This window comes from Xenopus tropicalis, chromosome 7 (assembly GCF_000004195.4).
Source record: "Xenopus tropicalis strain Nigerian chromosome 7, UCB_Xtro_10.0, whole genome shotgun sequence".
Taxonomy (NCBI): Eukaryota; Metazoa; Chordata; class Amphibia; order Anura; family Pipidae; genus Xenopus; species Xenopus tropicalis.
In genome coordinates, this window is record NC_030683.2 from 94,258,652 (window position 1) to 94,330,740 (window position 72,089).

General features: G+C 38.8%; 1 protein-coding gene across 1 annotated transcript; it reads left to right on the forward strand.

Moving 5' to 3' along the window:
• Positions 1-7,501: 7,501 nt before the first annotated feature.
• On the forward strand, positions 7,502-49,113 carry wnt4 (Wnt family member 4; the record flags this gene model as incomplete). The annotated part of the gene is given in 5 exon segments (NM_001252086.1): positions 7,502-7,981; positions 29,229-29,464; positions 44,190-44,321; positions 45,407-45,549; positions 48,166-49,113. Coding segments are annotated over 5 exon segments (1,056 nt in total). The 5' UTR covers positions 7,502-7,904.
• Positions 49,114-72,089: the final 22,976 nt, after the last annotated feature.

Consider the following 72,089-nt stretch of genomic DNA (forward strand, 5'->3'; position numbering starts at 1 on the left):
CACTAACTCAAATTTAACTCTTCATAAAACACCTTCTAGGGTTCAGTCAATATTGGAAGCACTGACTGACATTTTCAAGATTTAGTTTCTTTCCAACACCCACCAAAACTCAGAAGCATATGTTCTAAGCCACTCTAATGGTCCACGTTATATGGCATATGTCTTATGAAATAACAGTGCAGAGCAGAAAATATAACTCTTTGCAAACAATGTAAAGTGCATGCTATGTCATATCTTGTCCTGATTTACAATAGCTTTTCCTTGCAACTATCTTATTTCAGTTTTTCATTGGTTAGAGCTTTCACTTGGGCACTGCCTGCAGTTAATGTGCTGCCCTGGCAGGCAGCAGTAGCTTTTCTATTTTACTCTTGAGAAAGTTGTCTTTGTAGGTAACACCTAAGAAAAAATATAGTTACAGATCCATATTGTATTCCACCAAATACTGCATAAAATATTTGGCCAAATATTTAAGTCCAAACCTCAATTTTCACCCTCTTATTATTTATAGTTTTTGAATTATTTGCCCTTTTTTGAACTTTTTTCAGCTTTAAAATCCAGCAGCCAAAAAACTATTGCTCTGTAATTGTTATCTTTTTTTCTATTCAGGCCCTTTTCTGTTTACTGTATAGTCCAGTCTCTTATTCAAATCAGTGTTAGGGTAATTTAGACCCTAGCAACCAGACAGGCACTAAAAATCCAAACTGGAGAGCTGCTGAACAAAAAGCTAAATAACTCAAAATAAGAAATAACACAAATAAGAAAAAATGAAAACCAATTGCCAATTGTCTCAGAATATCACTCTCAAACTCTTTAATGGTCTCTTTTTATCAACATTCAGATTTTTGTTGTTTTAGAGGTTTTTTAAAACCACGACTTAACTCATTTCCGGAGTGTCAGTCATTTATCAAAAGATCCAAATTAAAAAAGTGGAAACCTGACTTTTTTTGATTTGTGGAACGAGAACGAAAACTTTTTATATTGGCCATACAAAAGCCAGCTTTAAAAAAAAGCAAAAACCTCTAAAACCATGAGGCAAGATCTTCCAGTTGGGACATCTGTTGGGACAAAACAACAGGTTTTAGATGACTTTTTGTCGCTTAATAAATAGTGTCAAAATTATAGGGTTTTTTTGCCACAAAATTGGGTTTTAGCTGCAAAAAAACAAGCATTAGTAAATGCCCCCAAAATATATGCATCATAAAATCAAAATCAAATGTAATGCTATGCAACTTTCCAATACATGTTGATAACAAAGTGCAGTGAATTTAATGTTATTGATATTAAAAGCAGCATCTATCTCCCCTTTTCTGTTCTCTGTAGTGTAAAACATAAAGGACACTTGGATTGGATGTATGAGAGATTATTACCTTCTTTTTTTTTTAAAGATACTTGTAGTCAGACCCAGGAGTGCAGAGAGCAGTAAGGTAGTTACCACTACCTACAATAAATGGTTTGCAGTAAATCTACTGAAGCTTTTTTCTACTACTTTTTGGATTTTTGCAGTAAGGTACTGAAGTGGCTGAAAGTGAGTGCTGTGTTAATTTTTAAGACATGCACACAACTTTTAGCCATTTAGACACTTTTAAGACCTACCACTTGTCAAGCAACATGTACAAAAAAAATCCCAGAAATATTTGTTTTCTGTAATGAAACAAATCACCAATCATTAATCCTTCCTTGCAATTTGAATTGCAGATTAAACATTTGGATAGGTGTTAGAGCTCAGTGCTGCTGCTGAGTTCTTATACCCCATAAAGCAGAAAAGTGTGTGACTGCAGTCAAGTCCATTCTGCCAAACTGACACACTTATCCTCATTATTAGATGTGGGAATTCATTAACATTCTTCGGACTGTCAGTAAACTTTAGTTGAAATTTGAACTGTTTGCAATCTTTTGAAATTAAACGTTTGACATAATGCAAGTACCTGGAACAGTGCCCTGGAACAGTCTGTAATAGAAATGGCCTGTCGAGTGAAGCAAATCAAACTCCTAAATAATTCCATCTATTAGCTTAAGGTGGTATTACTAGCAACATGTAGCCTTCAATATTTAACAGTCTCTGGGACTTTCTGATCCAGTGAAAGGTTTCAGACACCTGCAGCACCAGCCCTCCCCTCCCCAAAACTCTAGCCTGATAGTGTTAGGAGTTTTAGTTTGCAGCAGCTGTAGGGATAATTTTAGATATGTAATTTTGTGTGAGGCTTTTCTAGCAGACTGGTGGAGCGAGCCTCTCTTCCTGATCATGGGACAGCAATCTACTATGACAGGGTAGGTTAAATTGTGCTCCCTGGCAACATATGTAATATCAATCATCCCAAATCCTACTACTGAATCAAAATATTTGTATACAGCCAGCTACATGCTATAAGCAGTGAATGTAATAGTTCTTTCAGTTGTACTTCTTATTTACCAGTGTAGATTCTGTACTTAGAATAACAATAGCCCCATAAATGCAACAACAGTTTTATGTTTACTGCATATTTTATGTTTACTGCACATGAAAAGCCTTCCTCAAAAGATGAATATAAATACTGTGATTAATAATAACAATAAACAAACATAATAGAGTATATGTACATAAATAATAAAGATAAAGTAAACAAACAAATAAGAAACTTTCCTGGCCTCTGCACCAAAGCAGTTTCATTTTACTCCAGGAGCAGCATTGGGTTTCTGGCAAGCTAGTATACTAGAAAAGAGCACATGATGCATGGTTTGTGTATTTTAAAATCAAAGGTTGGGAATCTCTCCCATCATGCCCCATTTAATTTCAGACAATTAAATAAACTGTTAAAATTTACCCATGTTTAACAGAAACAGACGTAGGGTGAAATACACAAGCCTCCATAATACTGATTTAACTGAGGGGGGCTTGTGCATTTGCCCATGCAGTTAAAGTGCAAAAATGTAACTGCTCCTTCCACCAATCCCTCGTGGGCTTTATTATATTGGTAAATGTGCTAACTACCACATTCAGATTGAGGATGAGTGATCACAGGTCCACTATATGGATTGTTATGGCAGGTGGAAAATCTGATACACAATTTGCTAGACAAATTTGTAGAAAAGAGACATAGGGGCAGATATATCAAAACACGAGTTCGAATCCCAAATGGGAAAAATTCGGATTGGAAACAAAGATTTCTGAAGATCGCAAATATCACGAAAATGCTTCCGAAAAAATTGAATTAGTCACGATAATATCGTATTGGCGATCTGAAAGTCACAAAATTTTTGTACCGAACGATTGTTAACAGCGGCAAAACCGATCCAATTTTTTCGCGCTAAAAATACGAAAAAGTCACGCAAGCAGCGAAAAGGTCGCACAAGGTACGAAAAAGTCGCGGAAAATACGATTGGACCGATCGAGCGAACGCCATAGTCTTCCCTCTTTATGTTGTATGCTGATAGATCATGGGAGGATTTTGCTGCAACAAGAAGCAAGATGGATATGGACTTTGGATACCATGGCTCCCCGCAGTCTTAATGAAATGTATTCTTTGGCTTGTTTCTTTTTATTGTTTTTTAATGTATTATATTTGAATTAATGCTGTACAGTTTTAATTACATTTTATCTGCATATTTGTCACTGGTGAGTCTTCATTTGTATGCTGCACGTGTACTTTCGGACCGCCTGCCCATGTGTTTCTGTCTTGTCACATGTCTTTGTTTTCCCTTTGTCTTGGGATGGTGTAATAACGGTACAAGCCAGTGCTAGTTATGTATAGAAATAATTTAAAATTTGTGTTATCAAACTCACCATTGATGGTCTGATCACTCCTAATAAACACAAAGACTTTTTGATATTAGATGGATACCTTGGATTCCCAGATAAAACAGAACTGATTATTCATATTTGCCTTATAGGAAAAAGGAAAAGTTGAAATCACAGGGTGCTAGGCAGTGATTTACCTCATACCCTGGGCTGGTGCTTCTATTAGCAGAAAATTGCACCAGCCCAGGTTACATGATGCTGAGCAATCCTCTTCCTTCCTTCTTGTCTCTCTGTGATCCTGGGGCCCATGCATGCACAGTAGTGTGAAAATGCTGGCTTTTTTGTTAAAGTGCAGCTGAGTGGTGTCTAACATTTTGGACCCCACCCCCCCCCAGTGATTTGACCTTTCCTTCTCCTTTAGTGTATGGACATCAACATGGTGATTAATTTGAATGGTACTGAGTATGGATTTGTGACAAAGTGACTTATTTGGAAATTTGCAAAAAGCATTTTTGGAATCCTGACACAACATAGAAGGATATTGAGATCTATTGCTCTATTAATAATATACAAGAAAACTTACAAAAACAACCAATAACCAATTCAACAAGTAAAGAGAGATCTACCCAAATGAGCTTACAGTTATATGAACTATATATGATGCCAGCCACCTGGAGCAATTCATGTGTAAATCACTTATCCTGAATCCATTATGGAATGACAAACCAAATTTTTTTTTATTTACCTGGATGCAGATGCACTATTGATACAGTAGCTTTATATCTCTAATATTTGTAAGTTTTACATTTCATTGATTCATTGATGAATAGTCAATAGCATGTAATAATAATGGGTGGTCACAGATGGTTGGTAAGAGTATTTTAAATTAGCACTTCTGAATAAACATCCTGCTAGTGATCCCTTGTGGATCTAAGCATGTTAATGTTTTTCAATTGCTCAATCTGATGCATTAACGTGATTTATATGTCACGCCTATCCATGAATATCTTTAGATTTGCCTTTTTTTGCAGCAAAGACATTTTCCAAGGATTATAGCAGACAATTTTCACTGCATGCTCCACCTAGTGGCAAAATCTAAAATCTTTACAGAGATTATACGTAGTCCCTGCCCCACTGGAATTTGACTATGGTCAATTTTATCAGGAACTATTTAGAACCGTTACTGTAGTAGCTAGAAGTGTACCCCACAAAATTGTTTGTTTTACTGCATTTGTGACTGCTAGGGTGAACTTCTACCATGCAGGTGAGCTGCCTGGGGAGAGATTAGACATAGGAAAATAAAAAAACAACCCCTTTATCACACAGTCATGCTAATAATAATGCTCATAAACAAAATAAGCAAAACAAATGCTAAACCTGTTTGAGCCCTAATTTGTATATGCAAATTGGAATGAAATTATAAGAAAGGGGAGAATCCACACGCTAAAATTTTGCAGTTTCCTTAATTACATAACCCAATGTGATTTTAAGAGTTTGGATTTGTTTCAGTCAGGCCCTTGGATTCATTCTGCTGATAGAGGACTGGATTTGGTGAATACTGAACTGAATTCCGGATTTGGTGCATTCCAGATAACTAGTAAACCAGAAAAAGGAAGGCCCGGGCCTACCTGCACCCTTGGTAGTTGCACCACTGGTAACATACCTAGCTTTACTTGGACTTTCTATTTATCCCTTGGCAGTGCCCACTAACAAAGTATATACGGTAAGTGTCCAGTTACAGTATATCTGATACCAGTCAGTAACTGAATGTATGTCACTATACCGGACATGGCAAGTGTATTTTTGCATTAGTTGCATTTAAGCATGTTGTGAGAGACGTTCATACCAACCAGAGCAAAATATTATTCAGGAAGAACATGCAGCTGCTCCTATTAGTAATATTGTTCTTCTAAAGAATTATTTCAGTTTTTGGCAGGGTACTTTTGTCAAATGGGTATGTAGGAGAATAAAAAGTAGCTACCCCTCTGGCACCTAATGACAGGACAATGGGAATGGTGCAGTCCAGTTAGCACAGTGCAATGGGATTGGTGCAGTCAAGTTAGCACAGTGCAATGGGATTGGTGCAGTCAAGTTAGCACAGTGCAATGGGATTGGTGCAGTCCAGTTAGCACAGTGCAATGGGATTGGTGCAGTCCAGTTAGCACAGTGCAATGGGATTGGTGCAGTCCAGTTAGCACAGTGCAATGGGATTGGTGCAGTCCAGTTAGCACAGTGCAATGGGATTGGTGCAGTCAAGTTAGCACAGTGCAATGGGATTGGTGCAGTCCAGTTAGCACAGTGCAATGGGATTGGTGCAGTCCAGTTAGCACAGTGCAATGGGATTGGTGCAGTCCAGTTAGTACAGTGCAATGGGATTGGTGCAGCCCAGTTAGTACAGTGCAATGGGATTGGTGCAGTCCAGTTAGCACAGTGCAATGGGATTGGTGCAGTCCAGTTAGCACAGTGCAATGGGATTGGTGCAGTCCAGTTAGCACAGTGCAATGGGATTGGTGCAGTCCAGTTAGCACAGTGCAATGGGATTGGTGCAGTCCAGTTAGCACAGTGCAATGGGATTGGTGCAGTCCAGTTAGCACAGTGCAATGGGATTGGTGCAGTCCAGTTAGCACAGTGCAATGGGATTGGTGCAGTCCAGTTAGCACAGTGCAATGGGATTGGTGCAGTCCAGTTAGCACAGTGCAATGGGATTGGTGCAGTCCAGTTAGTACAGTGCAATGGGATTGGTGCAGCCCAGTTAGTACAGTGCAATGGGATTGGTGCAGTCCAGTTAGCACAGTGCAATGGGATTGGTGCAGTCCAGTTAGTACAGTGCAATGGGATTGGTGCAGTCCAGTTAGCACAGTGCAATGGGATTGGTGCAGTCAAGTTAGCACAGTGCAATGGGATTGGTGCAGTCCAGTTAGCACAGTGCAATGGGATTGGTGCAGTCCAGTTAGCACAGTGCAATGGGATTGGTGCAGTCCAGTTAGCACAGTGCAATGGGATTGGTGCAGTCCAGTTAGCACAGTGCAATGGATGGAATCATGGAACTGGCCCTATTCAGTTATTACGAAACTTACGAATTCTTACAGACGGCACTCCTGAGGAATATATTAATATATTAATGCTTGGAAACTTCTGGATTTATACGTTTAATGAGACAGGGGCCAAAGCAGTGTAACTGTAAGAAAGTACTGTAAGAAAGTACATCATGTAGGGTTTCCATGCCGTCATTAAGCCCCTACACATGTGCACTGGCAGTGGCCTTGCAACACGACTTCACGCCACTCAGGCGGCAGACACCAAGCGCACAGCCGAAAATTGCCTTTCAATGCGTTTGGCGCATAAAGTGCATGTAAGCCTGAATCCCCCTTTGGAATCAAACTAAATCGCGAGAGTGTGCAACTTCCCAGCTCTTGCTGAACTGCAGTTTCTTTGACAGTAGTGGAGTTAAGAAAACTCGAAGCGGTAGTTCAACAACGAGTACATTGACACTGAATGTAAATTGCAACACTCCAAACCTCTGGCTTTCTAAGCAAAGCAATGAATGAAAGCAGCGCGCCGCTCACCTTGTATAAATGGAGGCGAGCTGATATCCCGCCCCGGGGGTGTCCCTATAGTGTAACGCCGCCTGGGTAACACCATGCAGGACATGCCCTTTCCTCCTCCCCTTTCCCCTTGTTGCTCCATCCCGGGAATCCTTCAGCCCAAACTGACATTCTCTGTGAGAGGCAGGCAGGAGGCGCACTGAGCGGCCACTGTATAACGCGGTAACAGCTACAAGGTGCGATCAGTCTGTCTGCGCTGCGCTTATTCCCGGCTGAGGTCGCTGTGCAGACTTGAGCCACCTGCGAGGCATCCCGACGAATTGCACCAAAAGGGACTTTTTCTGCCCTGTAGATTCGAGCTGACAGAGTGACCACCTGAGCCCCCTGATCTGGAACCAAGCAAATTCATTGGCATTGCCTTTCTGTGCCCCTCTTGTGCTGCCAGTCTGGATTGTGCAGCGACTGTCAGTGAGAGGACAATCAGAAGAGTCCGAAGGAAAAACCTGATCTGAAGAGCTTGCAATTCATGGGATGTGTTACATGTAACGGGACCTTAGGAGACAGTAGACATAATCCGTGAGGGTCATCAGCGACCTACTCGTTTGCATTGGCACATATTGGGACCCCTACCGACTCCCAGCAGGATGACCCCAGAATACTTCTTGAGGTCTCTATTGATGATGATTTTAGCTGTGTTCTCCGCTAATGCTAGCAACTGGCTGTAAGTCGGATCTCTCTGTGTTACCCTGTGTCTGTGTGCTGCTTTGGGGCCCCTCTTATAGGCAGGCACGGTGTAAAGATGGGGGGCTTCGTGCACCCTTTGCTCATAGGATACCACTACTTTGCAACATATTTATGGCCCGCATGGCATACACCGCAGCTGCCGCAGAACCCCTTGGCAAGTAGAGTCCTTCCGTTGTATTTATCGATATGCACTGTCAGGTGCACAAGGGGAATGCCAGGCGGCTGCTAATCCAAGGAGAGGTTCTGCAGCAGCCGAGGTCTGCGCCTTTCAGTCAGGATAATAACAGCCAAATGCCCAAATTCCTTTTGCCCCGGGAGCGCAGAGCGCTGTGTGCATGGCAGTGCGGGGCAGAGAGTGAGTTGGAACGCTGCTCGGTAAGTCGGGTTATATCAGTGAGACTCGGGCACCGGGAAAGTGAGCCACTAAGCGGGGGGTTGCGCTCGGCCTGAAGTAGTGCCCCTCTCCCGCTGGTGTCCCGCCGCAGCCACATTCCCGTTTCCGTGCCGCTGTGGGTGCAGGGATGTATCGAGCTGCCTGTCCCGGCACAACAGGTGCTCCATTGCCTGCCCATACCCAGCGGAGCCTCCCTCTCTCTCCTCACTGATCCTGTGTGGGCTGCGCCGGGAGCTACTGGAGCACTGACGTGAGCTCTGAGACACAGTCCAGTGACACCGAACCCTCCCACCGAGGCTGTGCGGAACCCCGGCAGCTGTGGAACCGGGGCATCAAGGCCTTATTCACATATGTATATACATACCCTCTGATAGTTAGGCGCAACCAGCATTAAGATCATTTGGGGGAAAATATTTTTGTAACTGCCTTTTATTTAAACTGTTTGCCATTTCTTTGTTTCTATAGTATTTCAACATTTAATAAACTATCATCTATCTATCTATCTATCTATCTATCTATCTATCTATCTTTCATCCATCTATCATCCATATCTGTCATCTATATATGTAGCTGTTTGTCAACTAAATTCTATCTATCTATCATCTATCTATTTATCATCTATCTATCTATCTATCTATCTATCTATCTATCTATCATCTATCTATCTATCATCTATCTATCTATCATCTATCTATCTATCTATCATCTATCTATCTATCTACCTGTCTGTCTATCTATCTATCATATTCTGTATCTGTCACCTATATATGTATGTGTTTGCCAACTAGAAATTCTATCTATCTATCTATCATCATCATCATCATCATCTATCTATCTATCTATATCTATCTATCTATCATCACCCATCTATCAATTATCCATCTATCTATCTATCTATCTATCTATCATCTATATATCTATCTATCTATCTATCTATCTATCTATCTATCTATCTATCTATCTATCATCTATCATGTCTATCTCTGCATAGGTATTCCTCCAGTTACAATCTTTGTCATCTACTTTGTATATTTATAATCCATCATTGCTATCTACTCCTCTAAACTAGATGTGTCTCTTTCTCTTTCTTTCTTTACAATTAATATATTTGTTGACATATCTTTATCATATTTTATCAATTATTATATATGTCAGTGTTAGCCACCCTAACTGGTTTAGAGTTCTTTAATATTATATTTTTAGAAAACCCTTTCACTATAGTAATCATAGAGAGTTTGTAGAAGTCTTCCATTATCAGTATGGGGGCTTATTTTCAGGGTTAAGATTACTCAGTCAGCTAAACATTTGTCATATATCATCTATTAATGTGCTTGTATGTATACCAATGTAGTATTACCTGCTTGTTTCCCTAAGAAACAGCACTGCAAGTACATTTAAGTTCATGGTTTCCCAGTGTTTCTGTGCCATCCGTGTACAAACCTGTGATAAGGATGAGTTTGTCAGGGATACAATTGCGGCCTTTATTTCCAATTTCACTCATAAGAGGTCTGTTTTGAAAGCAAATTACTGGTAATGACTGAGAGACACAATACCAGTTTAATCCAGGAGAGGAAAAAGTTTTGAGAGATAATCTTTGGTTATTAGATGGAATTACAAGGAGTGACATGTAGGGACTTGCTGTCAGCATGGAGAAAAATACTGCATAGTCTGATTTTGTGAATTTGGTTTCATGCAAAGTGTTCTTATAACCGTTTCTTTAAAGTATCTGAGTGCAAAATAATTCCAAATTCTACTCAAGAGGTAAAAGGTCTGAGGAAATGACCCCTAGTGGCAACAAAGGGGACACTTTATATAGAACTATTTAACTGGATTTAGAAAAATGTGTGATTTTTACAGTTATAGGCTTCAATGCAACTCAGTGTAAAATGTTTTCTTAGTAAAGCATTACCAAGAAAATCCAAAGATATGGGAAAATGCAATATTTGGGAAATGTCTTAAAAATACCAGGTTTTTAATTTTTATCCCCACATTTATCTGTAAATAATATTTTGCTTTTTGTAATCTTATGGTAAAATGTACTTATTGTTGTTTTTTTTAACTGAGAAAAAGCCCAGGAAAACCAGAAATGCCATGTATAGATTATAGAAGAACTGTATAAGAAACTGGATATATTTCTATCTCTGCTGCTAAGGTCATTGCTCCGTCCTGTGGGTGGGAGATTAACTGTAGTGCAAGAGAAGCCTGTTACATGAGAGCTAGAATAGGGAACTTGCTGGAAATTTAGCTGTCAGTAATTTGAGCTTTAATATAAATTTCATGGAGCTAAAATAAGAGTCACTGATAATTCCAGCTTATTAGTGGCTTTTCTGTATAATTACTTAAAATTCCATTTCAAATACATTCATATTTAACATGCAGGATCTGTTAGAAATAAGCCAAAAATAAAAGACATTGTATAAACCCCAATAGTTGCAGTTGTGTAATATTAATGTTACAATGTCGCAAAACCTGGGTTGTCTCTGCGTGACTGTCATTATATCTGTCTATATGTGTATATGTGTGTCTGTTTTTCCATTTTCTACCATTAGGTTCCCTGTCTATTGGTCTGTTGGTCTGTCTGTCTGTCTATCTATCTATATATCATTTTTCTTATCTATCCATCCTGGTTTTTTTCCTTGCTCAGACATACACTATATTCTTCCGTAGGCAAGTCTACTAAGTAGATGTGTTTGTAATTGTTAGTTAGCAAATAAGTAGGGCAAAGGTGATGTTTGGCTAGTAGGCAGGTATAGAGTACTAGCTATTAAGACCACTTGAATGTTCTTTTCTGACAAATTAGAAAGTGGTTAAAGAACAGTTACTGAATGGATCAAACAATATAAGGCAGAGAGCCATGCTGCCTAACATAGACACGTTCGATTGTTGGTAATCAGCCATGCTAGTTATTTGTTTAGTGGTTTTTCACTTTTTATTTGTATTCATTTGGTTTGTTTTGGTTTGTATTGTTGTCATTTCTATTTGTTGCAATATAATCAAGGATTGTAAGCTGAAAACAAGAAGCTTAATGTGCAGATAGGGCTGTATAGGTGATATTTTTGCAGAAATTTTATGTTTTTTTGTTTTGCAGTGCAAAATTATGGTGCAAGTATTCACCAGTTAGTTCTGTATAGTGTTGCAATTAGACCATTTAGGTGTTGCAATTACAGTTCAGATGCACTGCAGTTTTATATGCAGGATTGTTAAAATGTAATTGCCACCAGGGAAAGAATTGCATCCTCGTGCTATACCTTCCCTATATAGTACCTCTTTGTTATAGGGGCCCTTTTAGAGATCTCTGTATTGTATGCCTATCTCATGTTACAGAATATTAGAAGGGAAAACAAAGCATTTATACTTTTTTTTTTTACTTTTTGCAAATATTTTGGTAGCCATCTATCTCTGCAATGGTTTTAATATTATGAAGTTGCAGCAGAACTGATCATCTGCGCTGCTCACAGCATAGTGCCTCAACAGCCTGTTCCTTAATATTAGGGATGTCTAATGGTGCATAAACTGTGGTTGAGCAACAATTCCTATCGCCCACCACCAACCAAAACAGGTGGAAAGCTGCAGGTATCCTATTAATTCTTCCATATAATAAAAATGCATTACTGTTACTGATAATGCAGTGATTTGCAAACTTTAAGGACTATACTCTGGGCTAACTAGATGTATTACAAATTAGCTATCTAGCACATTGGTTTTATCTGTATGTGGTTTTTTGAAGGACAATATCATTGGGAAAAAAAGTTGTTTTTGAAAAATTCTATGTACATTTTGAGGAAGGTTATACCTGCTTTTCTGCTTGCATATTTCATATACCTGCTTGTACATTTCCTGGTACACGGGTATGTCTGCTGTGTTTCAGTCATGTCATTCAAGCTCAGTCTTTCATTGCAAGGGGGGCAATTTCCAGGGGCTATTTTAATAGCCCAGGAGGGACCTCAAACTTAGTTTGTACAAGTAATTGTCACTTAAAGAACTAATGGGGTTGCAATTTCAGGAAATGTGTAGCCACCTCCTGAAATATTCCTTTGTGCTATTGGCCTAAAATTTCTATGATCTGTGGTCTATGATGATCTGAATCCCGTTCCTTTCTTATGCCATAACCCTAGAGCCCAATGATATGGTAATTTCAGCATGTGTGAAAGAGATAAGGAAACAAAATCATATAACTGTAGTATCCCATATCTTTTCTTATCTACAGTAATACAATTATTAGTGATTTAGATAATTGCCATTGTATGTATGTTTTATAGCACTGCTTGTATACACAACACTATACATTTATACAATACAGTAAAATTAGGAGAAGAAAGATAAGCATTGCAATAAATAGATATAAATAGGCAGAGTTACAGAGATAGTGCCATGTGCTAAGGGACAAAGGAGGAAGGATGTCCTTGACCCATATAGCTTACAATCTAAGATCCTTATGCTTAATTGTTATACTGCCAGCTAGAATTCCATAGATAAAATTCAAATTAAATTATTCCCAACTCTTACCTTATCATCTACAGTAAGAGTTCAATCACCCACTCCCTGCGATTTGCTGTCCAATACAGAAAGCTTTAAGGTGGCCATACACGGGCCGACTATAGCTGCCGATATCGGTCCCTTGGACCGATTCGGCAGCTAATCGGCCGTGTATGGGCAGGGCAGAGCGGCCTGGCCGACCGATATCTGGCCTGAAATTGGCCAGATCTCGATCGGCCAGGTTAGAAAATCCGGTCGGATCGGGGACCGCATCGGCTCGTTGATGCGGTCCCCGATCCGACTGCCCCATTGCCGCCCACATAATCCAATCGTTTGGCCCCAGGGCCAAACGATCGGATTATTTTTTTTTTACCTAAATGCTCCCCGATATCGCCCACCCGTAGGTGGGGATATCGGGGGAAGATCCGCTCGCTTGGCCACCTTTAAGGTCCCCATACACGGGCAGATCCGCTCCTATGGGTGGGCGATATCGGGAGAATCCAGGGTAATTCAATCGTTTGGCCCTGGCGCCAAACATAGTTACATAGTTACATAGGGTTGAAAAAAGACCAGTGTCCATCAAGTTCAACCCATCCAAGTAAACCCAGCACACCTAACCCACACCTACCAATCTATACACTCACATACATAAACTATAAATACAACCACTAGTACTAACTGTAGATATTAGTATCACAATAGCCTTGGATATTCTGATTGATCAAGAACTCATCCAGGCCCCTCTTAAAGGCATTAACAGAATCTGCCATTACCACATCACTAGGAAGGGCATTCCACAACCTCACTGCCCTCACCGTGAAAAACCACCTACGCTGCTTCAAATGGAAGCTCCTTTCCTCTAATCTAAAGGGGTGACCTCTGGTGCGATTGAATTATAATGACGGGTATAGGCAAAGTCGGTCCGGGGACCACATCAACGAGCCTATGCGGTCCCTGATCCGACTAGATTTTCTAACCTGCCCGATCGAGATCTGGGCGATTTCAGGCCAGATATCGGTCGAGCAGGCCCGTCGGGAGTGCCCATACACGGGCCGATTAACTGCCGAATCGGTCCAAGGGACCGATATCGGCAGCTACTATTGGCCCGTGTATGGGGACCTTTAGACCAGTGATCCCCAACCAGTGGCTCCTGAGCAACATGTTGCTTCCCAACCCTTTGGATGTTGGTCTCAGTAGGTGCTTAATTTTGAATTTCTGGTTAGGAGGCAAGTTTTGATTGCATTAAAACCGAGTGTAATTGCCTTCTGTAGGATCCCAGTCCACATAGAGGCTACATAGCCAATTACAGCTCTTATTGGCACCTCCAGGAACCTTTTTCATGCTTGTGTTCTCCAAAACTTTTTCCATTTGAATGTGGCTCACGGGTATAAAAGATTGGGGATCCCTGCTTTAGACGGAGTATGAAGGGTGGGGCAGAGCATAGCCAGACAAAACTTCTATAGGTGCAGGTTAGTTGCTCTGTAGTCTCCTATGCTACAAGAAAAATGCTGTATCTACAAGTGCATGTTGATTTCTAATTCTTACATTTTAATGCATTCACCTGGTTTCATCATTGTATTGAACATAATGTTTTAAATGAGTTTGGGCCCCCCATTTTTAGGATAGCCACCTTCGCCCGTATCTAATACCAGGCAAGCAGGGAGGTGACATCACAGTGGCAGAGACTGGGAGATGGATGTGGTGGGAGATGGGATTGGATGGATGTGAGGCCTTAAATGGTTATATCAGGGGCATTTCTGTGCAGGGAGGGACAGGGAGACATTTGGATTCATCCAAATTCGAATCCTGCAAAAAAGGCTCAAATTGAGCCAAATCCTGAAACATATCTGTGATTCACTGCATCTCTACCATATACATAATTCAGTCTCATTAACCAAATATTAGCCATTGTTTTCAGCTATAAATAAAATTATATTTAATTTTATAAATACTACTTTGCTGACTTATGTTTGGCTCTGGTGCTAAGCTATAACACTAGCTATAACTACTAAGCGATTTATGGGAGTTGTAGTTCAGGAACTGCTATAGTGACAAAGATTATCCATCCATGAACTAGTTACATTCCGTACCTAATTTACTTTTAGTCATTTACTCCTTACACCAAAACTCTGGGAATTATTAACATATTTCATGCAGTTATACTGCTTAAAGTTTGTCCTCATTAACAGTCCTGGGGTGGTCTTGTCACTGTTAAACTGCATGAAGTACGTTACTTATCATTTGCATGCTCATATTTGGGGGGTGGGTTGTTCCATCTAATAGGATCATGTGTTTTTTCGAGCTGGAACCTAAACTGTGCTGTCAGCTAAATAAATCCCTATTAAATCACTGAGAGAGTTTAAAATATCTATTATTATAAACAGAGATTGTTGCAATATCAATGAAGCAGATCGCCTTGGAGTAACATAGCCAAAACTGGCAAACAGTTTTATGTAAGAACAAAGGTCAGAACTCAGCTGTTTTTTTTTAAATAAAAAATAAAAAAAAACCCTAAGAGCACCATGAATTAAAATCAAGTGGTGCCAGTGCCATCAGAAATAGAGACCTATTCCAGAGCCAGTAAGAGATGGTAGGAGTTCTATAGTTACAAACACAAGGGCTGATTCTCTAACACAGACATCAATTTACTAAAAGGGATATTAACACTTTCATGGATACCCTGCACTAACCTTGCAATTTAATTTTTCAACCCCCTCCTCTACATTCCCCCTTGTAGTTTGTCACATAGTGACTGAATGCCTTTCCTCTGTGAATCCAAAGTTCTTGTCAGGGATGGAGGGCTGAGCTAAGTCCTGATAGGCTGAAGCAGACAGTTTCAGCAGTTATCTAGGGTCCAGTTTACCTAAGAAACCAGGCGGTGGTTTGAATGACAGACTAGAAGATGAATAGTCGAGGGTCTATATAGAAAAGTATGCTATAACAATAAGACTGTATTGTCACAGCAATAGTTTTTGGCTACCAGGTCAGTGACCCCCTATTTGAATGCTGGAAAGAGACTGCAGAGGAAGGCAATCATTTCAAAACTAGAGAAAATGAAGAGAAATTGCTAAGAATATAACATTAGTACTGAAAGTTAACTTAAAGATGAACTATCCCTTTAATGGGTGATAAGTTACAGACAACTGAAACACACTTTAGTAAACAGAAGCTACCAGTGCAGTTACCAGACACCAATCAATTCTAGTTAGTCACAACACGTTAGAAAGTAAGAAGCAAAAGAAGCCCATAAACAGTCCCAGGCTTACAGAAAGGGCCTCCCCTTATCCTCTGCTTAAAGTTATTAGTCATTTTTGTAATTCTCCACCATTCCCTAGAATCCGTTTTGCCCATATTCCCTCACTATTGTTAATATTTACCTAAGTATGTATTGGAAGAACAAAAATGTTTTGTTGGGTTATTGCTCTTGCCAGTGATCTGCTGATGACCTAATTGTTAGGCATACGTATGTATAAAACTAAAAAGAACTGGGTGTTTATTTTTGCATGTTAATGTTCCCTTTCGGCAACATAGGACCTGATCTGTGGCATCTGTGTGTGTATTTTTAAACTACAAGCCCTGGTTCCCATTTAAAACTATATAGATGGCTGATGGTGAGAAATTGAGACTATGAAGAAATTTAGACTGTGGCTAAGATAGAGCAAATAAAATTGTTAGCTGAACTGAATTCCTTCATAAGTAGATGCTTAGTAATTGCTGGGGTACAGATGTGAGGCTGTTGGCCTTCCAACATCTGCCTGCTGAGGAGACTTGGAGTATTTTATATAAACAGAATCTCTTGCCTCTTGCCTTGTCTATAAACGTCTTTAACTAAACATCACAATAAAGCACTGTTTAATGTTTTATAAATGCCTGATTATTAAGTATGTAATAATTATCTTTAGGTAATTGTTTCCCACAATTGCAGCATAATTGTGGCTGCACTTCAACATCTTTTTCACTGAGTGCTCATTCATTTGCTCTAAAAATCATAAACAAGTGCACCTTTTAATGCAGAAGAACCCCATAGCTACCTTAGTGCACCTTTTGATGCAGAAGAAACCCCATAGCTACCACCCTAAGGGTGAAGACACATGGAGCTACTAGTAGCAGCTACTTTTTTTATGGCTACTAAAGCCAGAAATTACCCTGCCATAGACAATACTGAGAATTGCCCCTTCTAAAACACACATGGAGACAATTATCAGTAAATGATCAGAATTGTCTATTTTAGTAGCTACAACAAGTAGCTGCTACTAGTAGCTTCATGTGTCTTCACCTTAGAGAGCTGCAAAGTAGAAAGTAGTATGTTATCCGCTTACTCCAGCCTTTATAGATTACATTTTTTGCCTAACTAACTATATTGCAAATATTTTGTGCAGTCTATCTATTTTACCCAGTTTCCTTTTTACACTGAACTGTTCCTTTAAGTCATAAAAAAGCTGTATATTGAGTGAAGGTCCCCAGCGTTTTGTTTGCAAACATTTAGCTAGAATATTTTTGTTTCTAAGCATCTGCTTGGCAATGAAAGATGCTGTGAAAGGTAAACAACATCTATGGGGGTTCAAATTTCTGTGCTGGTGTGGGCACTTAAGCATATGCTGCAGGACCTGGCTTCCTGTAATATACAGGGGAAGAAGTACACATTAAATATATTGCATTGCTTTACTCAGAAACACTCTAGCCTCCTCAAGTAGCAGTAAATGTCTTTGATATTATGGGTTTTAGAAGAACAATCATATGAACAGCATTTATATACAAGAGCCTTTGTGGGCCCCATACAGTTTATTAATATGGAGGCCCCCATGGGCATTAGCTCCTTGTGTGTGCAGTATAAACAGTTGATGTTACTCCATAATAAGCAGTTCATATATTCCATTGATTAATGTGTCAATAAGCCATTCAGTTTATTGTGGGTCAGTGGCTCTGCACTGTCATTGCTTGCTATGGAGATTATGTGAGTTTTGCAAAAGTTACATTTAGGGGCCTAATGATCTTGTTGTGGGACCCAATAACTAGTCAGTAGTAGTTTATAAAAATAGTTACGCAATAGTTACACTAACAAGTCACCCTTTTAATTGGGGGTCATTAACGTAAGTTTCTTTGACAGTCATAAAAGTTTTACATAAGTTACGTAAATTTCATAAGCGTATGGCCCCAGTGATGTTGCTGGGGGGCCCAATTACTAGTCATTACACTGTGGAAAGTCCATGTAAGATACACTGACATAATTCAGTAAATACTTCCTAATATAAACAGCTGATATTACTCTACACTATAATAAGCAGTTCATAAATAGTTAAAATGAATGTGCTAATAAGTCAGTCAGTTCATTGGGGACAGTGTACTTTAGCTTAAGTTTTTTAATTCATTGGGGGTCAGTGATGTTTGCCCCTGCCTGTCCCTGTCAAGCTTGTCTGAACTTTTGCTTGATACCCAAGTTTCTAGGCAAGTTACATATGTTTCTAGGCAGTTTTTTGCTGAAGCTTCATAAATTACTTAACTTTGTATGTAACTTACGTAGTTTGTTTAACTTTTGAGACACGGCTGAAAGAGATTTCACCGGGCTTGGCACACCAGTAGCCCCTCTTCCCCCCCCGATAGCGGCCCTGTTTATATGTGGAACCTTGGGTGATTTCTGACCTAGTGAATATGTTGCAGGTAAATTTGTCACCCAAAAGATTTTTAAGTGTGTAAAACAAGGGCACTTTTTCGGATGAACGCTCCATGACCACTGCTTGGCCATAGGAAAGTCAAGCGGAGTCAATGATTCACTTACATGTGCTAAAGAGGGATATATCTTTACATGGCAGTATGTGGGTTTCCTCTTACCTTGAGTGTTTGAGCCTGGCACTCATATAATTATGCACTTAGAGGCAGCATGTTCCCTCCACCCCATCACATTATATTCCTCTCATTCCTCTGCACTGTAAGCTGAACATAGCAGTTAATTCACATATCTGACAGCCATGAACATTAGGATAGTTTTCAAGGACAGATGTCAATTAGCAACTAAATTTCACCTCCCTAATGTACAATTGGCACCTGTTCCCTTCCATCTATTTTGTAATTTTCTGCCCCCCCCCCCCATTTTTTATTATTTAAAAAACAGATATGAACCACTACTATTAACAAAGAATATTAATCTGTTCAGACAGCCTTTTTTCCCTTCAAACAACTTCTTTCCCCAAAAGTACAGCGGGCTAGGATCTTTAGATTACAGTGTTCAGTTTTATAGTCATTTATGGTTCTAGTGACTGTAATAAGCACTTAACCTTTGATCTAGTGGTTTCTACGTCACCAAAACCACTCAAATGGAGAGTTGTTATGCATAGCTGGGGGAACTCTATCATACGTGCAAACCACTGTGGTTTACAAGGCCATTATACTTCAGAAACGTAAATTTCAGGGTTCCGATTACAGAGGTAGGTATAGTGCACAGATGTGTAGCCAGCGTCAGATTCAGTTTAGTTTACATATTGTGACAAAGACTATAAAAACATGGTGTGTTTGTGTTTGTTTAGTTTTCTGGTGTAATGTAAATTCAGTTATTAAATGCTTTTAGTTTAAACTGTCATCAGCAATACAATCAATACGAAAGAGAATTACTTTTTTTAGGGAAATCATTCCCATAAATGCTGATTGCCCCCAGCTAGTCTCAGAGCTGAATATCTGAAAACAGCCCAGCTTTCAACAGTGTGACAATAAAAATGATGTACCATTTCATGATGTTCTAAAAGTAGACCAAGCATGTCACCTGTGCTTAAATGCTCAGTTGTCTAAATACCATTGCATGACATTGCTTTGTTACCACTTTCCCTTTTCCAGTAGGCACTCGGATTAGTGATTCAGCTCAGGATTTTAATAAGGCATCAAATTTTCCATAGCTTATTTTAAAACATGTTGCAACTCGCGCGGTAAAGAACCTATATTGAAGCACCGTGGCATTTTTGCACTGCCTAAGCATTCTTAATCGTATGAAAAAATACTTGTTATAGCATTAAGTGGCTGCATAATACTGTGAATAAAAAAGTACACAATAGGCAGACATCTTAAGAAAAGAACAAGCTTTCAATTAATTTAAGTATGCTTTAATTTATAGTTCTTTAATGTAGGGGGTATGTTAATTAGAATGTCACAGTTGCCCATTGGCTATGTGACACAAGTGACATCACTAGGCATAAATAAATGGTGACATCTAAACATTGTTTATAAAGGTATATGACCTTTTTTATTAAAAGGACTAATTACCCCCAGCTAAATATTCAGTGATATCAGACAACCATAGGGAGATGGTAGTGTTTGTAGTTCAACTACAGTTGGAAGACCGCAGGAAGGATATACACTGGCAAAATCCACCAAAGAATTCAAATGACATTTATTAAAGCATGAGATCACATGCGGTAAAGTTGCCAAAAACCACTTGAAAAAAGGGCCACGTGTTATGACTAAGACAGCCAGCATAGATTTCAAAGGACCATGTGCACAGCATATTACTCATAGATGTTTTGTGTCCAGTGTGTAAAACTGCCATTTATATTAGGGGAAATAGCGTAACTGAAAATTTGAAGCTAAAAGGAGTTCTTTCTTAAAGGAATGTGCCGCAGTGGCACAAAGGTTCCACTCCTGTGTCAGCGATTTTGGCAAATGGCTCAACTCCATTGAAACTGAAACCCCAATTTAATAGCTGTGTACAGCAACACAAAATATATTACTCCTACAGAAAGGTAGAATCAGTAATCTTGATATTATGACTTGGCTACCAACAACCCTGCTAGGTCTTTAGTAACCCCCCTCTAGTGACTGGATCATCTGAATGCATTTATAAAGATGCTTAAAAATACCCACAACAATAATTTAAAGCCATAGTACACCACATAAACTGTGCAAAAATGAAATGCAAATGTGTTTAGCTGGTTGTTAGTTTGAAACTCCCTAAAAAATAGGGGGCCACAGTTATTATTTACACCAGAAATTCTTAATTGCCGGCATTTGTCCCTTTAAATGAAATGGGCTCCAGCAGGTCTGGAGTGGTGTAAAACAATGACACGAAACAGACACCTTTACAAACATGCCAGTTAGCTCTCTTTAATGGATTCTTTTCATGATCCCAATCCATGATATACGTGTTTGGACAACAAGGGCAGTTTATTAATACAGAATTTATTTTACACTGACTCTTTCACTGTTTTTTTAGTGGAAAATCTTTAACACACCTTTATAAATATGCCTCTTACAGGGAGAGCTGTCAGCAGCTCCTTCCAAACAGCTGATTTGACAGCAATGTATCTGTCAGCTGCATTACATTTATGCACAGCACGGAGCTATGGAGCCTTCCCGTGGCAGCTGTTTAGTGGCTTCTTGGACTGGCAGCCACCAACCTGTTATCACACTGTGAATCAGGCCAGTGATATCTGAAATGATTTGTATAATATTTGCATGCTTTTCTGTTGATCGTCCCTTTCCTCGATTTAAACTATGACCAACTGTTTTGCATGCAGAGAGCTAGTGTAATTGCTGTACAGTACCTGACTGTTCTAGCAATATCCTACTGTAATCTGAGAAAGCAATTATAATTCTTCATAAACACACACTATTTCTCTGTCCTTCCACATATTTCCTCTGCTGCTTTGGCGTTGTTATTCATGGATAGCTGGGGGGTTTATGACAATATGGGCTATAAGCAGCAGTTATCATTAAATGTCATATTTACAATGTACAAAGGCAAACAGACCATAGTGATCTGTTGATTCAGTTATTAGAGAGGGAAATAATATAATACTAGTTTGTAATTCATTTTTTACAGGTTGGTTTTGCAAGGGGGGGGTCAGAATGGAATGGAATCTCAGGGGTCAGTCTTCTAAACAATATTACTTGAATGTTCATTCTTTTATTGTCTAGCTTTATTCAATTAATAAAATAAGTGCTACTATATCTTCTTATTCGCTTTTGATTAATGGAAATATTAGACAAATCTTTTTTGACCACTAGTTTCTATTTAGTTGTTAATAACCCATCAAGAGAAGTATAAGTGCATGTACACATACAGCAGTGTGCATTTGCCATGCAGGTCTATACATTCGCACCACAAGTTAAATAATCTCAACTTTGTCTATAGGTCTGCCTCCCCCCAGAATGGATGCACCCATGGGTAGAGACCCATTGGGAAGCATGTGATCAGTTGTGTTTTGAATGAATAGAACAGCTATCATGTGTTAATAAACAAAAAAGGAGTGAGACTGCCCACACATTGGCAGATTAGGTTTTTAAACATATCCAACCGTCGACATAAGCACAATTTAGTAGGAAAATGTTACTGTATAGCTTCCCTTTAATAATAAGAAGTTATCTGCCAAGAGACCCAGGTGGGATGAAAAGTTAGTCACGTGTACTGCTTGGCAGGTGGCAATCATGAATTCCAGACTGGGTGCAGGTTAGAAATTTGTGCATTTCTATGTCTAAGATATCAGATGCCAGTCTGTTTTTTGTCATGCAATATTAAAGATGCCATCTATTTTGTGACGGTCATATTGTAAAAAGAGAATTAATCTTCATTTGAGGCAAAACAATCCTATTAGAATTAATTAATGTTTAAATGATTTTTTAGTAGACTTATAGTATGGTGACCCAAATTACAGAAGGACCCCATATTCAGAAACCCCCCCAGGTCCTGAGCATTCTGGATAACAGGTCCCATACCTGTATTGAAAATAGAGCACTAAGTGATAGACAGTAAGTATGTATTTTTGAGGGCTCATCTGCTGTGTGCACACTTTGGTGTCTTGATCCAGTCTGGATTTAGTAACCGGTAACTTTATCAATAATCTCATTTTAGCTGGCAGAGAATCTCCTGAGCCGGAGCTCAGTCTTGAAGGAGGTAACTTGATCAATAATATTAGATGGGTAGAGCAGCCTTATTTGAGTTGCTTCAGCAGGTGGTGAACCAATAACTGGGTGTCAATGGCAGGAAACGCCTTTAACCTAAGTGTTAGCGCAGGGGAATCTCTACGATATCAAGAAGATAAATTGGGTTTCTTGATAGCTGTGGAAAGGAAGTTTAAATATTTGAGGCCTTTAAATCTTTTGTGGGCATGTCTGAAATGTTCAGGAATCCATTCCTTGAGCATTGCACTTTCATTGCTTGAGCTGGGTGTTTTGTGAAAGCTGAACTTGTAGGGGCTTTGTCTATAATGCCAGTACAAGAATTTCAGCAGCTTAGCACATAATTTATAGTTCAGCCGTGCCAGCAAAAATGAATTATGGGAACATATAGAACCTTACATTTATTTGATGGGCAGGATAGCTCCAAGCCCTGCTTATATTTCAACCACAAGGCAGAGAAAGTACTGCAGTCGGAAATGAGATGTATGTATTATTCTTCCATTATGCAACTGACACAAGATGTTATCGTGCACTTAAAAAAGGTTTTTTTTTCTATTTTTTAAATAAGCCTGTGACAGATGAGAAGGAAAGAAAGATTGTTTGCAGGGCAGATTTGCATTTGCAGTAGTACAATATAATGCTGATCTTTATGGAAGGATTCTGAATTGCCGTATTCATTTAGTTAATTTGTAGATTTTGCAGCTTCTGAGGCCACAAATATTAGAACATATTTCTATAGGTGAGTGAAAAAGGTTGAGGCCAACGTGTCAAAGATGCAACTGTACAGTGCTGCGTACATAAGTAGCAGTTTATAAATAAAGATATACAAACAGGTACATACAACTGTGATTACAAATCAGAAGCAATTGCGCTGAAAGTCTGGTTGGCGACATTTCTGTGAGAGTTATGAGAGTGCCCGATTCTTTTGGCACAAGTATGTGACACCTATTGATGCGTGGCGCTGTGAGAACTTTTGAGATACCGCCTGGTCCAGATGTGGCAGTAGTCCCTGGAGTTAGTAGGTGTGGCAGTGCTTGATTCAGAGCAGGAGGAGGGCATTGGCTACATATGCAACTATATGGAAGTGCAAGCAGGGCCATTTTAATAAATAGGCAAAAGGAGCCAACATCAAACCCTTCAATTGCTATAACTTTTGACTGAAGAACCCCCTAAAAATGTTCTGTTAGTGATTATGGGTTACTTGCTTGCAACACTGTTGGTCCAGGGCAGCACATCTAGATCTTATGTCTCCTTCACAAACTATTGGCTGTTTCTTTATTTCCTACCTTAATGGATTCAAGTTCTCCTGCTTAAGCGTTATCATTTTACAAATATCTTGGGGTAGCTAAGGGGCCTACAAATGAGATCTCTGTCCTGGGCCCACTGGTACCTTAAGGGCTCTGGCACAAGAGGAGATTTGTCGCCTGCGTATTTCCCCCCGGCGCTTTGGCGACAAGTCGCCACGACAATACACGCGAAGAGATTTCATGCGATCTGCTACCCATGGTACCACTCAACAGTTACTCCTCCCACATGTTTACTCAAGTCACTCAGAAAAGGGTCTGTGTGCGATTTGAAACAGCAGGCGACTTGAAGTAGCCTCGTATGTTTTGACGCTGGCGATTTCCACTGGTTTAGCATTGGCGTCTTGTCGCCAAATCGCTCTTTTAAAAATCGCCGGCGACAAATCTCCTCATGTGCCAGAGCCCTCAAGTGGCCCTGATGCAAGGGGCACATTTTGCCAAAGTACCTTAGAGAATGCAACTGTGCTTGCGGTCATAAATGACCCCTTTTGTCTCATTGATTTTAATGGGTTATAAAAGGTCTTTAAAATAATAGGGTCAGTTTTGGTTTGGGCTATGGAAGGTCTAGAGTGCTGTAAAATAATAGGGCCAGTTTTGGTTTTGGCTATGGAAGGTCTAGAGTGCTGTAAAATAATAGGGTCAGTTTTTGTGTTAGTCTGGCATAAATTATATGTGCATCTTTATAAATACACTAATTAGCTCTTTGTAATTTATATGACACAGTTGGCTTTATTTCACAAAACATCATAGCTTTATAATATAGATACCCTGTATTTTTGCAGTAAAATCAGGGCTGTTGCTGCAGCCAGATTCCAGCAAAAATTCCCTCCATCGTTAACAGCACAAATTCCATTTTTCTAACTGGAGATTCAGCTCTTCTTGTGCAGAATGATCTATTGCACTCTGCAGTAGTGATGCTCCCCTTCTTGCTTCCATTGGAACACAGAAAAGGTAATCATGGAACAAAGTTCTAGTAAACCCATAAGCTAATTTGTAAAAAAATTACTTAATAATAACAAGAAATTCTATCCATTTCATGTAAATTGTAGCCATCATTTCTTTTCTTTAACCCTGCTTCCATTTGTAAAAGACTGGGAGATGATAGTTTGACCTGTCTTCTCTGGATCGTTACTTAATGTAAATCCTTCTTTAGCCTGCTTCTGCTATGCCAACCATCTTTATTTTGTAACTTGTGAAATTCCTACTGGCTCACAGTATTTCAAGATATCTGTCCCCAGCTGCCAAAACAACTATTGATCTCAGCAAACAAATCAGATAATGTAAAAGAGAGTGCAATGGAAATATCATGATACTAACATATACTAAAGTACCATACCATATCTTTCCTTTAACTTTTCTTTCTACTTGAAATGCTGGAAAAGTTGAACTTTCATCTTTTAAAACTTCTTTATACCTACTTTTTCTTTGAAATATAACTAATTTTATGCCTATTCGGACTTCTGTTCATACACTGAACATTTGCCCTCTCCACCACATTTACAGTTCAAGACCTTGCCAACAGTCCCTAAGATAAATGAGCCACCATTCAGCATGGCATTTCATCACTCCTGCTTGCACCAAAGGCAGCATCTACAAACACTCCGACATCTCATCAACCCTCCACGTATTTTTTCTGTGACAAAGGTTACCATTATCATTTCCCCATTTATAGTGGTTCTGTTTCATCACAACATCACTTTTATCCCAAAAAAGTGTTTATTTGATCTCACTCACCAATGTCACATTGCCATCTTGCTTTAAACTTTTTTTCATTTACACTAACAGAGGCTTCTTTCGTTGTATCGTATATCTATTTAGAAATGCAATTTTGTTGCCACAATTTAGGCATAGGGTACTATGTACAAATTGTGTTGCTGACAAAATTGTGGTCCTAAACATTGGTCCCATTATATTTCAGTAGACTTTGCCAAGTTAAAAGCAATCTGTAAATTCCAACATTATTCTGCTGTACACATTTCTATAAGTAGGCAAACGGGGCCTTTTATCTAGAAAATGTATATGCACTGAAGCTATGCATTTTTCCTTTGTTAAAAGCATGCTTTTAACCCTAATTACGTGACACTAGAATAGGGTAAACATAAATATACTGAAATATTCACTATATGATTTGTATGAATACAAAAATCCTCCCCAAGAGATTTCACCCCACCCCACCAATTCACTGTTTTCTCCACTGCTGTTTTTCAGTTGGTTGAGAAAAAGCATACCCTGAATGGTGCACAGCATTGCTAAAAGTTATACTGATGGTGAAATGCCCCTTAAGAGGAATTTGCAAACCTAATTATTGATTCACCTTATTCACCTGAATCTCACCTATTAAACTAGAACCAATGGCCTGTTCCAGCTCAAACTCAGCTTGGTTAGGGTTGAGAGGTTTTCCCAGCATTGCATTTTCATTTGGTCTCTTTATTTCGATTTGTCATAATTAAAACGGTTTAGACAATGGAGGTTATTTGTCAATGTCCAAAAATGTCACACAAACGCAGCGTGTATTTCCATAAATTAATGCAGTATGTGACACTGCCGACTGCAGTTTTCTGTAAAATAATAAAGCTTTAAATGATACCATTCTCTCTATCCTCTTGTACAATAACAATGAAAAAGTCAACAAGATCCATTTTTATTATCGTTCTAATACATTTTTCCCTGATGCCTGGCCAAAAAATTGTCTGAAAATAAATAGAGTAATTGTCAGAAGTCTGAGGCATGGGTGTGTTACAGCACATACTCACCACACTGACACTGCACTAGAAAACCATGTGTGTTAGAATTTGGAGAGAATGTCTGAATCACCAGGATTATTTCTTAAAAGCGCGTCAGGCAATATCATATATCTTTGCTTTTCTGATTAAATATGTACAGTAGTTTGTCCAAGTTTATTATTCTTAAGTCACTTTAAAGGGGTGGTTCACCTTAAGGTTAACTTTTAGTATGTTATAGAATGGCCAGTTCTTAGGGGCCGATTCACTAAAGGTTGAAAAAACGAGTGCTATTTATAGCATGCGTTAAAAATATTATCACTTCTTATTTTTTGCAAGTTAACGATCGATTCACTAAAAGGACACTTGTCTGAATTAAGAAGCGATGCTCTTGGCGTTATTTTTCTGGCGATGAGCAATTTTAAGCAATATTTTAACACATGCGCGATACTTTCTGAAAACTACAAACTCCATCTTGTCACCACAGACAATCACCAGCTGCAGTTTTGTTCAGTAACGCCTATATTTAATTGAACACTTGCCTTTAGTTGGCGTTTTATAAGGCCACTGAACAAACTGATATTCGCCTCATCTGGGCACTCAAATTTGTCCTGGGCCAGCCAGATGACGAGGCCAGTACAAACCCATTAGCAGATGACTGTGTTTACAGTCTGGCATGGTCCCTGCCCAACAGGTTTTCCAGCTCTCCCAATCGATATCTGACAGATCCGGTCAGTGATTAGAACACAGTAGAATGTGAGTGAGTGGTGTGGCAGCTGGGAATTGGCACACACAGCTATTTTCTGCTTATTTTGGCTGACTCCGGAGACCTCTGGCTTTTCCTAGTAGTACTTGGATACGGCAGTATTGAGGATTTCTGACAAGATAGATTCAGAGCATGGAATGCACATCTCTTTAGTATTAGGCAGAAGGAAGAGAGTTGCCGAGTTGTAAGCATAAGGGCGTATCATAGCCCAAACTTCCTGCAAGATATGTCAGTAGGAAGACGATTGATCACTGAAAGGGAGACAGATGGACTGTCAGACAGCCAAGATTACATTTTCAGAGGGAAGTGTTTCCAGAAGGAAGAGCATTTGGATTGTCAGCTTTTAGTGCCTCCCTGCCTGCAGGTCTTTCAGATATATACACGCCTTCTCCATGAAGGCATGGTCAGCATTTTTTCTGCGCTCATATAATACAGATTGTATATACGCTGAAAACGTAAATGTAATTGGCCAAACATGCAGTTGTAAGTCATTTACTTATATATTTGCCAACACATTCTGCAAATCAGCAAGTGAAGAGAGAACATATTGAAACAATCAGTCGTCAGATGCCTAACCAAGATGGTAGCTGATTCCCTGCCCATCTTGTGTTGTACTGCACATTCCTGTTACGACTAAATAACATTTGCACAGTGAATATTCAAATAAAATCACCAGCCAGACATGTAAGTGCATGCATTTAGTAAATACAGCAGCAATATAGCAACACAGATATCTGTAGTATATTTTAATTACAGTTTTAATTCCCATTCCCTTGTAATTGGACAAAACAAGCATATTGTGTTTGATATTTGCTTTCCATTTGGTTTCGGTTTTCTTTATACTGGGGATCAATTATTTATAAACTATTATTATAAATTATTTCCCCTAGTATGCAGATTTGTGTCAGGATGATACCTTATTTAGGAGATGCTACATCAATTGAACATTCTTCATGGACGCTATAGCAATATCTCCCCCTAGTGGTTTGATTTGTGCTGTTGCTGTCTGTGGAGAAAAATATGGTATAGCAGGTCTTGAGTCTTTCCCCATAATTAGCAACTTGTACAAAAGTACTTATTGTCTATGTGACATTGTATGTAATATTTAGCGTTTAGTGTAATGAAACAAAAGCTTGCACCAAGTGATCCACAGAAACCACTCTTTGCTTGTGATCATGCAACTTCTGATTGCAGTGGGTTACTAGAATGAATGAAAGCTTTGTAACCTGTATGTATTATTAATATTGTAACTGTGCATCAGTCAGCTGCAATACAAGGACCTGGGCCCCTGGCAGCCACCCATTGTACTTTCTTTTGTTATGCACCTAAGCCATGGCCAACTATCAACTAATGTTTAAGAGCTTGTACTCACCAGCATTCCTAACTGTGCTCCCCTGCAGTGGTGTTCTGCATTTTACCCAGGGAAGCACAGGAAGAAACACATTCTATTCTTCCATATGGGGCCTTACTCACAAAAATATGAAAAAAAAAAATGTAAGCACCAAACGCAGATGTAACACAAGATGCTGCCTGTGTGAGTACAGCCTCATTAAGAAGAATAGTGTTTTTATCTGCACAGGGGAACTTATGGGAGTAATTTTGAAATACATTATCTACAAGGTTAAAGATAAGCTGAACACTTCTTTTTAAAACTCATGCAATAAAGATATATTACTGCTTTATAGGTACCTGGCAAAACTGTCTTCGGTGGGCAGCATATCTGAGGAAGAGACATGTGAAAAACTAAAGGGATTAATTCAGCGCCAGGTGCAAATGTGCAAGAGGAACCTTGAAGTAATGGATTCGGTCCGACGAGGTGCTCAATTGGCTATAGAGGAATGTCAATATCAGTTTAGGAATCGACGGTGGAACTGCTCAACCCTGGATTCGCTACCCGTATTTGGAAAAGTGGTGACACAAGGTAAGATAACAGTGTCAGAAACCCCACATTGAGTCTGATCTTTGAAGATGCTGAATGACATGGTAATGTCACAGAATGAGAAGAGCCCTACTGAAATGATACCCCACCTAAACCTGTGTCTATGGGCTGGTATTTCCACTCAAATTAGCAATTGGCATGATCAAAAGGCAAACTAACCCTTGTTGTTATTCCATCCCCATTGTATTTGTTAGGCAGAATTGAATATCAGTCAGAATATTTACCAAGGCATAGACCTATGCAGATATGTTTTCTTTTGGGTTAAAGAGTTGTGGACATTCCCATCAAATGATTCTTCACATTAATTTATGTTGACATTTGCCCCTGTGAGGTACAGCGTCAATAGTACATTTAGGTAAGAGAGAGGATATTTTTAAATAAAGTGCATAAACAGATGGAGACAGAAATAAAGCAGTGTATCTATCATTTTTGCAGCCTTTGTTTATCCCTGTCATCTGCACTTTCCTCTGGTTCTGACTGTTAAAGAATGTAACAGAAATTCTCCTCCAGGTCTGTTAATCAGCTGCCTTCTGCTACATTGCTTAAGGAATCAGAACCAGGAAAGTTACAATATGTTTTCTTCCATTACTCCTAAACAGTTTTTGGGAGGACATTGCCTAACTTAAGGTGGCCATACACGTAGCAGTTCCAACCTTTTGTGTGACCATTGGTCGCCAGAAAGATCGTTCCCACCCTCCACTGATGTTCAGGCTGAATCGTCAAATATGGAGGTAGAAACAATAGAAATTCTACCTCCACCTGCCAATTCAGCCCTGCACATAGATTTTGCTCCAAATCTTTTAACCTGGGCGATTGACAAGATGACCGATATCCGCAGCCTTTTGGTGATATCGTCCCCTTTTCAGCCACTATACATGCACCAAATATAGCACAAAATGAGGTTTTGCATAAAAATATTGGTGCGTATATGGCCAGCTTAACTCTGAGAGAAAAAGGTTGGGTTTAGAATACATTCGATTATTATATGATTTACAATATATTCTGCTTCCCATCTTAATTACTGATTTGTATTATAGAATTACATTTCTTTGTATGAAAGGACATGTCAACCCCAAAAATTTTTTTTTACCAAAATAAAAGAAAACATAATTCTAAGCAACTTTTCCATGTGAATTTATTGAAAATGTTTAGTGCTTTAAAAGTTAATTGTAAATGTAATAGCTATTAAAAACAACATTTGCTAAACTCCTCGTGGTTACTTTTTAAACAATGTTGCAAAAGTCAGTTTCCTCCAGCAAGTCAGGTCTGTCAGTCTGCTGCCTTGTGTTACATTGTTTCAAATGCCAGAGCCACCAGGGCAGAGAATAGAAAAGAACTGGCAAACACTACGTTTAATAGCAGTTATATATACAAATAAGTCAAAAGCCGTAGCATATTTGTAATGAATGTATATTGCAAAGTTGCTTAGAATGATGTTTTCTTTATTAGGCAAAAAATATATTTTGGTTGACTTGTCCTTTAAGGGAGATCATGGAGGCCCAAAGAATAAGAACACCCTTTATAGACAGATTATCCTGTTTCTTTATGAAGCATCACAGTGAGGAGTCAAACAAAATTAAAGTAATTGAAATATAACGTACTGTTGCCCTGCACTGGTAAAACGCGGGTGTTTGCTTCAGGAACACTACTATAGTTTATATAAATAAGCTGCTGTGTAGCCATGGAGGCAGCCATTCAAGCTGGAAAAAAGGAGAAAAGGCACAGGCACATAGCAGATACAGATAAGACACCATTGTATTCTACAGGGTTTATCTGTTAGCTGCTATATAACCTGTGCCTTTTCTTCTTTTGAATGGCTGCCCCCATGGCTACACACCAGGGTTTATATAAACTCTAGTAATGTTTCTGAAGCAAACACACAATTTTTACCAGTGCAGGGCAGCAGTACATTATAGTTTAATTTCTTTAAAATATATAATTTTTTTGGTGTTACTGTCCCTTTAACAAACTAGCAGGACAATATTATTTACCTTATAGAATGAGAATAAGGAAAGCAAATACATAAACTGGGAGCTGTGATTAGGCCTGGGCTGGGGTTCAAAGTACATATAGGCCCAAACAGCCCCCACCAGCCCAATAAATCTATAGCCTCTCTGGCATCTGCCAGAATCCACAGATGGGGACTGGTTGTGACTTACTGTGCTGGTGTACACATTTGCCCATGTTAGTACCTAAAGTGGCTGTAGATCTCCGGTATACATCATTATAGGGCCCATTTGCAAATGCAGCCACGTGCAATTAGCTGCACCAAAAACCTGTTTATTAAAGGTATTTGCATCCAAACACCATCCTTGTGTGTCTTGGCACACAGTGTGCCCATTCTGAGGTCCTTTCTCCTGTTGTGCATTTTGCATGACTGTGTCTGGGACCTTGGAGCTAAAATTTGTTCCTAATTAGTTGTCCGTAGATATCATTTTGACATTGTGATCCCCTCTCAAAAACTTGACCCAACTTGCATCCAATTTGCGACCATCTGCACTGCACTCTACAGTTTTAATGGCATCTTCTCAGCTTAAATTTCCTGTCACTGACACATCTCAGCAGAAACACAGTTCAACAAATGTTTCACTGACTTTAACAATGTATGGTCCAAGGCAAGTATGTTTGGCTGGTGGCCCGGCTCATATTGTGGAACCACATCTCCTAGGAATGACAGCTGAAAGCTGCATAAAATGTTCTGTCTTTGGTCTTAGCTCTCAAATATGAGAGTCATAGACATGGACTCACTTCTCATTATTAGCAAGCTGACAATCCAAGCTGACATTCTAGTCAATACTGACTACTGAGAAAGTATCTTAGGCCTCCACTGATGCACTGACCCTTCAACATTGCAATTCTTCTGCTTGGCCTATCACTTAATGGATTTTGTCCTGTCCCCTTGCCCCTTGCAAAATATCAGTCTAATGTTGCATTTCCCTGCCTGCCAATGAAAATACATCTCATTGCCATACTTATACATAAATATAATCTCTTAACATGCTTAACAAACCAGAACCTTCTCAGACACAGGGATAGATTCTTAAGGCCATGTTCCCAAAGATCTACTGGTTTCCAAGCACTTTGTGGTATATTTTGTATGTATCTAAAACTCCTCCTACATTATCCAAACTGACGTTTGACCTTTTTTAGACTTGTGCAGCCCTACTACTGGACTGTTTCATAATCAGCAGCATGTTCTGTTGCCAGCTTCACTCTCTAGAAATTTTCTCTACTAGTGACATTCCTTTGCTAAGCAGATTCCATTTGCCACTGATACTTCCTTTAGCCCTACCTTCTTACCTTATGCTAGACTCCCCATTTTCTCATACTCTCTTTACAGGGCTTTCATAAATAGGTGACTTAAATGTTTACTATAGAAAGCAATGTAGAGATTGTAGTGATCTGTAATCCATTTAGCTTGTCTACACCTCTGCTCTATAATGCTTTAGGGGTCTTGGGGAAAACCAAAGTAAAAATCAAGCAAAAAGCGTGTTTTAATGTGCTGTGTACAACAAAAATAGCGGAGCACCACGGGATAAAAAATATAAAAATCAATCTTTATTGCATCCTCAATAATAGGCACGAATACATCCCTCAGGACCTACGCTTGACGCGTTTCGTGGCATCCCGCCACTTCCTCAGAGGAAGTGGCGGGATGCCACGAAATGCGTCAAGCGTAGGTCCTGAGGGATGTATTCGTGCCTATTATTGAGGATGCAATAAAGATTGATTTTTATATTTTTTATCCCGTGGTGCTCCGCTATTTTTGTTGTGTTCAGCTATTTACAATTTGGGTCCCATGGGGAGAGGATCAGCGTGCAGCACACGCTTATTAATGTGCTGTGTGAAAGCATCCCAACAAGAACTAATGCTTAAAATTCTGACTTTATGCCCCTCTAATACATGTTTTGGATCCTTTATCCAGAAAGCTCAGAATTACAGGAAGCCCATCTCCCATAGAATACATTTTAAGCGAATAATTCTAATTTTCAAAAATTACTTCTGTGCAATTCTGTGTAAGACAGTACCTTGTACTTAAGTCCTGCATGAATCCAGTTCTGCAGACCCATGCCCAACCCAGCCCCACTGACTCACAACCCAACCTGGACAGTTGACCTGCAATGCCCCTGCCATATCCCTGTTTTCTGGCCCTATCCCTGCTATCTGTGCCTTTAACCCATAAAAATGTGACTTAAAGGAGAATGCAAGTCAAAATTTAAAAAGCATACTGCCCAATAGTCCTCCTATTGTTTAGTAAAAACGCCACACTTTTGGCTCACCTAATCAAATATTTACTCACTCACACTTACTTTACATTTTCTAGAACAGGCAGCCATCTCTAAAAAGGTATTCTCCCTTCCTTTCCCTCCTTGCTTCATACTGCACGTGTGTCATTCCCCCCCTCCCCTCTGCCAGATCCGCTTCTGATTGGCTGGTGGGCATGTGTAGCTCAGAACAGGAGACAGGATCAAGTTACACACATGCTCAGAGAATAGGAAGGCTGCCGCTGGCACCTACAGGAAGGGGAGAAAGATTTCAGTGATGTCACTGTAGTCTTCACACTGCTGTAGGCTGCCAGCACCATATCTCAGAGAAGCAAGCAGGGATCTGGGAATTTAGATATGCAGTAAGTACTTAAAAAGAATGCCTTTAGACTTACTTTTAATTTATATTAACCTTTCATTGTCCTTTAAGGTATGGTGATTCAAAATATGGAAACTCCCCTTATCCAGGAAACCCGAGGTCCCAAGCAATACAACAGATAATTGTATTTATAACGTGGGTACATGTCTGCTCAGCAGAGGGGATTTCATAAGTAGTACCTAAATACCCCACAAGGAATGTTTCTCTGCTCTTAATTCATTGCAGCTGAAAGTCCACTTCCATTCACTTTCCATGCATACAATGGCACGATAAAGATATTTGAAACAAGAATATGCCAATAAATAAGTCAATGACGTTTTTATGCGAGGAACTAAAATCTTTCTTAATCTTTTCTTCTTAGGTAGATTTTTTTTCCTTCAGCTGACAAGCCAAACACAAACATTTGTCTTTAGTTATAAAAGTGTTGTTTTAGTATTTATTACAGCAATTTTTAAACACTCTTTCTATAATGTAAAATAAATTATTTTAAGTCAAATAATATTTTTTTTGCCCTGCTTATCAAGCACATACTTAAAATCTGAAATTGAAACCAGGTGCCAAATCTAATAATAAAATGTAAGCTATTTACAGTTATGTGCACATTGGCTGAGGGTCAATAATGTAAATAGTCAACATAGTGATATGCGGGCCCTGGACAATCCAGGCAGAATCCCAATTTCTTGTTTCACACTGGAATGCTCTCGTATTTATTTGCAGGCATGCAAGGGTGATTGACACTGATATATCGTTATCATTAAACCCAACATATTACTCATGGAAATAAGGTTTTCTCATAAACTACATTTAGATTCTTATTGTTTTATTTAGATTTTGTTTGTTAACCCTTTATTACTCATATGTCTATAGATAAAGCACATATTTTAAAATCCCACTGATGGGTTTTATGATTTTTCAGAATTGACCGTTTGCCATGTGAACCCTGATCTCACCCTTTCTATTATGCCTATTTCCCTTATTTAATCTTGCTCAACATGTTTATTGGTAGGCACCTCCCTTCTTTCTTTGCTAAGCCCTGGACCTGTATCCATGGTTCCTGGGTGGGTTAAAAGTTATTATTATTATTATTATTATTTATTAATATTTATTTATAAAGTGCCAACAAATCCCAGAGCACTGAGTTCCCCATTGACTCAGGGATGCATATGACCAGGTTAATATATCAATTGGAAAAGGGGTGGTTGTTTCTCTTTAGCTTTCACCTGTCAACCAGGGTACAGTAGATGTGTCTTAGGCCCCATTAAGCATGTGCCCTAAAGAAGGTAAGCCCTTAATGAACTTGGAAAAAGGGACCATGTGAATGTGAAGTAGACAGTGGATAACAGACCCTTTTATAAAACACTCTAACCCCCATATAAAAGGCACTAAGTTTGCCCAGGGGCAATAACCATTAGCAACCAATAAGATATTTGCTTTTAAACTGGTGAATGCTTCCTGCTGATTGGGTGCTATTGGTTATTGCTCCTGGGCAAAATTAGTTTCTATTATTACAAATGGAAATAGGAGTGGTGTCAGACAGTGAGCATAGAGAAATTGAGCAGTCTGTGCCCCCAGATTTTGTGTGGGATATGTACCCTAGTGGTACTTACCATGTGTAGGGAGTCAGTTGGGTAGGTACTTGGAGTTCTTTGTGTAATCCCATGGAGCACCCTCCCTTGAGTAAAGGTGGCCATACATGCTAAGATCCACTCGCTTGGCAAGGTCGGCAAGCTGGTCTTCTCCCAATATCCCCATCTGTGGGTGATATCGGGCTAATTCGGTCGTTTGGATCTGAGGCCAAACGATCGAATTACAACAACGGGTATAGGCGTCCGTTGGTTCAGGGATTGCATCAAAGAGCCGACTAATTCTTAAACCTGCTCGATCGAGATGGCCAGATGTCGGTCGGGCAGGCGCATTGTTAGTGCCCATACATGAGCCAATAAGCTGCCGATATCGGCCCCTTAGACCGATTTGGCAGCTTATCGGCCCGTGTATGGCCACCTTAAGCCTGGAACACTGGGAGATAGTACCTGTGTGTGAGTAATACACCAAAGAGATGTGTATGTTAGGTCCCTATATTTTATTATTGATGTACTCATAAGAACTTGCTGCTGCCTGTTTAATAGTTAATAGTTATATGTTTAAAGACTCTGACATCCAGACAAATTATTGCAGCATCTGAGAGTTGTTTCAGAAGACCCTTCCTTCCTCCGCACAGCAGAGCAATGGCCCAGCTGAGACAGAGAGTCCAAATGTAACCAATGCTCTACACCAGTGCTGTCCAACTTCTGTGGTACCGCAGGCCAGAATTTTTCTGGCCTACATGTTGGAGGGCCAATAATGGAAGCCGGTTTTGACCACTCCCCTTTTTTAAACTGCTCCCACTTCAAACCACATCCATGATAAAGGGCTGGATTGAAGCCCGAAACGTTGCCTTTGGCACTTGAGTAAAGATTCACATTTTTCAAAACAACCGCGGAGTGCTGCTGTTTTCATCATTTTTGCACTTCAAACCACATCCATGTTATCACAAGATCTTTTATCTGCATTGGGCAGGCAGACTACTGCTTCTGTGTTAATTTAACTTTTATATTTATATTTTCAGATAGGTAGAATACATTTAGAACTGGCAGCAGTATCAGGAATAGAGAGGGTTTTAATGGCCAAAGCCATCAAGACATATTATGGTACAAGTAGGTTAATGGTATATTGCACAACTGTACTTAACCCCCAATTAATTAGGTTGTCTATAGTACCACACACTATATAAATTATTGGCATTGCCAGATGCATTAACAACACATTCATTTTGTTAAGTACTTCTTTCTTCTACTTCAAGTGCACTTCACTGATCAGTTAACCCTTGTGTTTCCTCATTCTGGAATGCACACAAATCCACATTAGTGCAAACAGAAGCAAAAACATCACTGTGTAACAACCTTTAAGCCCACCATACACGCACCGATATAACTGTACGAATTTATGTTTTATACAATTGTTGTGTTGGCTCAGAATTATTTCCCCATTAATTTTCGTGCCATGACAATCGGTCGTATAGTCAATTGGCCGGGTTAGAACATTTCAGTCGGATAACAATAAATTCTGCGCATGTATTGTGTATCTGACTATATCCTTGGGGGACCTACAATATATTTTTTGGACGTCACTTTTGTACGATTGTTGACAATTTCAGTCTGAATGTTAGTTTTAGATCGTTGCATTTAAACGGACGATTCATATCCGAATGTTCGTCGAAAGAAGACTAAAATCTGAACGTGTATGCCTTTAGTTGCTGACTTAGTATTTTACTCCCCTTTAGAGGAACAGTTTATATGAGCTATTGTTGTTGTTGTTATTTTGTAATAGAAACTAACATGTCTCCCAGGATTCTGGAATCTGTTAGAAACCTGTAGATTGGGCATCAGTGAGGCAGGAGGCAGCTTTACAGTCTTGTTTTGTAGATGTCTTTTATGTGTTCTATATATATATTTCTAGAGGATTGTATAGGACAATATAGTTTATTATGGTTGTATGGCTAAAAACATTTAGATTATTTACATTTTTTTTGTCAACCTCACAAAACAGTGTGTATTTTTATGTGATATCCCAGAGGATTCCCCTGTGTAGAGTGAGTTTTTAGTTTGTGCTGGAGATCCTGAGTAGTAGAACAGATGTACCACTTTAACACTGCTATTTTGCAGATGAGACATGAAACCTCAGCCCAGCATACTTGTTGGACATTAAATATCCTCTGGTAAAAGTGTCCTGGACTCTGTTTCCGTTCGGTTTTGCTGACTCACCCTACTATACTGTTGACTGTTTTTACAGTGGTTGTGTAAAGGATCCAGTGGGATAAAGTGCAATTTATGGTGAAATGGTTATTTCCTCTCAGATTCAAAACTGTATCTCATTCTTTGATATTTTTTTGTTTGAATACAAGACATTAAATTAGAAATCTTCAAGTCTCTAAAGGGAATAAACTGCATTTCTGTTGCTAGTTGTCTGTTTATTAAATAAAATTAATTGCCATTCACTTAGGCAATCATTGTTAGGGGTTATGGGCAACACTTTTCATTTGGAAACCAATTGTTTATGTATGATGAAATATACCAGGGTCAGGGTTTAAAAAACGAACCTGCCCCTGTACTAAGACTGGACAGGGTTGTGGGATTGTGGTCAGAAGCTATAACAGCATTTATTTATACAACCCAAATGATATTTGTTGGAAAATGCCTTTACTCTTTTTACTGGAGGTCTGCACTTCTGTGTCAAGAGTTCTTATCAACTCTGCATTATGTTTATAAAGCTTATTCACACTGGTTATGGTGAATCAGAAGCTGCAATACAAAACATGAAGTAGGCACCAGGTACTGTAGTCAGCTAGTTTATTAAAATAGTTGTACTTTTTCCTGTTATTGAGATCAGTGAAAGTTACACTGAAATCATTATAGGAGAAATAATATGTTTAGAAATGTTTTATTCTACAGACGTAGGCATCCGTTATCTGGAAATTGCAACAAAATAAGGTTTGCCGCAACTCCCGAGATCTTCCATAAAATGAGAGCTTCATTGAAGTTAAAGGGGCTGTTTTTATTTGTTATAGTTTTTGAATTATTTGCCTTTCTCTTCTGACTCTTTCCAGCTATCAAATGGAGGTCTCTGACCCCAGCAGCCAAAAGCTATTCCTCTGTGAGGCTACAGTTTTATTGTTATGGTACTTTTTATTATTTATCTTTCTATTCAGACCCTCCTCTATTAATATTCCTGTCTCTCTTTCAAACCACTGCCTGGTTGCTAGGTTAAACTAGACCCTAGCAACCAGTTTGGTGTGAAATTTCAAACTGGAGAGCTGCTGAACAAAAAGGTAAATAACTCAAACCCCCTCAAATAATAAAAAATAAAAAGCAATTGCAAACTGTCTCAGAATAGCAGTCTCTACATCATACTACATGTTAATTTAAAGGTGAACAACCCCTTTAAATTATAAAACCAGGAGGCCATCTCCTATAGACTTCATTTTAAGCAAATCATTTTAATTTAAAAAAAAAAAAAAATATGTTCTTTTTCTCTGTAATAATAAAACAGCACATTGTACTTGATATCAACTAAGATGTTATTAATCCTTATTGCAGACAAAACAATCCTATTGGGTTTATTTAATGTTTAAATACATTTTTAGCAGACAAAGAATGAAGCTCCAAATTACAGACAGATTATGTATCTGGAAAAACCCAGGTCCCAAGCATTCTGTATAACATGTTACATACCTGTATATGCTGTACCATATCAGAAGTTCAGTCTCCTCATCTTGTGAGTGTCAGCGGCACTGCACATGCTCAGTGTGGTCTGGGCAGTTATTGGGAGGCTTGTGGGTTGTTAAAAATCTTTTATAGAAGCTGATGCTAAATCAGCTGAATATTCAGGAGTGTAATGGGAATCTGAGTTAAAGACTACTCAGACTAGGTTTGTAATTTTTATTTCATATTACTATACTGTGTGCTTTGGGTAGGTCCCTAAGTTCATGTAGCAGCGCACAGTAGGCTCTATAGGAGATGGCTGTATTTTGAAGCTATCTGGATAAAAGGTTTAGGGGTAATATATCCCAAATGTGTACCTCTAAAGAGAACTGTATTTTAAAAAAAAATATTAAAGTTATAAGTCTATGTGCAAATAATAATTCAGTTCTTGCAGCCATTTGCTTCAAGGCGTAGTAAAACAAATTGCTTCATTCTAATTGCTGGGTCAAACCTCATTATATAATACCATTTAAAAAAATGTTTATGTTTACAAAATACTTTCATGGTTTAAGTAGACATGTTGATATAAGTAGTTCCTTTGAACAGTACTTGTCATTGTGGGTCAGAACTATCACATCCTTCTTTCTCTGTGTTGGCCAAATACAACTGAATTTGTGGTATAAAAATCCAGGTCCAAACTCAGCAGCTGTAAAACACTAGGCTTAGACACTGCCTTGCCTCTTTATTTGACTTTGGTTGTTTTTGGGGTTGCTGAAAAAGGGGAAAGACTTGTGGTAGTTGAGATTCCGGTGTGGAAATACCAACAATACCAGAAAATAGGGCCTTTCTTTTTAGGCAACCACAGAGCAAGCTGACCCACACGAGCCTGCTGTTAACCTCAGCTGACTTGGAAGCGATTCAGTCCCAACACTAGCTCAGTCTTGAGTTGCTCTTTGGCAAACACTATCTGCTGTACCAGATTATTTGCACTGTGGACTAGCCACCAGAGTCAGTTACGACCACCAAGGTAGTCCCACTTGGGATGACAAGATGTATTCACATGAGGGTTTGAGATGTGAGAAACACTGCTAAAGTCAGGGAGTCACTTTAATGTACCATAAATGAATTAAATCTTCAGTCCTTCCAAGTACAGTATATTCTAACAGAAGCTATGTGTGTAGTCAGCATGTGGTGGGCCATACCTAAATGGTGTATATTGAATCGTGTGATCTGTTGAAGTCTACATCCCTTGATGTATTCAGAATTTTATTTAAAAGGCTATTTTGCTTTTCTTGGTATGAATTATTATTTATAATGCTTAGTACGCCTTGAGATAATGTACGAGCATCCGAGCCTGTGTCAGCACTCATCATTCAGGTTCCACACACTTCTTAGACAGGGACACTTTAAGAAACTGTAGAGAAAGCAAACAGAAATCTTTTGTCTACACCAGTGTACACATTTTAATATTTTCAGGCCATGACCTAACTAAATACACCTGCAGCAAACCATATGAATATCTGGAATACCTTAAAGGGATACCATATACCTATGTTCGTCATATACAGTATTCACTGCTCATGATTTTCTTTTTTAATTAAACATTATAATGCGTGGGTTAGGGTTGGGTGTGAGTTATACGACTGGCTGACGTGCTTACCACTAACACTCCCTGCACCATTAGACCTTATAAGCTTTTTTACAAGTGTATAGGTATATATTGCATTTTTTATCCTTGGTTATTCTGATGGCTCTCTTGTGGTCAGTACAGCTGTACTGGTTAAGGAGATGTTAAAATGTATTTAGGTAAATATCAGGGCTAATGTTTAAGGTGTAAGATATGTTTTATTCTCTGCTGGGTTTGAACCTGTGACTTGGTACTTCTGCCATCACCTGTACTGTGTAGCCCAACCTTGGGCTATTATCCACCTTGTTAGCAGACCTGCAAACCTGTCTATTAACCCTGCTTGCACCAGTGCCTATTGTGTACTTTGGCTGCCTTGCCTTGTTACCCTGTGCTTCAATAATGTGCCCTTGTTTTAAATTATAATTTGTCTTCCCTTCTACTTTTAAAGACCTTACATTATTTCAAGTAGATCTAAAGCTTAGGCTTGAAATTCTACACTGTACATTTTTGGGGGTCTACCAGCTCAAGACCACCACAGCCCATGAAAGAGCAAGAAAAGTGCTATTCATGGGTTGCCAATTTCAATACAATCAGAACCTTTGAACAGTGGACTGGTTCTCCTCTTTACATATTTTACTATATACTAGTGGGCACAAATACTGCACATTTGCACAGTCCTGGACAGCCGCAAGAGACCACTGGCAAGTGAATAAAGTTGGCGGTGCAACACACACAGCAAAGTACTTAAAGATGTACCCTGTAAATACCCATTTTTATACTGATTCACAGCACAAACTCTAGACTGCTGGCAGTTACCTGAGCCTAGGGACTTGAGCCGCCCATACACGTACCAATAAAATTGTAGGTAACCTAGTTTCATACAATTTTCGAACTGTGTGCGGGCTCTGAAATATTGTCCCCATAATTTTCATACCATAACGATCAGTTGTTTAGTCATTTGGCCAGGTTAGATTCACAGCACATACTCTAGGCTGCTGTCAGTTACCTGAGCCTAGGCACTTAAGTTCCCCATACATGTACTGATAAAATTGTAAGTAACCTAGTTTCAAACGATTTTCGAACCGTGTGTGGGCTCCGAAATATCATCCTGATAATTTTCATACCATGACAATCAGTCGTTTAGTCGATCGCCAGGTTATAAAATTTCTGTTGGCTAACAACAAAATCTGTGCATGTATTGTGTTTCGGACAATATCCTTGGGGGACCTAAAGATGGAAGTCAATTTCGTACGATTGATGTCATGTTCAGAACAGTCTCCGGTTTGTATTTTAAGGGCTTTAAACTACAATTTCAACCTGAATGTTAGTTTTAGATCAGTGCATTTAAAGGTATGTTCTTCGGAAGAAAACTAAAATCTGAACGTGTATGGCCACCTTTATTCACAATTTGCAGTATATATATATATATATATATATATATATATATATATAAAGTTCACAATATAAGGCTGATTAGTAATAAAATCAGAATTATATTATATGACAACAGAGAAACCAGGACATACTGTATGTGTATTGATTAATAATGGGCCCTGTGGCATTATCTTTTTCCCTTAATTTCTGCCCCACTGGGGCTGCCAAGTCAGGGGCCCACCACCTCCTCCCCACATCCATAGTTACATAGTTACATAGGGTTGAAAAAAGACCATTGTCCATCAAGTTCAACCCATCCGAGTAAACCCAGCACACAACCTATACTAACCAATCTATACACTCACATACATAAACTATATATATACAACCAGTAATACTAACTGTAGATATTAGTATCACAATAGCCTTGGATATTCTGCTTGTTCAAAAACTCATCCAGGCCCCTCTTAAAGGCATTAACAGAGTCTGCCATTACCACATCACTAGGAAGGGCATTCCATAACCTCACTGCCCTCACCGTGAAAAACCACCTACGCTGCTTCAAATGAAAGCTCCGTTCCTCTAATCTAAAGGGGTGACCTCTGGTGCGCTGATTGTTTTTATGGGAAAAAAGAACATCCCCTAAAAAAAACCTGCCCCTAAATGTAGTGGAAGTTGGAAACACACCCTTGAAATTAAGGATCTGTTCCATAAACGAGGCAATATAAACAAGCAGAATGAACCAAATTCTACCCGAGGAACAGCTGCTTTAAGATGCTTTGTGGAAAAGAAATGTTTAGTTGTATTTGGCAGGCATATCAGTATGCAGCAAAGTGGTGTTGTCTTTTCTTGGGAAAATAGAGAATAAAAGCAATATTTTCCTTTGGAAGGTTGCATTTTATAGGGAGGACTAAATATTTAATTCTTTTATGTATTATAGAACTGAGATATAGAAACATTTATTTGTTTTAAACCGTTATAATGAGAAAAATTATACAGATTTATAGTAGATACATATAAGCTAAACAGCACAAAACAGCCGTGCCATCTGCAACAGTTTTGTTTCCCATTATTGAATTCTAGATGTATATATGCAAGGAGTGTGCTACCTTAGTGGCCCTTTATGTAAGAGAACCATACAGTAACTGTCATTGTATACTGTATTTCTGATGCAGAATAGTCCATTAGGATAATGGCACACAAACTGGTTCTCCACCAGACCATTTAATTCAGTAGGGAATCTTTCCCCATATATCCTGTGATTTACATGACTGGAAACCACCTGTCACTACTCACAGGTAGTTTTTCATCCCAAATGCTCAAATGTGCATTTTTTGGCAGAAAAATTACTTTAATAAATTCTGACAGATTGTCTTCATTCATGTTATTGCTTGCTGAGGCTTAGATACACTGGCAGAGAAATGCTACATGTGTGTAGAATCCAGGCATGTTCTCAACAGAAATGCAGTCATACAGTGATATATCATTTCCATTAAGCTAAATACAAAGGGAGAGTGAGCACCTAATGAAATGAAATAATCATCATTTAGACACGCAGAACTGTATGTAACTTGGTGGCATAGTAATTAATGTGACTGGTTTCAGTGATCACCACAGTTCAACAATTTCCAGTTTTTACGTTTTCCATTGTTCATGAACATGTTTATATAGTTCATATATTATACAAGATGTCTATTGGCCTTTCCAGTTCAGAAATATTCCACATGGGCCTCCAGTTATTTATATTTTCCCAGAGATGAGATGAAAAGAGCCATTCTATTGTGATCATCATAGTGGTTGCAATATCTACTTCTTTCTGTTTCAGGAACAAGGGAGGCAGCTTTTGTGTATGCCATATCTTCAGCTGGTGTTGCCTTTGCGGTTACGAGAGCTTGCAGTAGTGGTGATCTAGAGAAATGCGGTTGTGACAGGACTGTGCATGGTGTCAGCCCTCAAGGTAGGTACAAAGAGTTGTTAAAAGGCTGAACCCTAGCAGCGTTTGGTAATCTTAAGGCATGGAAACATATTTTTCTTCCACTTATTTAACTCTAAAGTATAGCCTCAGTTGTATGAAAATGGTTAAAAGTGTTACAGTGTTATCATCCTAGATTATAATATGGTTTCAAAAGCTGGAAATTTACCAGCAATAATATTTCCTGATTGCTTAAATAAATATTTCACTACACCAAAACCATGTGTTTTTGCCCACACAGTATCTTCCATAAGGAGATGTGTAATTTGCTGGAGCAACAGATACCTTTGTAATAGTGATGTGCAGGTCAGGAAGAACTCAAGCTGTCCCGTCCCTAACTAAGGATAGATAAATTATATGTTGTTCTTTTTAAAATCAATATTTTGCAACATTGAGTATTTGTTTTTTAGATTAATATTCATATGTTTCATGGGATATTGTGAGTTTCAGCATGCTGTAATAAATGTATATAGAGAGAGAAAAAAAGCAGGAGAAAGGCCATGGCTTAGGGTACTTAAAACTGCTGACTTTAATGGGCCTGAATCTGATATGTAGTACAGGTATATAATCTGTTATCCAGAAAACTGTTATCCAGAAAGCTCTGAATTACAGAATGGCCAACTCCCATAGACTCAATTTTAAGCAAATAATTCTACCTCTATTGAGTTAATTTTATGTTTAAATTATTTTTAGCAAACTTAAGGGATGGTAATCTATTATCTGGAAAACCCCAGGTCCCAGGCATTCTGTATAATAGATCCCATAACTGTATAGGGCAAAAGGAAAGCATGTTGCACCTAGGCCTTAATTATTTTACGCAGATCTTATAGATAATTTTTCAGTCAAACTGCTGTGGTACCTCTTGCTCATATGATTTGTTGAAAATATAAATAGAAGAGATATATAAAGAAATGAATCAGGAAGTAAAACCTTCTTATAGTATAAGTGTTTCTAAACATTATCTTGATGGTGTATCTGTATCCTATATTAAATCTGTGCATTGTTAACTAATGCTTATTAATCATGAATAAAAGCAGTCATAGATATTGTTCTGTGCTGTATCTGTGTAGGTTTCCAGTGGTCTGGCTGCTCAGATAACATTGCATACGGAGTTGCCTTCTCCCAGTCATTTGTGGATGTCAGAGAGCGAAGTAAAGGTGGCTCCTCTAGCCGTGCTCTGATGAACCTCCATAATAATGACGCTGGCCGCAAGGTAACAATGTTTTTTCTTGTTTATGTTATGACTAAAAGGTTTTGTTACAAAAATTTACTTTACTGTAAGCAAAGTAAACAAAGTTTAAAAAAAAACAAACAATATAAATAATGGCCCACTTATAATATAGCATTATCTGTCTCAAAAGGTATACAGGTTTCGTATGCTATATACATATTCCTGCTATTTTCATTTTATATATACCTGCATATTTTCATGTTTTAATACTTGGGCCATTTACCAAAACATTTTTCACATTCAATGGCAGATGTACCTTCCCTGGAGGATCCTTCTGTGGTTTTCAGATTTTTGATGCTGGTTTTTTTGTGTGACAATTTGAAAAAGTTTGGGTCTTGACTTTTCTGCGACTTTGTCCTGCACCAACTCTTTTAGTTTATTCAAATTTTTAAAAAAATAAAAATGAGAAATGTTAGAGTTTTACTAAATCTGCACCCTGGTCATTTGGTGATGCATAATACATTTCTATATTTGTGAGTTTAGACTATTTTGAGGTATGTTAAACATTGCTATATGCCCAATACTGAGTAGTAGAGGAATCATTCATTTGCTTAAAGCCAAGATCTCCTGAAAAGCTATTCAGAAGGTAGGACAGTTCTGAGCAGGTTAGGATCTTTTGCTAGAGTAGCAGTTTTTATTCCACATTATACTCTTTGGGCCATATGGAAAAGCTATGATTTTGTGTCTGCCCCCGGTCATTCCTGGAAATGATTAGCTAATGTTTGTAAAACTGGTATAGTAGTATTTACTAAACTAGGGAACCCTTACACCCCAGATCTTATTAGAGATATTAATACTGTCAGAAGCCCTTGTTGAATTTTTGGACAGGGTTCTGAAGGTCTTTAAGTGCTACTGGTGTAACTGCTGCTGATATTTTTAAACCAGTATAGGAGTGTGGGTAAAATACATATTAGCAGCTGTTATTTTCCAGAACCAGTATATATACATTTTGTATTAAAATACTGTAGTTTGGAGCATATAACAGGTCAAGTGAGGGTTATGTGGATTCCTAGGTAGGCAATATAATCTGTTTTTCATTTACAGGGGAACTTAGTCCTTAATCCCTATAGCATTTGGTCTGGCATGTGAAACGGAAGAGCTCCTGTTTTACTAATATATATTTTATAATTTAAGACAGTGTCATATTTCTCTAGAATTTTATGTAAATTTAATAATAAAATATGGAGTAAGAGTGGCATTGTCTATGAAAAGTGCTGTGTTATATTGTTTGCAGTTTACTAATGTCTGTCATTTCTGTCACTCCCGCTAGTGGCTCTATACTAAGGGCATAGAAACAGCATGACAGGGGGCAGCCCTGCCTGGTTCCACTTGTTGCCATACAAGGGAACAGCCTTACTTTGGGTTGGTTGGTTTAGGTAAGAAGAAGCTCACCTGTAGAGGGCTCTCAGGACCATTAAGAGTAGGCCCAAAAAAGTATGAACATTTATGAAATCAAATTCTGCAGTGGTAATGAACTCATACTAGATGGGAGGTGATTTTTCCCACCGTGGTTGCAGATGCGTCTGTTAGAGGAGTCCTGTGTAATGGTGGTCAGTCAGCAGTCTAAATACCAACTTGTTCATTTGGTAGTCACTTTTTGTAGTCCATGCAGGATGGTTTGCTAAACAATCTGTTTAAATAAAAATGATAGGGCATTTTGTGATTCTTTAGGACTTAGGTCCTAAAGCAAAACCCCTTGCTAAGATAATGGGTCTTAGTTCTCTAAGCAAGGGGAGTCTGGAGTAAGTGGTACTTGGTTTTGCTTGTATTTGGAAAGGGATTGCTTTTTTGCTTGTGTTACCACTGTTTTTTGGAATCCCTAACTTCTCAGATGCTATCTTCTGGATCTGTCTTCTTGATTATCAAAAAAACCCTTTTGAGTGGCTACCCTGGGCTGTTTCATCAGTTAGAAGCTCCTCAATGACACAACTCTCCCCTGTCATACCTTCTTTATCAGCAGTTATTAAGTTTAAGTTCTATACCATTTGGCAGAACGGTGCTTCCTTTGAAAATCATTCAAGTCAATTTAAACGTAGCTATCTGTGCATTTTTGTATTGTAAAGGGTTTTGATAAGCACACATCCATATTAAACACCATGCTATACACGTTTGGCTTATTTTTAGGCCTGTGTATTATAATTTGGTTTGATAAATTAGACATGATCGGTAGCAATTCTCTGTGGTCTTCATTAGTTGGATGCAGAGGGCATCACTATATGGTACCATTAAACTAAGAATGAGGATAGTTTAGCAGAGTTTTGCTCTGGTGGGGATGACCTGCACATATTTGCTGTTTCTATTACAATATTGTTCTTTGATCCATACAAATATGTCAGTCTATTCAAGGGCTGTGAGAGACAGAACCCTCCAACTAGTGTTCCATCTCCCATATAGCTTTGGATGTTATTATTTGTTTTTTAATATATAAGTGCTTCTTAAAGTCTAGCTTTGGTTAAACAAGCAAAAGTATACAAGCCTACAGCTCAGAGGTCCAGCTGTGAAATATCATTAGGTTTACTTTTAACTTGACATACAGTATATATGTAGATTGGAAAATGTCATGGTTTATTAAACTTTTCACTTTTATTTTTTTACCAGGCCATTTTGAACAACATGAGAGTAGAATGCAAGTGTCATGGTGTATCAGGCTCCTGTGAAGTAAAGACGTGCTGGAAAGCCATGCCTACTTTTCGCAAAGTTGGAAATGTCCTTAAGGAGAAATTTGATGGGGCTACGGAAGTAGAGCAGAAAAAGATTGGTTCTACAAAAGTGCTGGTTCCAAAAAATTCTCAGTTTAAACCCCACACAGATGAAGACCTTGTTTATTTAGATTCCAGCCCAGATTTCTGTGATCATGACCTAAAGAATGGTGTCTTAGGTACAACTGGACGACAGTGTAACAAGACTTCCAAAGCTATAGATGGCTGTGAGCTTATGTGCTGTGGTAGAGGATTTCACACGGAAGAGGTGGAGATCATAGAAAGGTGTAGTTGCAAATTCCACTGGTGCTGCTTTGTCAAATGTAAACAGTGCCATAAAGTGGTAGAAATGCACACATGCCGGTGATCCCAGCAGGTGGAGGAACTTTAAGGACAGTGTGTCTCTTTACACAACACCAGTCTCATTCCTTCTACTAGGACTGGTGAAGCTCCAGTAACTGCAAAATCCTAAAGAGGGACAATTTTTTGTTGTATATATGTGTCTTTGTTTTTTATTTATTGCTGGCAAACAATGATAATGTGGGTCAGTATATCCCCAAATGGTGGATTTTTTTTACCTGTTGCTGCTTTTACAAGGACTGAGAACTGACCCATTAAACTGCTGAAGGATTGAAACTTGTATATTATGCAAGAAAATGGACAAAAAAACTGATAAAGGATGACCCACTATCCGGTTTCTTATTCCAGTGACATTAAACTAACTTCCACCAAAATGACCAAAATAACTAATTAAAAAACTTCATTTTATTTTTAAATGGAAACAAAACATGGTAGCCTAGGCATTTTATATCTATATCAATGTATATAAAAATATATATATATATATATATTCACATTTTGTATTACAAATATTTCTGGACAAGAAATTGAGGCCATATATGAGGTCTACAGACAGATATTGTGCTATTTTCTCATTCCTTGATGGAGAACAGACGATGGACAGAGCTTCATGCTGGTCTCTGCATGGTAACCTGAACCAGCTACTGACCTTTCCGTGTGTTTCCTGCTGAATCCTGTTGGGTTATACCAGGCAAAAGTATTTGGCACTGGGAATCCAGCAGCCTTTGTACTGAAGTTTCAGTGTTGGAAAGGGTGTAATCTGTTTTTTTTTTTTTTTGCATTTTTGCGTTTTTATTTTCTTCCTGTTTGTTTTCTTTCTTTTCCTGCAGTAAATCTTAGGGTCCAATTAAGCAATGAAAAAACACAAACTTGAATAGACAATTTTCTGGTTCTGAGCCAGAGTGGATATTCCAATGAACAACTTAAGATATAAATATCAGCTCAAATATCATTGCAGAATACAGTGTCATATTTAATTGGTTATAACACATGGTTCCCTTGCCCCTTGTGTAAATGCAAAATGCCTTCATTCCTAAAAATACAGCAGGGGAAAGGAACACAGGCAAAGATATCTCACTTTTATGCTATTGATAAAGCACACAAAGTTATTTCATGATGTACAACCACTAGACGTGGAAGAAGGGAGGAAGCTTTGAATGTGCAGCATAAGAAACCAGATATGTTAGTATCTCAAAAATGCCTAACGATTCACTGGGAGATTCAGATTTACAGCCAACAGTATCTTTTGGTTTACGTTTAGGATTCATGCCCTCCGGAAAATAACCTTATTATTTTGCAATAGATTTTAGATTTCCAACTTATAATTATAATTTATTTTTGATTAGTGTTGTGATAAAAAAATGGAAAGAACGGAAAATGACCAGATGCATTAGCAATAATGTGCTCCATTACTAAGGTAAATCCGGTCTGCCACTCTGTAACGTTGCTTTTACTAAGCAGTATGTAAAAAGAGAGTCATTTAATTATTTAATATTGACAAAAAATACAGATGGAGGATTCAGTATACAGATTGAACCAATGACATTAAAACATTTCACGCACTAAATATGTCCTTTAAACAAAATAGGGACTGTTTGTCCATAAATTTCATACATTCAAGCTGAACAGCTATGTCTAAAGGTGGCCATACATGGGCTGATTTCAGCTGCCGATATCAGTCCTTTAGACTGATTCAAACCTGCCCGATTTGAGGCACCAACGATGGGCCTCCCCGACCAACATGTGGCCTCAAATCGGGCAGGTTTGATTTTTCCGTTGGATCGGGGACCACATTGGCTCGTTGAGGCGCCTATGCCCAAACAAGCGGATCTTCCAGTGTATGGCCACCTTTAGTCATCCTTGGTTTGGCCAGTCCTGCACTCATTTTCATCTGATTTATTAAGGATTCTACTACTTTATGAAACATTCCACCAAAGTTCTCAGACTATTGTGCTTATTTTTGAAAATAGGCTCTAAATGTCACTTGCCTATCAACCGATCAGTTTACTACCACTAAGAAGATGAAAGCAAAGATTTGATTGGTTGCTACGAGTAGCTGCACTGTTGCAATTTAGCACCAATCATCATAAATCATCCCCAGTGTCTTGCACAGAATACAAACATTTAGTCACAACTGTGGTACTATTTATTAATGGACAAGGAAACGCGTAGGGGCCCATCCATGAAACCACAAATTTTCACTAATTAAATGATTGGAAAAAATTCGGAGTAACCACGATAATTTCTGATGTATGAAAATTGTGCAAAATTTTTTTCTTGGTCGTACAAAAATATTGTGGTTGCGACCCGAAAGTCATTAAATTTTCGAATCCAAACTATCGGAAACGGCACGAAAACCTTTCTGGCTTTGAAACTTTAATGCATGATTTTGGAAGCCTTCCATAGGACTCAATGGCACTCTGCAGCTCCAACCTGGCCCAAGGAAAGTCTCCCATAGGGCTCAATGGCACTCTGCAGCTCCATCCCGGCCCAAGGAAAGTCTCCCATAGGGCTCAATGGCACTCTGCAGCTCCAACCCGGCCCAAGGAAAGTTTCCCATAGGGCTCAATGGCACTCTGCAGCTCCAACCTGGCCCAAGGAAAGTCTCCCATAGGGCTCAATGGCACTCTGCAGCTCCAACCTGGCCCAAGGAAAGTCTCCCATAGGGCTCAATGGCACTCTGCAGCTCCAACCCGGCCCAAGGAAATTCTCCCATAGGGCTCAATGGCACTCTGCAGCTCCAACCTGGCCCAAGGAAAGTCTCCCATAGGGCTCAATGGCACTCTGCAGCTCCAACCTGGCCCAAGAAAAGTCTCCCATAGGGCTCAATGGCACTCTGCAGCTCCAACCTGGCCCAAGGAAAGTCTCCCATAGGGCTCAATGGCACTCTGCAGCTCCAACCCGGCCCAAGGAAAGTCTCCCATAGGGCTCAATGGCACTCTGCAGCTTCAACCTGGCCCAAGGAAAGTCTCCCATAGGGCTCAATGGCACTCTGCAGCTCCAACCCGGCCCAAGGAAAGTCTCCCATAGGGCTCAATGGCACTCTGCAGCTCCAACCCGGCCCAAGGAAAGTCTCCCATAGGGCTCAATGGCACTCTGCAGCTCCAACCCGGCCCAAGGAAAGTCTCCCATACGGCTCAATGGCACTCTGCAGCTCCAGCCTGGCCAAAAGCTTGAATGAATTCCGAAATGGTCGTAGTCTTTTTGAAAAATACGACTTTTTCGTGGAAGTTAACGCAAACCACGAAAAAGTCATAATTTTAACGATATTATCGTGGTCAGTACAAAAAGTTCTAAAAATTAGAAAAAATGTGTTTTTTTCTGAAAAAAAAAATTGTGGTTTCATGAATGCGCCCCTTAGTGTCTCCAACCACCTAGAACTTGTAGCAGAGATCCATGCTCTGGGGCATGAATAAGAAGATTTTTTTTTTTTTTTTTAACATCAGGGGGCTCATTTACATCCGCAAGTGCAGTGTGCAAAGTGCAATCAAGTGCAATCGTTATGTTTTTTTCCCACAATGCAGAGTTTTTACGTAGAATTCCAGCATCATTGTGGCGCAAAGGCGCGTTGAATCTGATGCAGTCACACTGGCCAGCATAACCATGCCCAGTTTGTTAAAATAAACCCAACTGAACATGCACGTTGCCATAATTCAGACACAGTTGCACTAAATATTTTTCAATAAGTCTGTTAGGCATTTTTTCCAGTGTTTGGCATACAGGTGATGTGTGCGTCCTATTCATTTGCTTTAACTGCACTACAGCGATTGATGCACAGTGCTGTGGGAACACTGGAGCTACCGCTTGGTCAGGAGATGGTGGTAACTCCAGGGTTCCCCTACGTGCATAGGCATATACTGTAGCAGTGCCCACTGAACCTGCGTTCATAAATGAACTGTCAGGTATCTGGCTAGTAAATAGGTATATTAAGTAATATTATAGAGAGATGTTTTACAGCCTTGTTCTGCTCAATGGGAAGCATAGAATAACCTCACCTAGGATTCTGACGTTACACTTGTACATCCCATGCCCGGTATTTCCCCTTGTTTGGGAGTACCACCATCACAAAGTTATCATCACCATTAATAGCATTACCAACAAATCTCACAAATACAGAGGAAACTATACCCTAATGTTGCGGTTATACTGAGCAAGCATCTACTGAAACATCTGAGAGCATATACCCTCTTGATTATAACGTTCCTGATGACACCATGGACATAAAACAACCCAGTTAGCCACGAGATGGACAAAGTAAGATTTAAAGCACTTTAGATTTGGCACTGGTTCTGCTAAAGCAAGTGCGATGGAAATGTGCAAGTTCGCAAAAGCTGACCACAAACAAACTCATTGTCTACACCGTAGGATAGCTGGTTCATGGGTAGATGCCTCTAAAAGGAACTTTGACTAGTGATGAGCGAATTTTTTCGGCAGGCATGGATTCACTGCGAATTTCCATGTTTCGCCATTGGCAGACTGTTTCTCGAAATGGGCGCAAAAATCCACAGTGGGAAAATTTGCCATGTGTCAAAAAACATGACGCCCATTCTGCAAATTTTCCTGTTTCACAAATTTTTTAAAAGTTTTACAAATTTTCCAGCAAAGCGTAATGGGACAGATTTGTAACAGATCAGTAACTTTGACTAATCCAACCAATTGATTCAAACCTCTTAGAATGGATAAATTAGTGTCCAACTTTATAACATGTACAGTATGAGGGTATTAGCCGACGTGGACATGAATGGTCCTACACTTCTGAATAGTGATTCGTGTTTGTTCCATATTGAACAAATATCCAGCTAAAAAGCAAACTAACTGGATGTGCATGCCTGGTAGGGAGGAGGCATATAAGCATTAAGAATTCATTATTGCTGTTTTTTGTTTTTTCTTAAATTTCTTTAAAATTTTAATGTTTCCTAATACTGCATTTGCTCCTAAAAATGTAGAAGCACTAATTGTATTCTCCCTCTTGAATCCTTGGTGCCTTGAGCTGAACAGCTCTGTGACAAACTATGCAAACTGCATGTGATTGCTGAAATGTAGCTTGACAACATACAAAAGAGTATAACACAGCAATAGATGTGTAAAGATTCCCATAGACTTGTTGTAAAAATGTAGCACCTGCTGTTTTTCACTTACATGGGTGATGTCTGTGGCCTAGCCATTATCCCCTTAACTGGATCGACTGCCCAGGAAATGGCTTCCCCCAAGGTCTGAAAACCAGCAACTGGAATATCACATATCTTAATGGCCGTTATATTATGCAACAATTAAAATAGATTTATTCAGAAAAGAATAACTTGGTTCTTAGTATTTGTTGCTGTCAGTGCTGCATCTGAAGAAATACACATACACAAGTCCAGTAATATTACCCAACTCCTGCCACTTGACACAGGACACCATTGCCTCGCTTTCACACAATTATCTCAAGGAAGCTGCTCAAACAATCTTTTCAACTTTATTATGCATCACACAAAGTAAGGTGGAAGGAAATCTCCTGTGGAGCCTGCCCTAATGATCTCTTACCAAACCAGCATTAACAAAAACAAAAACATCAGCTGATATTTAGGGAATGCTGGGATTTGTAGTTTAAAACATATGAGAGCTGATTCACTAAAGCGCGTTAAAACGAGCGCTATTTATAGCATGCGTTAAAAATTGTATTGCGTCTAATTTTTCGCTTCAACACACGATTCACTAAAAGTATATTTGCATTAATTTAGACGCAATGCTGTTTGCGTTATTTAAGTCGCAATGACTATTTTTGTGTGGTATTTGATGCAACGCGCGCTAATTAACGCATTGCGCTACATGTCGCGCGCTAATTAACGCACATGCGCTACTTTTCGTGCGCACACCATATTAGCCATACACAGCATTACATTCGTAAAACTACTTTTTTTGAAAATGACTATTTCGCTGCAAACTGGAGGCTGCATCACTCTAGGGCCAACACAGACTTGAATAAATAACACTGCAAAGTCCATATTGTGTTGCCAAAAGCTCATGAACTGTACTTTTCTATAATTACCGCCTGCCCCAAGTAGGTGTTAATTTTCACATAGAGTAATGCGATATTTAGCGCGTCTAAGTGTTTGTGAATCATGCGTTAGCATTATTTCTGTGCGCTAATTAACGCAATGCAGTAAAATAATGCATGCGGTTGCGCGCTAATTAACGCACGCGATATGCGACAACGAATTCAATAATACTTTAGCGAATCGCGCATTTTTTTCGCTTCAATTTTAACGCAAAAAAGCATGCAATAACGCTTATCGCACTTTAGTGAATCGACCCTATGGAGAGGCACACAGTGGTAATACCCCAAGTAAACACAATTTGATGTAGATACAACATTACAAAGCTGAATATTGACATTACCTTCTTAGAATAATTTCCATTTAGCTACACATTAGAATGTATGGCATGCAACTGGTTAAAGGAAAACTATACCCCGAACACTGTTGGTCTCTATAAAATATATTGCATAAATCAGCTCATATGAAAAACCCTGCTTCATCTAAATAAATGATTTTTATAAAAATATACTTTTTAAGTAGTACGTAGGTATGGGATCCGTTATTCCGGAACCCATTATCCAGAAAGATTAGAATTACCAAAAGGCCATCTCCCATAGACTCTATTTTAATCAAATAATTCAAATTTTTAGAAATTCTTTTTTTTTCAATGTAATAATAAAACAGCTCTTTGTTCTTGATCCCAGCTAGGATATAATTAATCTTTTTTGGGGGCAATACAATCCTATTGGGTTTAATTAATGTTTATATTATATTTTAAGAGACTTAAGGAATGGAGATCACGGAAATAGCCATTTTAAGTACTAAGGGCCACCCCTGGTGCACAAACACAAACAAACCAAGGGCACACATACATGTTTAGGTCAAATGAGCTAATTAATTAAAGGTTCTGTCTTTTGTTTTGACACTACTTTTCTGTCAGGTGATCTCTGAGGGAGCACACAGCCCATCACAAATTGTGGCTCAGTGGAAAGGACATAAAAAAGAAGACACATTGTAACACACAACAGTTATAATTTGGTTCTGTGTGGACTGTGAAAGCCTTAAACTTAACAGCAGCAGCAGCAGGTGTTGGCAGTCCCATTGCTAAAAAACTGGTAGAGCTGCCTATTATTTTCCAATGAGTGGCAGGAAGTGCTAATAAGTAGAAATGTCCCAGCTGACCCTGTGCTAGTCATAAACCAGTAAGCTCTCCTGTGTGATTATGAATAAACGTTAGCCCAAGGGACAGTTGTGTAAACTGCCCTTATCTGTATAAAATCTAGGCACGTGAGGCTTGACGAGAGAGTTTCATACAGTGGTGCTTGCTGCTAAAAATGAATATTATTCACCTAAAATGACAAGCCATTCATTGCAAAGCAGTACTAATACAAATGTTTTCTTAGGAACCAGAGCCCTATTGTAAAGTGTATGCTCATTTCCTGCTCCAAATTGAGGCACCTTAACTTTAAACTTATTTAGCCTCAGAACAAATGTGTTAAAAGAAAGGAATACACATTGCCTACAAAGAAATATTGTCTTCTCTCTAGAAACGTTGCCAAATTGTTGGGAGTGCAGGTACCCCCCAAACACTAAACAACATTAGTGGCAAAATACTGACAATGTGAGCAATTTTTCCTCTGTGCACGGTTAAGATAAACTTGGGAACACCCTGAGACTTAGCCAATAACAGAACAACATTGCACAGTGTGGCGTGTGGGATATTTGCATTCCAAAAATGAAGCCCCTTCAAGCTGCTCTGAAAAGTTTGCAATGTAATTGCATTTTGTATTAATAAACAGAGGTCATGTTTATCTTTGGGTGTTTGTGACTCTGGTCAAGGAACGCTTGGGAAGTAAGCATTTTTTTTTTCTGGTTCCCATCTCTAAACCTGGGCATCTCGCTTTGATTTAGTCACCCACACGGACGGTCTGATCAAATGTGGAGACTGCTCAGACATGTGTGGAAAGGACAGCCTGTTTTTTAAACTGCCCAATAGATATCTGGATGATTTTTGTCAGTGGAGCAGTCTGGTTGGTTTGGCCCCATGCACAGGCCAATCAACAACCAGCTAGCTCTGAAATAGCCAAGATGGAAGCTTATATCAGTTTGTGTATTGTCAGCTTAAGGTAGAATTCTACATAATGAATATATGAACAACACTATTGGCCAGTGTAGTACATTGTCTAGGCTATATCATTAAAGCAAAATAGTGGTAACAAGTGAACAGTGCACTATTGTCACAAACACCAATACAAATGCTCCAGCCTGCAAATATGCTTTAAGAACATCAGCATAATGGTATAGTGCTTCAGTACTGTTCAGTGACAAAAGTTAGTACCTCACTTACGCTTGGGTTACAAATGAAGAAGAATGAAAAGTATAAAATCCAGCAGGGCTAAAGGTGGCCATACATGGTAAGATCTGCTCGCTTGGCGAGGTCGCCAAGCAAGTGGATCTTCTCCTGATATCCCCACCTATGGTTGGGCGACATTAGGCTAATTCGGTTGCTTGGCCCTGAGGCCAAGTGATTGAATCAGAACAGCAGGTATAGGCGCCCGTTGGTTCGGGTACCACATCAACGAGCCAATGCAGTCCATCTGACAAAAAAGTCAAACCTGCCCAATCAGGATCTGCACGATTTCAGGCCAGATGTCGGTTGGGCAGGTCTGTTGTTAGTGCCCGTACACGAGTCGATAAGCTGCCGAATCACTCTAAAGGACCGATATTGGCAGCTAGAATCGGTCTGTGTATGGCCACCAGGCAATGTCTAGTGTTTTCTTGCCTGGCTTTTTTTGCTCTCTTGGAAGGGGCTCAAAGTAATAGAAACTGAATGGTAATTACTCCTCCAGGTCTGGTCTAGTGATAGATGCATATCTCTAATAAAGCCACATTTTTTAGCCATACAAACCTGTGCCTTCACAGGGTGCAAGGCAGAGCAGCAAGTCACATTCACTTTGAGTGGCGGGTGATTTCTATCATTTTGTGCCCCTTCCAACAGAGCAAGAAAACACTGGAGCATAGAAACAAATTGCTATATATCAAGATATTATGATTTAAGATTTTTGAATTTTTCAGTTTTTTGACTATAAAAAAGAAAAACTGTATTTACAGAAAACAACTTGCCAAACCAACTTAAAAGCAGTGAAATCACATTCTACCCTTCAGTTTCAGTAAGTATGCCAAATTACAAATTCATCTTGAAACTTGAATTGAAAAATAACTACAGTTAAAAATACAATTGCCATTGACTTCTACTTGAACTTGGCAACTTTTAGATGCTGATTTTTTTTCACTCTTAATAAGTCTCGAAAATGTTAATTTCAGAAACTCAAATTTGAAGTAACCATTTTTGCAGCAAAAAAATTGCAGTGAAAACCTGATTGGAATGTACCCCTAGGAAATTAGTCCTTATAGTGGGTGCTTGTAGGAGTCCTGTAGATTTCTATTGGATGGATGACCATATAACAAAGGTCTATCCTAGCAGCCTGACTGAGATGGGCGCCCAATGGTATGGTTTATTAACTGACGACACCCCCTTATAAATTCACTAGCATAGTAAGAACATAACAGTAGCTTTACGATATCATTTGTGTCTGTAATAATACTCCTCTTGGCTGTTTCATGGGTGTAGTGAACATTCATCTTGCAGGCAGAGATTTATTACCAGGTGCTGAACATCCCACAGCTATTTGTAAAAAAAATCCCACCCTTCCAACTATGTGCTTGCTGTGCTCTCCAAACACTGTCATCTTATGCGCAGTTATTAACAATTGTTTTGAAAATTACATTACTGCCTTAACTTTGAGCCATTTACTGACTAATCAAGTTAATGAATCACTGTCACAGAGCTATGAAAAAAATCTGCAGTCTTAGTTCAACAATACTAGTCATGCAACTCTGTCAGTGGGGGTCCTGATCCAGTACCTTCCATGTATAAATACAGGGCAACTTGAAACGCCAGCATAACAGGCACGCATTGTACATATTGTGGTGTGCCAGTTCAGTGGAATTCTTTCTAAGTAATATTTGAAAGAAAGATCCCCCACATATTGTGACATGTATATTCAGAGTAGTTTCTCTTATAATAATGGCAGCTAGAGTGGAGGACATTATCTCAACAGAATCACAAAAGCCAGCAACAAAGGCAAATAATATGTTTAAACAGTTTTCATTCAATGTTCGACAGCTGTCTTCCCTGTTTATTGTGCATATTAAGCTACGTTTATTAAACTCTGGGTAAACGGAGGCTGATGCATATTTCGATCTAAGGTTAAAAGTTGTTTTCTCTTTAGGTTTTACATTACATTCAAGATGGCACAAAACTACATTTAAAGGAAAACTATAGCCCCAGAATGAATGCTTAACCAACAGATAGTTTATATTATGTTAGGTGACCTGTTAAAGAATCTCACCAAACTGGAATGTATATATCAGTAAATATTGCCCTTTTACATCCTTTCCCTTGCTCCACCATTTAGTGATGGGCTGTTTGCTCTCTCAGATCACATGACCAGAAATAATGCGGCTCTAACTCTAACAGGAAGTAGAGTGGGCACAAAAGACAGAACTCTGTACATTATTTGGCTGATGGGGCCTAGCATGTATTCTATTTAGGATTACCCTTTACGTTGTGCCCAGACACAATGGCAGATAAGCATAGACATAGGACTTTCAGAATATTTTGCTGTAAGGGCTTCCCTATAATTTAGCTAAATCCAGTGTGGATTGGCTTTGAGACACATTTGTGTGACTTGTGTCCCTTATTGTATACAATGTTTTACAAGTTTACTTGTATACAAGTTCTGAACCTCAGAAATCAACATAATTTTGATATAAATAAACAATGCTGATAAACTGCCATTGCTCATTCCTAGGTAAAAACAATGTCAAGTTCACTCCTGTGTGTTACTTCTAATTTTTTGTTTGATCATTTTGCAGTTTTCTCGAGCAAAGTCTCTTTAAAAGGTTGAATTGTTTCTCCTGGCTGATCCCAGGTGGGATTTTTTACATTAATATGTTATCAGCAATACATCAAACATATAAGGCTAGGAAAGAAATAAAATAAAAGTGCCTTTATGATTTAGATAAGGAGACTTCGGAAGCAGAGCAAACTTACAGCTTCTTTAATGCACAAATATATAAATACGGCAGATTTATTAAATTTTAGGTTCGAGAAAAAAAAGCTGACAAAATGTGTGCAAGTTGCACACCAGCAAAAATCACATTGTTTTATTCCTTTTCAATAAGGCTAAAAACTTAAATGTTTTAAAATAAATAAATAAAATTGTTACAAAATATTCCTTTTGACTTCTATAAAACCTCACCAGTTTTTTTGGCGACTTTTCATGTTTTTGTTTTATAAAAATCCATAATCTGCCCCAATGTGTACACTGTAAATAAACAGTCAGTGGCCTGCTCGGTTTTAGACACCCAGACAATAACTGGTCAGGCTAATTTGTATACAACAACCCTGGTACAGTGACCTTAGCATATTCAGGTATAGAACCCCTTATCCAGAATGCTTGGGTCCAAGGGTATTCCGGATATTCCGTAATTTGGATCTTCATACCTTAAGGGGCTGATTTACTAAGACACGAATTCGAATCCGAATTGGAAAAGTTCCGATTGGAAAAAGAACATTTTGCGTCTTTTTCGTATTTTTTGTGATTTTTTTCGGCGCCTTTACGACTTTTCGGAAATTGTCGTATTGAGCGCTCGTAAGAGGCGGGCGAAACTTTCAGACTTAGCATGATTTTGGAAGCCTCCCCTAGGACTCAATATCACCCTGCAGCTCCAACCTGGCCCAAGAAAAGTCACCATACTGAAGCTTGAATGAATCCGAACGCTACGAAAAAATCGCAACATTTTGCGCAACTTTCAGAATGGCTACGAAAAAGGCGCAAATTTTCGCGCAAGTTTTAACGCTACGAAAAAATCGCCAGATTTTGCGCAACATTCGGATGGCAATGAAAAAGTCGCGATAATTTTCCGAAAAAATCGCCAAATACCGATCATTACGAAAAAAATGCAATCGGACGGAGTAAGTAAATGGGCCCCTAAGTCTACTAAGAAATCAGTAAAACATTAATTAAACCCAATAGGATTATTTTATATCCAGTAAGGATTAATTATATCTTAGTTGGGATCAAATACAAAGCACTGTTTTATTTTTACAGAGAAAAAGGAAATCAATTTAAAAATCTGAATTTTTTTTATTGAAATGGGGTCTATGGGAGACAGGCTTTCCGTAATTCGGAACTTTCTGGATATCGGGTTCCGGATAAGGGATCCCATACCTGTATTATGATTTGAAGAAAAAAGCCTTGTTTTGGCAGTTATCAATGTTATATCCTGGGTGCAATGTGGTAAATAAGCCATTTTTTTTAAAGAATGTTTTTAAACTGTGTGTGTTTCTTCTTCCGGTTACTTATAAATAGATAAACAAATGCTGTGCTATAAGTAATAAAGTGCATATTTAGTTCTTATTAGTATATATGTTAGGTGGCATTCACTGTATCCTATGGGTAATGGGTGCAAACTCAGTGACATTTATCATAGAATCCCTATAAGTTATTTTATTATATTTGCCCTGTAAGTTATTTTAATAGTTATTCTCTTTAAAAAAAAATGTCTGTTTCTTGGTTACTGAAGGGTGGGGTGGTGCAAGTGCCCCTTACATAACTGTAGGAACATGCAGAAAGAAGTACAGGAACTGTCTGAGCACAGGTACATGCCACAAAGAGCGTGGCACACTTCCCAGTGTTACATTTTCACAATTAATGAGATCCATCAAAAGTGAAGGATGACAAGTCTAGGCAACCTGGAGAGGGAGAGTGGGGCTCGTTTTCTGCTTAATACTCATTTCAGGCAAGTTTCTGGATTGTTAGACACAGACATGGCATATCATGGAACTCCCAATTGTCATTCACAATGTATTATCCAAATAAGTTCTACTTGTTTAGATTCTTGCTGATCAATCCTCTGTAATGTGCGCAAAAAACAATCTTAAACCTTTCATCCAACCCTCCAGGTCATTTCTGTACATACCTCGCCTGTATGAACAGATCATTTCAGATTTATCATGCTGACAGAGCATTAACATTTCATTCGGATTTTTCATCACTTGAACTCACCCTGTCTAGCAGAATTTGTTTAGCTAGCCTACTGAGAAAAATATTTCTGGGTTTGTCTCAATTATCAGCATTTCTCCTCATTAATCCCAATGTCTTCTGCTCCCGGAATATTAACTGTGTAATCTATACGATTATGCACACGTACCCATGTGCAGTTTGTAAGTATTTTAAAATTAATAATTAAAATAACCTTAAAAATCTCAGCATTTATACCATTGCAACTGTATTTTATATATATTCCATCCCATTAATAAACTTGTTTCCTATGTTTATTTAAAGGTGTATACAGTCATAATCATAAAAATCTATTAAAGTTTACAGTTCTCATATTATGTGTTATTATAAACAAACAAGGGACTGACAATGAGCCAGCTGGTTTAACCAATGCAGGGCAAGGGATTTGTGTATTGTTAGGACAAGTCTTTGCTTAGCATCCATCACAAATGGCAGGTATGTGTGCCTATGTATGTATCATTTAAAGATGGCTATTAAATCACTGTCAGTATAGAAAAGAAAGTGTCTCAGTTCTCTTTGTTTGCACAAGGACAATAAAACTGTATACAACTGTATGACCATCCACACTGGGATTCATTTTTGGTAGTTACCACGATTTCAGTAAATGTTTCTCATACTTACATCATAGTCTTAACTGACAAACTACAAGGAAAACATTGTATCTGGCCTTTTTTAATGCACATAACAAGCTAATACATCTCCGAGAACACATTCAGTTTCTACAGTTTGACTCCACACACTTTCTCAGTTTCAGACATTTCATGCAAATCACCTGATTCCATGTTCTATTACTTCATTTCTTTCTGTGTCAGCATGATAAACATATTGCACAGAACATTTTTATTTAATGTATTTCGCATCTCCTAAACATGACCACTGCTTGTCTGAAAAACTGACATACTGTAAAACCGTAAATGAAATCCTACAGGCCTGTGGCCCTGCAGATGTTCATGGTCCAAAAGATACCAGCATCCTTAGAATTTAAAACATGTCTTGACACAGGACGAAGCTGGACATTGCTATGAACCATTCCTATGGACGTTCTTCTGCCCAGATATTCCTGTTAAACAGTAGGGTGGATATTTGCATCTCTAGAGGGCATTAAAGCAGATAGTTCATGCAAGATGCCCTTCTTAAACTTAACAGGCAAAAAGTCTGCAGCTGATTCTCCTATCTTGCTACCAAACTGGGACAAGATACATTTTCACATATCCACACCGTATTTATTTAGGAATTATTTCACTTTAGGACTTTTTTGCATGAACATACCCAGCTCAGCAATACTAGTGTCACCTACAAGCACCTTTACTATGGCATAACTTACTAATATATTGTGCATGAAACCTACATCAACCTACAGGACTATGTTTTTTGTGCATTTGACCATACACGTTATGTCTCATGATGCTCCATTATGCCCGTGAGCATGCCCTCAGTTTTTGGTTTATATGCCTAAAAATAATTTGGCTTAAAACTAATTTGGGTGCAAAGTATAGGATTGCCAGCTGAATTATTCAAATATAAAACACTGTTACCAAATAAATGTCTCCTAATGAAGGCCATGTACCTTAACCAAACTAACAGTTGAAGTGTGGTGTTTTCCATGGTGAAAAGACCATGCCTTGAACATACATGGAATTTTGAACTTGTGAGTAAAATAGGGATTGGATTGTAATATGCTTCAGTCCTAATAACCCCCACCAACCGATTAGAAATAGCCAATTTAGCCAAATTTACTGATGTGGCCTACTGAGCATAAAGGAAAAAGTAGATACATTTTTCCTTTTTGGCAGCTAACACCCATGCCACCACCTATGATAAAACTGCAGCACTACCTTTAACAGGCGTGTGGTGGCTGCTGATGGTAGAGGTTATTAATTCAATTCAATATTTTAATTGAATATTCAATATTTTCAAATCCCAGGGCTCTTCTTAAATGCATGGTGTGGCCATCAAAAATGTAAAATGTATGGCCTTGCAATTCTGTGCCCTTATTCTGTTTTTGTGATACACTGAAACTAAAGGGAGAAACCTTAGAGGTCAGAGCTCAAATAACTGTAAGCGAGTTCTGGCTAAAACCCTATATATATATATTCCTGCTACTATTACTGTTGATGCTGATGCTAAACCAGTGTGGCCATCATTCAGGCAATATCTCCCTAAAGGTCTCCTTGTTTTACACTGCAATAAAGCAATATCCTTTTTAATAAATGCATATGCTTTCTTTGAAAGATGATGGGTATAAAGTACTAGAACAGTGCTGTCCAACTGGTGGCCTGCAACCCCCCTCTGTGTGGCCCCCACCTGTCTGGCTGCTTAAATAATGCTTACTATTGTGTAAAATTTAAATGGTATCAGTACTGTGATTAACTGCCCCCCTGCATGGTTCTCACCTCATATTCAGGCTGTAATCCCTCTGTATTGTTTAAAAATGTAATCCCCTGTGTTGTTCACACTTTTTAATCTCTGCATTGTTCACCCCCTGCAGTGTTCACACCTCAGGCTCAGGCTGTAATCACCCCCATTGTTACCCTGTTCACACCTCAGACTGTAGGAGCAGTAGAAACCCACAAATAATCCCTGCACACTACAAAAAGAACATATACTGAGGTGGTACTGCAATTAAAATGTTTTTTAATATATAGTTATTGTGCAGACTGTAGGAGCAGTGCCAGCATTGTGTCACTTTATGCTGCCTGTGTGTGCATAGGGCAGGCAGAGTATGGCACACACAGGCAGGGTAGGTCAGGCAGAGTATGGCACACACAGGCAGGGTAGGTCAGGCAGAGTATGGCACACACAGGCAGGGTAGGGCAGGTAGAGTATGGCACACACAGACAGGGTAGGTCAGGCAGAGTATGGCACACACAGGCAGGGTAGGTCAGGCAGAGTATGGCACACACAGGCAGGGTAGGGCAGGCAGAGTATGGCACACACAGGCAGGGTAGGTCAGGCAGAGTATGGCACACACAGGCAGGGTAGGTCAGGCAGAGTATGGCACACACAGGCCAAGTATGGCACAAACCAGCCAAGGATGGCACACACAGTCAAAGTATGGCACACGCAGGCAGGGTAGGGAAGGCAGAGTATGGCACACACAGGCAGGGTAGGGAAGGCAGAGTATGGCACACACAGGCAGGGTAGGGAAGGCAGAGTATGGCACACACAGGCAGGGTAGGGCAGGCAGAGTATGGCACACACAGGCAGGGTAGGGTAGGCAGAGTATGGCAGGTTTTTGCTGTACTACAACCATTAATATGGGTATGGTCATGTGATAACACAGGTGTGGTTTTGAGTGGGTGCTGTTTAAAAAAGGGGAGTGGTCAAAACTGGCTTCCATTATCTGCCCTCCACCACGTAGGTTTGAAAAATTCCGGCCCTCGGTACCACAAAAGTTGGACAGCACTGTACTAGAACATACAGACAGGTTTCATTACAGATTCATACCATACAAGTACAGGCTGAATGTTTACAAACTCAGGTTAGTTATTTAGCATCCAGTCACTTGAACTCTGCCCTCTTCAATATGGGTAAAGGGGTTACCACTAACTAGTTCACTAACAGCCAATCATCCAACCAGCCACTAATTACTGACTTAACCAGGGCTAAGGTATAAAGATCAGTAATCAGTACTGGTCATTTTTTTAACTACCAAAAATGTTAAATATTGCAAAATACACATGGCCCACCTTTGGGGTTTTTAAACTATGTGGCCACTCAAAACACAATGGGGAAAAGGGAATAGCCATCGTACATCTATATATAGTCTCATAATACAACAATTGCAGTAAAGTGGACATTATTACATTTTAGCCTGTAGGTGCAGAAACTAAAGAAGGGAAGCCCCTGTAATATTTAGCACAATCTACCCTTTACCTGAAGGCACATCCCAAAGAACTGTTTATAAATGAGTGAAGAGAAAACATTTTTCAGCTGTTTCATCCCTTGGGATGAGTCAAACAGGGCCTCAGGCAGTAGAAAGTAGATGTACAAGGTTAAACAACATATATTATTGTACAATTTTATTGGTATCAAGGGATTCTTATAGTTGCAGTTTATCTACAGAGTTATCCAGGTAAGGCACCTCCTCAGATAGAGACAGTCTTTCTGCAGTAATCAGGTCCCCTAGTACTGCAAATTCTTTCATTTAATCATGCGATTGTTACACTTTCCATATACATTTTGTTTTCTTTATCAAGCCTAGTTATAATGATGATGCAGCTTACTTTTTTGATACATTGATAGCTTGTCTACTGGTGGAATATTACGAGAACATTCATTTGCCCTTAAAAAAATATTTAATTTAGTGTCAGATGATCTTTTTTAGGGGGTGGTCAAGAATTGCGTTAATAAGTATAATGGCAAAATCACAGGGCAACGGCATTTTGGATGCTAGTGAAAATAACAACCAGGAAAATTCACTAACAAATGATTCCAAGTTATATGACGGCTTAGTTTTCCTTAAGAACGCTTGGAATTTAGTAAAGAAAGTCAAAGGCATGTCCAGGCTAGGACTGTGAAAAAATAAACAAGAAATTAGGAATTTTAGCTATCATCATATTCTGTCAAAAACGGCAAGGCTTCCATAATAGAGCACACTTCTCACATACACCAGGCAAATAGATATTGGCATTTTAAGATATATATCTGGTTACTTATTTCTAAACTAGTTGCTCACTATAAACTCCTTATTAACCGAAGGGTTATTGTAGAGTATGAACAAATCAGTTTTAGAGTTTAATTTGTCCCAAGGATGTTGTCCTGTGGTCCTACTGTTGTTTTTCAACTACAATGCCCAACACCCCCTAAAAGAATTTATGGCATAAAAAGAAACAGTGAGCATTTAGATAAAAATATTTAAACTTATATTGCAAAAAAAAAATTAAATAACGTTCTGGGAGCAATCTAAAACGGATGCACGGTGTATGGCCAATAGTATCCATCCACCTGCTTGTCCTACATCTAATTCCAAGAGTAAAGGTATTCATTTAAATTTGGGCCTCCCTTTGTTGCTATAACAGCCTGTACTCTTCCACTAAATTGTTCCATTGAACCTGAAGATTAGTGATGAGTGAATCTGTCCTGCTTTGTCAAAAAATTCACATGACTGTAGAAAAATCTGATGCTTGATAAAGGGATTATTTTGCCCCGAAACGTTGCACTACCGCAATAAAGTTCGAATTTAAGGGCTTGTCCCATTTGTAGCCTTGAGTGCCATTGCATTACTTGACAATTCTGGACTTTTGGAGGGTGCCGATCCCTCTGGCAGTGAGCACCGGGCGTTTAATTCATCTTGGAGAGTTAAGGGTGTGCGAGGAAGGTCTCTGTTGTAGGCTATGTAGAAAAATCTGTGACATGGCGAAAATTTGCCAACTTTTTTTTACACTTTTTTTTCCAACCAAAAATTTCACTCGTTACTGAAGAGCATTGCTGAGGCTAGGCTGTTGGGCCAATAAGCACAGTTCACAGTTGAAACAGGTAAGGTCTGCTTTCAAGTAAACCAGGGGCTCTAACCCAACAGTCCCTGTCGCTGATTCTTTCTCCATCAAATTTTACAATCAGGATTACACATTGAGGTGGTAGCGTTCCTCTGCCACAAATATTGTAACAACAAATATATTTCTGCAAATACAAAATATATGATGACAAATTGAAAATTTGAAAGCCCAATGTACATCTTATGGATCTGTGTACGGAAAATGAACATGTGAAGGGCAAGATAAGCTTTATTTATTGAAATAGTTACTGTCGCAGAAGATATTATATATACAGATTTAATAGGGTCACTCCTTGGTGACATAATATCCTTATGTTTTACAATAGGTTTGACATTATTCACTGTTCTTCCGTTAACACAAATGGGGAATTGTATGAAGATTTATCTGTGTTCAGGCAAATGATTGCAAAAGCCTTGAGTAAGAGATCCTCAAGTCACTTGTGTTTTTTTGGAACAAAAAACTCTTGTTATTTTGAAGCCCATTTGGCAGCAAGCCAAAGCAATCGACTGCAGAAAACGCAAGTGACTGCAGGAATTTGCTCATAGTTTCTGCAATCATTGGCCTGTATTCACACAAGGAAATCTTTATAAATCTGCTGCAAAAACTTGATATTTTTTGTGTACAGATTATAACTGCGCAGCAATAATTTTGGTGCTATATGATATTGCTCTACGGGTCAGGGACCTCTTTCCTCTTGTCTCTTTGGCACTTAGCACCCTTTATGTAACTGTACTTTGCATTTATTTATATTTATTATTTTAATGACCCCCATTTCAATTAATTTATTCTTCTGCTGTACAGAACTGCATATGTTAGTAGCGCTATATAAATAAAAATATACATACATATAGGTTAGGTGCATTATCTTCTGTTAATGAGATACTAGGTTAAATATATTTTCAAATTTTTACAATATTTTTTTATATTTTTTAAATTCTTATCTATACATTAGCTAATGGTCTCTTTGTACAAGTGATAACATAATCAGCTTGCTTAAGAATATAAATCCAGGCACAATATATTGCACTTCAGTAAACAGACCCGTTGATCTAGTTCAAGCTTCCAAACAAGAAGGAGAAACAATTACATCAGATGGAAAAGTGCCACATTGGGGGCAGTGACATTACATCTGGGGGTGGGGCTGCAACATCAGAGATGGGTACTGTCCAGATTTTTTTTGGGGGGGCTGAAACCCCAACAGGCAGTTGTGAAAACCTAATTGTTCAGTTCAAGACCAGACAACCCTAGGCAACCCTAGCTGGAACTTTGATCTTACCTTCATCTTACATAGAAAGAGAAATGCCAGTGGGTCATTAAAGTTAGTAAAACATAAAAAAGGCTTATTTTTGGGGGACGAGGGGAATTGGATAATTCCCTTGGCACAAATATGGGATACATACAATACTGGGTGCCGCAGATCACATTTTTATTCATTCTGTTTGTACAATCTAAAATGGGTCAGTTGTAATTTTGGTACCCCCCACCAACAATATGATTGGGATATTCAGCAGTGTATTTTTTCCTTTCCCCTATCCTATGGGGTATAGAACCTCTGCCATCTTGTAGAGGTTACTGGTGTCCCCTTAATATTTCTTTCTTTCTACATATGCAGTGATGATATATGGTCCCTGTAAAGCTTGGAACTGAAGGAATTTATCCATATAATGTTTTTTTGTTGCTCCTTCTGACAACAGTCACTGCACTCCTATAGTGGAAATACATATAACTTTGCTTGCTAAAATGAAGCCCTGGTTCTACATGAACAGTAAATCTACAAACATAACTATTAAGCAAAGTATGTTTTATATGACAGGCATTTAAATTATAGAGTTAGTGGAAAGGTGCATGCTGGATTCAGATCCTACAGCAAAACACTGGTATTTGAATCATCTGTTCAGATGTGGTAGTTCCCAAGACTCCCGAGAATCTTCTGTGCATCTTCCCAAATAATTCAGTGTGGGCCACTGACCTCAGGATTGTGGCCAAGTTTTCTGCTCTTTGTCCATCTAGGATGAAGGCCAATTGTGCCTAAGAACATCCAGATGAAAGGGCAAAAATATATGTTTAAGATATTTTGAAAAATGCGGACGAGGTCTGATGTGTGTTAATGTCTTCCTGAGATCAAAAGACAACAGCGTTATCTGGTTGTTCTCATAATCTGATGCTCAGAAGCAGAAATCTGTTTACGTATTTACCCTCTGTTAAATACTATTGCTGCTCCTAAAACAAACACAGTTAACCCTTGGCTATAATTTTTCTAGTGTATTTAATATATCCAACTGACTTTCAGCAAATGTTGCCAGCTCCCTACAGTTCATGTTCTGTATTTGCATCTCAATTTTAAAAAAGAAAACTAAAAGTGATTTTACACGAATAAAATATTTACTTATTTTAAAGGGGATATTTAGCCAAATATCATTCTAAGTGGCTTTCCAATATACTTTGTTTGGTTTTAGTTACAGTAAATGTTGTAAATATAAATGTTCTCAATGTAATTGCAGTTAAAAGCAGTGTTTTTTTATTCTTTTATGCAGTCTACTCACTGCTGGTTTTGACTATTTATGCAGTGTAAGAGAAGTCAGATATTCTCCAAGTCTATTAATCAGCTGGTTTGTGCTGCATTTTTTTCAGCTTCAGAAGTTCAGAACCAGTATATAATATAAATAGTGTATAAAGAAGAAAAAGAGAGGTAGCCGAGAAAGCTGTGGAATTAAAGCAAAGGGCCAATTAATTATCCATTTTGATATTATCATTATTAACACATACAGTATTTATAAAGCACCAACATATTATGTAGCTTTGTATAAGAAAAAACTGTATACATCAAACATACATATTACTTACAAAAATACTACAGGTATGGGACCTGTTATCCAGAATGCTTGGGACCTGGGGTTTTCCAGATAAGGAATCTTGCCATAATTTGAATCTCCATAAATTAAGTCAACTTAAAAATCATGTAAATATGAATTGAACCCAATAGGATTGTTTTGCCACCAATCAGGATTAATTATATCTCAGTTGGGATTGAGTACAAGGCACTGTTTTATTACTACAGAGAAAAACGTAATAATTTTTTAAAATTTGAATTATTTTATTAAAATTGGGTCTATCGGAGATGGCCTTCTTGTAATTCTGAACTTTCTGGATAACAGATCCCATACCTGTACAGCCAGTACAAAAGTTACAGAGGACCTTGCTCAATATAGTTTAGATTTCTTATTAGTCAGACATAGGCTTTGGGTATATGAAGGAAAAATTGAAATGCCTTCTTTAACTCACTTGGGTTTTCAGGCAGTAAAAAGTGTTAGTTTAAAAACTCACTTCCTGTTGTTTCCTTCGTATTTCCCAAACCTGATGCCCTAATAATAAATCTGTCCCTACGGGCAGAAGTGAGGAAAGAGTGTTGCAGGGTTCTGCATTGGTCCATTTGGTTAATCTGTTAATTTATGCACTGGATCAAAGTATCTGTTTAACAATGGTAAAAAAAACTATGCAAAGCAACTGCATCCATCAAGGTGTTTTATTCCTATAGCGGGCTATGGACTAACTGGCAATTTGTGCTGCACAGTGCCAAATGATATCCACTGTCAGTGAATGTTAAGTTTTGTATTTGGGATCTAAATCTATACAAGCTTTTCCTACCCTTAACAGAACTAAGGAAAGCAGAAATACCTAGAAATTTTGAGCAAGTTGTTACCCTGTATTAAGAGAGTTACAGATGGTATAAGATTTGTTCCCTGTTTAAAATGCTGCTAAGACACCATCTAGAATTATGTTCTACAGTCTCCAGTTGAATTAAAGTCTAAAAAGCAAATAAACTGATAAGGAATATAGACGGTCTCAGTTGTGAAGAAACTGGCTAAAGGATGGTTGTTAGTGGTTGTTAATTCCCAGGTAATGGTTGTTAATCCTCATGGTACATAGTGGGGTACTGCAGGGTTCAATAATTAATAAAATTGGGAAGGGCATTATAAGTCATGTATTAGTGTTTGCCATTGACACAAAACAATTCTATCTTGGACTGTGCGGCTAACTGACAGATCAACTTTAGTATTGATAAATCTAAGGTTATAAATTTGCATTGGAACTAAAAAATATGCAAGACTTGGGGGCTGATTTACTAATCCACGAATTCGAATCCGAATGGAAAAAATTTGGATTGGAAACGAACATTTTGCGACTTTTTCGTGTTTTTTGCGTTTTTTTCGTCGCCGTTACGACTTGGCCCAAGGAAAGCCTCCCATAGGGCTCAATGGCACTCTGCAGCTCCAACCCGACCCAAGGAAAGTCTCCCATAGGGCTCAATGGCACTCTGCAGCTCCAACCTGGCCCAAGGAAAGTCTCCCATAGGGCTCAATGGCACCCTGCAGCTCCAACCTAGCCCAAGGAAAGTCTCCCATAGGACTCAATGGCACTCTGCAGCTCCAACCTGGCCCAAGGAAAGTCTCCCATAGGGCTCAATGGCACTCTGCAGCTCCAACCTGGCCCAAGGAAAGTCTCCCATAGGGCTCAATGGCACTCTGCAGCTCCAACCTGACCCAAGGAAAGTCTCCCATAGGGCTCAATGGCACTCTGCAGCTCCAACCCGACCCAAGGAAAGTCACCCATAGGGCTCAATGGCACTCTGCAGCTCCAACCTGGCCCAAGGAAAGTCTCCAATAGGGCTCAATGGCACTCTGCAGCTCCAACCTGGCCCAAGGAAAGCCTCCCATAGGGCTCAATGGCACTCTGCAGCTCCAACCCGGCCCAAGGAAAGTCTCCCATAGGGCTCAATGGCACTCTGCAGCTCCAACC